The sequence below is a fragment of the Corylus avellana genome, chromosome 5 (genome assembly GCF_965113065.1).
Source record: "Corylus avellana chromosome 5, dhCorAvel1.hap1.2, whole genome shotgun sequence".
NCBI classification, from domain to species: Eukaryota; Viridiplantae; Streptophyta; class Magnoliopsida; order Fagales; family Betulaceae; genus Corylus; species Corylus avellana.
This window is the reverse complement of record NC_142494.1, coordinates 5,231,472-5,303,560: the sequence shown is the minus strand read 5'-3', so window position 1 is coordinate 5,303,560 and position 72,089 is coordinate 5,231,472. Positions and strand designations below refer to the sequence as shown.

Here is a 72,089-nt window from a genome sequence, read left to right as displayed (position 1 = left end):
TATAGGATAGATTTATGTCGCTGTCCTTATAAGTTATTTTGTAGTTTTTTCTTTAAGTATAAATAGTAAATGAAGTGATTAGCTTATTCACTATTTAGACAATAAGTTATATTTATTATTATTTTTCACTCACTTTCTTCTTTTTACTCTCTCTCATCCTCTTACTTTAAGATAAAAAATTGTACTTTTTCGATAGATATTTTGCCTACATCTACGGGAAATGCTCTTCAACTCTCTCTTGGTCAGATTTGCTATGATTTTCTTCAAGATCACGTTTCAAGCATTCAACTAATTTGCATTAAATTAGTTACCTGCATCCATGCTTTATTCGTTATGGTAAGCCAAAGAAGAAAAATCAACTGTACTATATTGTTGTACATACTCTTATTGTATTCCTGTCGTGTGGATTTCTATGTCACAGGCCAAGATACATTAAAGCGTGGAGAGTGGATTACTGACAATAAAACCCTTGTCTCCAGTAGTGAAAGGTTTGAATTGGGATTCTTTAAAGCTACGGGAAGCTCTAGCTCCAAAAGCTATGTCGGGATATGGTACAAATGGGATCAACAAACAGTTGTATGGGTTGCCAACCGAGACAAACCTGTCCTCAACGGTTCCACGGGAGTTTCTTTTGGAAATACAAACGATGGCAAGTTTCAGATATGGGATATTAAAACTAGACACGTTTATTGGACTGTAGACGATGAGAGTTCTCGGTCTACATATTGATCTGTGACGCTCATGGATTCTGGAAACCTGGTCTTAAGGGGTGATCAGTTGGGGACGAGTCCGTGGGAGAGCTTCAGAAATCCAACTGATACAGTTCTTCCAGGTATGAAGATGGATAAAGAGCTGACATTGACTTCATGGATAGGTGATGGTGACCCAGAAAGTGGGGATTTCACGTTTCAGAAATATCAAGAAGAAGAGGACAAATACGTTATCTCAAAAAAGACAAGCGATTATTGGAGAAGTTGGATGTTAGGCAACTTCTTCAGCTCAGATGAAAGGTCCAGTTTCCCCGAAGCTGTAGCCAACTTATTATCAAATAAAAGCAACTGCTTCGGGCGTACCGCGTATGTGAACAGGTGTTCGCAGGATTCAAGTATCAGAAGGTTGGTGTTGAATTATAAGGGGGAATTACAGTATCTGATCTGGAATGCGGAAAAGAGAAGTTGGTCTTCGATATGGAGGGAGCCGGAAGACGAATGTAGCATTTACAATGTTTGTGGGAAATTCGGCGTCTGCAATATTAACAATACGGTGGTATGCAAATGTTTACCTGGCTTCCAGCCTACTAACCCGAATCACTGGGATTCTGGAGATTTTTTGGGTGGGTGCACTAGAAATTCGACATCATTTGACAACAGCGACATGTTCTTGAGCTTACAGATGATGAAAGTGGGCAAACCAGACCATAATTCCAAGGTAGAAAATGAAACAGAATGCAGAAAAGAGAACTGCCTTGAGAACAACATGTGCCAGGCTTATTCATATGATACTACTGGGACCAACCTCTGCTGGATTTGGAATTCGGATCTAAATAATCTTCAAGAAGAGTACACAAATGGTGGTCATAACATCTTTGTCCGAGTCGCAAAATCTGTAATTAAGTGTATGCACTGTATTTACGCTCTAGTAAGGTGAGAGACAAATTAATAATTTCTTAAAGAAAGCAACACTCTTTACGAGAACATTTTAGTTTCCTGTTTTCTATTTTTGTTTCTACATACAATAAGGGCTAAGGCTCATTTTTTAATGTTTAATTAGGATTCCAAATTTTATACTTTTGCAGAACCTACTGTTAAGAATTGTGAGCCTTGTGGCACAAACCTGATCCCCTATCCGCTGAGCACTGGACCAAATTGTGGTGACCCCATGTACTTCAGTTTCTACTGCAACACCTCCTCAGGCCAGGTTAGGTTCAAGGCACCCAGTGGCACTTATCGTGTTGCTAATATTACTCCAAGTACACAAAAATTTGTCATCCAAATCAAACATGCAGAAAATATTTATGATAGAAATTTAGGAGGAAATCTGCAACTCAATCGATCATTGCCATTTAATGCGACCATTGGCAACTTTAGTTCTAAAGTTGAAGTAGTAATCAGTTGGGTGGCCCCGCAAGAGCCAACCTGTACTTCATTGACAGACTGCAAGGACTGGCCAAATTCAATTTGCAATATAACAAGAGATGGATACAAGAGGTGCCTTTGTAAACAAAACTTCCAATGGAATGGCTCCACTTTAAATTGTACTGAAGGTGAATTATATCTATTAAATTTTGTTTATTATCATTTTAATATAGCTATTGGAGCTTGTTCAATTTCACAAATATAATGAGTGTCCTGTTTCTTTCTTATAGAAGGTAATCTTCCTCGGAGGTTAAAAGAGCCTTCAAAAAGAAAGAAGCGGCTGCTTCTGAGTGTTGTGGTACCTCTAATTGTAGGTGTGTTTGCTCTCACATGTACCATTACTTCTGTATACGTATGGAGAAGAAAGATGGCCAAGGACGAAATTAAAGGCCTCGCTTTTCATAATGCACAATGTGCACAATCTAAACTTTTGTCTCTTTGAATCCAAATAAAACTGTTTATCCTTACAAATCATTATCATGTAACTAATATATATGGTTGTCTTCTGAACTTAGAAATTAGAAGAAGTGACAGAACAAATCAAGCACTTCGTTCATTAGACAGTGAAAAACATGTCAAAGATTTAATAGAGTCAGGTCAATTTAGAGAAGAAGATGAGAAATGCATAAATGTACCTTATTTTGATTTGGAAAGCATTCTAGCAGCTACAGATAGCTTCTTAGATGCAAACAAGCTTGGAGAGGCGGCCTATGGACCTGTTTACAAGGTAATTTGCACTAAATTAATTGGTATTTAATCCTCATGTAAACTAGTTTCTTGTTAGTGGTAATATGGGTAGTATGGTTTCTCAGGGCATATTTTCAGGAGGTCAAGAAATTGCAGTAAAGAGGCTCTCAAATGTCTCAGGACAAGGCTTACAGGAATTTAGAAATGAGGTGGTGTTGATTGGAAAACTTCAACATAGAAATCTTGTTAGACTTCGGGGATATTGCGTAAAAGGATATGAAAAGATTTTGCTCTATGAGTACATGCCCAACAAAAGCTTGGACTCATTTATATTTGGTTGGCCTCTAAACTGAATTCATAATCTCTTGCAATGCTTCCTATATATATATATATGGTTTTAGTAGAAGTTTATTTCTTACTATTGCTCAAAATATTGTTCCCTCGAATGGCAAATGGAAATCTTTCAAGATAAAACGCTAAGCATGTCTTTGGACTGGGAGATGCGCTTCAAAATCATTTTAGGAATAGCTCGTGGGCTTGTTTATCTTCATCGATCATGACTCCAGATTGAGGATTATTCATAGAGATATGAAAACCAGTAACATTCTTTTAGACGAAGAGATGAACCCCAAAATATTCGACTTTGGCTTGGCAAGGATGATTGAAGGCAAAGAAACCGAGGCTAGCACAACCAAACTAGCTGGAACTTAGTAAGTTTATGGTAGGCACTAAATAGTGTAATTGCGAAAGTTGATTCAATCCTACTTATCCACTGATAAACATTATAATGCAGTGGCTATATGTCTCCGGAGTACATACAAAATGGAATGTTTCATTCAAATCCGATGTTTTTAGCTTTGGTGTGGTTCTACTTGAGATTATAAGTGGAAGAAAGAATGATGGCATCATGAGCCTTATAGGTTATGTAAGTGTATTTAGTTTTTGTAGTCATTAATTTCATTAGCAGGTTTATTGTCCATAAAAATTTTGATTTTAAAATTGTCTCAGGCTTGGAGATTGTTGGATGAAAACAAGGTGTTGAATTTAGTGGACCAGACTCTACGTAAAGATTGCAATGCAGACCAGTTAGTGAAGTGCATAAATATTGGATTCTTATGCTTGCAAGATGACCCAAATGACCGTCCCACCATGTTAAATGTTGTTACCATGCTTGACAGTGAAGCTGCACCAATTCCAACTCCAACACGACCATCTTTGGTTCCAGGGGCATGCCTTTCTAGCACAACTAGTTCTTCTACTAGACCGGACACAATTACAGAATCAACTAGTAGCTTCGGAGGAACATGATACCAATGCAAGTTTTCTTGAATCTGTCATCTCTTAATAAGAAGGTTTTAGCGTGGACAAACCATTGGTTTTATGAATAAGAAGGTTTTAGTAGCCCTTCACCGAAATGAAACTATTCTCCCAATATCTATTCATTTTCTTGAACCTTCTTTGTGGTTTTTGTATTTGGTGATGATTGTAATTTCATTTTTCTATTTTGTTTTGGTCATTGTGAAGTAACCTACATGTAAGATTTGAATATCTATTCCTTTACTTGAAACTTCTCTATGGTAACTGTATTTGGTGATGATTGTAATTTTTTTTTTTTTCTTTTTGTTATTCTTTTATTTATTTATTTATTTTTTGTGTGTGTTCAAACTTCTCTATGGTAACTGTATTTGGTGATGATTGTAATTTCTTTTTCTTTTGTTATTCTTTTTTTTTTTTTTTTTTTTTTTTTTTTTTTTTTTTTCCGGTTCAAGTTTGAATATAATCTCTTCTCATTCAAGAACAGTTTTTATTTTTCTCCTTTACTATATTTTTTATTTTATTTTGAGTGGGTGGGAGATTTGAGTAGTGTTATTCACACGACAAGATCGACTTCGATTATCCTTGCTCCTCATTGCAGGCATCTTGTAATGCCCAACACAATTAACACCAATATTTTAATAAATAAATAAAATAAGATAATGACGGGTAATCTATTATTCAATTTCTTGCAAGTTTTAATATTAGAAATTAACAAATTATAAATAAAACGCCTTTTAAAATTATTAAAAATTAATAATTTTGATTAATTTAAAAACTTATAACATTCAAACATTCGAAGTTGAATTCCAATTTCCGATCCAATCATGGTTGCCTTGAGACGTTGGAAGTTGGATTCACTAGAAATCTAAATTCAACCCATTGATATTTAGAAAGGAAAAAATTATAAGGGAAAAAGCCAAAAAGAGGCAATTGCAAGTCACATGAGCCTCTTAGGCTCCGTTTACTTCGACGTAAAATAATTTCCGTCGAAAAATATTTTCAAGGAAGTCATTTTTCCTGAAAATATTTTCCAGCGAAAACATTTTACGGTGTTTACCTCGCGCACGGAAAATCAATTTTTAAAAAAAATATTTTCAAAAACAATTTTTAATTTTTTTAATTTTTAAAAATATTTTTAACAAACTATTAATGTAAAAAACTATTAATTTTTATATTAGCTATTCAACTGTACTGAAAATCAATTTTTTAATTTTTTTTTAAAATATTTTATACTAACCTATAAAATATAATTTTTATTCAAAATGTAAAAATATTAATATAAAATAATTTATGTTTGATTGTTAAAATTCGACAAAAACAATCAACCTATCTGAGAATATTTTTTGATTTTCTATTTTTTCAGAAAAAAAAAATAGAAAAAGTATTTTTAAAGTACTATATCTAAAAATGTCCATACATCAATATTACGAATATTCCACATCTAGGAAGATTGATATATATGAAAGGGCAAGTACGTTACTTTCATCTTGCTTGAAAAAAACAAAAAAAAAAAAAGATAAAGAAAAAACCATGAATTCTAAAATTCAACACAAATATTACAATATTTTGGCCAAAGAACTACCATCCAAGTTCATTAGTATCTTACTGCATATCGATAATACACAAATTCTAATTTCCATGGTTTTTGAAGAAGTTGTCCAACCAAAACTTTCTAAGTTTAGCATTCTTTACCAGAAATCCTCTTGCAAGCTTCTCATCTCCATTCAAATGGTCGAATGCAGTTGCAAGAATAAACTCATCGTACCCTTCCACCTTCATCACTTCCTAATACAGATGATCTGTGTCGTAGATCTAATATCTTTGTAATACTCTCCTAGATCTAATATCTTTTAAGATTACAAGTCCAACAGCAAGAACAGATGCAACTGTGGTCGTAACTGTCGAAAGAATTGTTTCATCCATCTACAAACAACATAAAAACAAGCAATAAGCAATAAATCGTATATGCATTGTTTCCAATTCATCCTCAAAACTTGTACAGGATTCCAATAAATCAATAAATCATATTAATATTTTAATATTTTTCATCAACTTACTATTTAACTAAAACAGAGCAAACTGCTCTGTCCAAGTGACGAGTTTTTGATTAATGAGAATGAAATGCTACAAGCTTTGTCAAATACAAAAAAAAAAAAAAAAAAAAAAAAAAAAAAAAAAACTGAAACAGAGTAAATCAATGCTGTGAAATAAACTTGTATATCTAAAATGACAAAGATGGCTTTAATGCCATCTTGTCTTTGTTCTTCAATAAATTCTTGGATAAGAAAACTTACAAGAAGGCAAAACACACGGGAAAGCAGAACTAAAAGATTACATTAGAAAACTCCCAAGACCGACCAAAGTGCGCTTAATTAGGAATTACTGAATTAACATTGGCCCTAATCCAACACAAATATTATCATTTCTCCTATGAAAAGACCAAGCATTTGTTGTAGAAAAACTCCATATGTTGTCAGTGAATGGTCATCATCAGGAAAAACATTGCAGAGGAAGTATAATTGGTTGGTCTGAATGATGTCATAAGTCATCAATTCATCCTGAGTGTTGAGTTAATTTGTAGGGTGCTGTTTTGTTTTCTTTCCATCTGTTTTTTGAGCACACAAATAGGGGGACTCTCTACTTGCCTTTTACTTCACCTTTTGGGTATTGTAATTAGTGTGTATATGTTGTAGGTACATGTGATGTTGGCAACTGATCCTCTTGCCCGATGGATCATTGGGTTTCTAATTCAATACCTAAAGTCCTTGAGTCTGGAAAGCATCAATCCCATTTGGTTTATAAAACCATAGGTTTTCATGTATTAACTATAAATGAGATTTGGTTTTGGGGGACCAGGTGTACGTTAAAGGGTCTTAAAAGAAAAGTAGCTAGTGAGCTGCTAGATTAAAATACTAAAGTAGGAATTTCTTCTTTTCAAACAATTTGTCTCCGAGGACCAAAACCAGTAGTGCTAGAATTTCCTCTTTTAGGAGGAGTAAGAGGAACTTTTTCTAGTTCATTTTTGATGACCCAAATTGATCACACGATCAAATGAAAGAAAAGGAAGCAACGACCATAGCGATGGAAGAAACTAGGGAGATTGACCATTATCTAATATATCAATTTCGCAGTGGCCTTGAGGGGAAAGAGAATAGAGGATCTAAAAATTTCCTGTACAGCCAATTTCAAAAAAATTGGCTTTTTAGATGTTTTTTTTAAATTTTTGTTTGAAAAAATGTTCAAATTAATAACATAAGGAAAAAGATAAACAAGATAAAGTGGAGCTCAAAGAATTGAAGGCAGTTCATTGCAGCTTTAGATGGGATGACTAACACAGAGCCTAATGGTTTCTTTTCAAAACCACCCCACAGCAACCAGAATCAAGCAAAGAGCCAAGAGCCACAGAAAATCCACCCCAATTTGCCATCACAAAACCAGAAAATCAAAAGGAAATAAAAACTCATTCGGTTGAGGTTCATCTCAAAGTCAGAACTTCCAAGAATCAACAACCAAAAACAGCCCATAACAACAAAGATCATAGAAGTTCTCATTTTCCAAAATCCACACCCTAGACTCAAAACCTAAATCGCAAATCTGATACGTTAATAGCGAAAGAAACCAAAATCAAATCGCTCCATGATTTCCAGTTGTCCAATAGAGAAAGAAACCAAAATCAAATGAAAATTACCAAGAGAAATTCGTAGATTTGAATCACTCTATACATATGGTTCAACAAAGAAAGAGAAAGATGAGAGTACTTGCGTCGGGCTTGAAGAGTGAAGTTCGGCCGAGAGAGAGATGAGCTGTGCAAGTGAAGGAGAATCAGCAGCTGTGCGTGAAGGTGAAGGTGAAGGTGAAGGAGAGTGCGTGAAGGTGAGGAGTCGGGGGGGGGGGGGGGTTGGTTTTTTTTTCTAATCAGGAGAGCGTCGGGTTTTTTTTGGATTGAGTAGGGAAAATGGTTTACGAATTTAAAAAGTGTAAACCATTTTCCCTAGAAATGTAAAGGTTTTTTGGTCAAACCGAAAATGATTTCGGTTTGACCACCATTTTACGTCGTAGTAAAACACCGTAAAATACGAAAAATATTTTCTAAAAATCATTTTACGTCGAAGTAAACGGAGCCTTAGTTGGTACCGACTTTTGAGAAAGAAAAGCTACCACAAAGGACTCAACAAGGTCTGGTCTGTCTCGCGCTATGGAGTGGTGTAAGATGCACGTACATTCTCACATTATACATTTTTTAAGTTTAGTTTAAAAAAGACGTGGTAGTTTAGGACAAGTGAAATTGTGTCTTGTTCTGAAAATTGACAGGTCTTTTCACAATGAGAAAATGAACAGTAAATCCATAATGACCGCTAGCATCTCCAACAACAGATTAGCTAAATTCTCCATAATAGTTGTTGTTAACAAAAATAAGTTAATTTTCATTTCCAACAGATTAATTTCAAAGTAGCAATAATACAGTTTTTGCCACGATAAATCGCAACATTATGCTATTACTGTAGCACAATCTTCAAGTTTTTTTTATTATTTCTCTATCTTCCTTTTCTCTCTATCTCCCTCTCCCTCTCCCAAAACGCGGTCCCTTTTCTCTCTCCCTCTCCTTAGAAACGGTCCCTTTTCTCTCTCTCTCCTTCAGAAATGCTCCCTTCTCGCCGGAAATGTAGAAGAAAAATTGCTGGTGAGCGTGGAGGCAAACAGAGGAGCTTATCGGTATTTTCTCTTCCTATATCTCTTTCTCTCTTGCTGTTTTGTCTTGGTACTGTTTCTGGTTTTTATTTTTATTTTATTTTATTTATTTATTTTTTTTTTCTGGCTCACTTTGGTTCAATCAAAATCAATACTTGAGTTCGAAGCTGAACAGTAGTGTTTTTTGTTTTTTCCAGGTTATTGGGCGAGTGGAATAAAGGTCCTCACCAAGGGGATTTGGGTGTGGTTATGGCAGTGTGTAGGGGAGAGAGAGGAGAGGGAAGATAGAGTTGCGGGCAATAAAAAAAAGGTAAAAAAACTGAAATATAGAATCTATTGAGTTTGTATTAAAAATTAATAGGTAAAATAGAGAATTCTATTTTTTATTAGATATTTTACCTAAGGTTGTTGGAGTTGCTACATGCCTCTCCTTACTGGTCATGCAAGCAAGTTGGAGTTGCTACATGCCGATACTTACTGGTCATGCAAGCAAGATATATATATATATATATAAATTCAGCCTCATTTTTCGCCTAATTGTTATTTAATGCACATCTGCCCCAAAAAAAATAATAATAATAAAAAAGTTAAATTCAATGTTTCAAGATCTTTCGCCTTGAGTTTGAGGTCATGTTAGAGAATATTAAGATATTTAATTTCATTGTAATTTATTATAATCTCCTATAATCAAATTAAATTGATTATAATTAGATTTGATGGTAATCAAATCAAAATGATCAAAAAATAAGAGCTTCATGCAGTTTTAGGGCTTGATCTTATCAAATTTATTTACCCAAATTTTCTTATAAATAGGAGTATCATATATTGTAAAAGATCAAGAAATGGCTTGATCTTGTGGCTTAATCTTGATAGATCAAACCACGTATATCTTATATAGTATCATAGCAAATAGGCTAACGCTAATTGTTACATCTAGATTTCTTTTGTGTTTCTTTAACTTTGTTTTTGATTAATCTCGAAAACCTTTTATCTAAACTATTTTATTTCTATTGAAAAAAAAAAAAAAATCGTTTGGTTAGAGAGCACGGATTCAACACTGTTCCGCTGCCTTATCTCTCCTCCGGTACTAACCTTCCACTAGCTGTACCAGTCAACAGCCGCTGCACCTTCCCAGCCGTCCACGGCCTCAGCTCATCTCTCCGGAGTGGTGGTCTCTTGCTCATGCCCAAACCATCAGATTTGCGGCCCCAACAACCCAGATGCTGCGCCGCCCAAGCCAATAGTCCACAGCCCCGCTCCTTCCAAGTACAAACAACGCACAGACGCACAGCCTAGTCCGATCCACGACAATCAGCCGGCATCCTTCTTCTAGTCATCCTTGACCCATCGCAAGCAGCGTTTCCCTCTGCCTCCGGCTTTAAAACGGTGTGTTTTCCAGCTTCCTCTGGGACTTGGAGGTGTGCTGGGCGTGGTGGAGCTGCGTGTTCTGTAAATTGGGAGAAGAAATTGAAGAGGAAAAAGGGTGCTGCGTGTGCTGGAAATTCGGGTAAGAAATTGAAGGAGGAGTATGTTTGATTGTAGGTGTGTGTTACCGTTACTTGAGTGCAAAGCTATTCTTATTCTAGTTTAGGAACATAATATCCTAGTTTAAGTATTAGACCTAGATTTGTTTGGTTACATGATTAAGTTAATTCTTATCTTAGTTTTCTGTAATTTGAGACTAGGCTATTCCTTTTAATGGATTAAAAAAAAAAAAAAAAAGGAGTAAACCTATATATGTTGAAAAAAAAAAAAAAAAGAAAGAAAAAAGAAAAAAAAGAAGTCAAGTTGCTCATATTTTTGCCCTTTGTTGGCACAGTTATTTGGTCTTTTGTTAGTCCTTTGTTAACTTAGACCTACTTTTGGCCCTTTGTTGGCCCGATTCTCTTAGCCTTTGTGGTATTGTTTAAAACCCAAGACCATTTTATCTCACAGTTGGCCCATACCGGCCATAGTAGCCGATGTTGGCCATAATTGCCAAAGTTCAAGTTCAAGAGCAGTTGATATTTCAAATTGGGCGCCATCAACTCTACTCAACTACCTCGGCAGCCACCAACTCCAACGAGTTTCCGGTCACCATCTCGGCCTTCGTTGCCGACCAAAGAACAAACTCAAGTTTTCACAAGTTTACACATTGAGTTTGAGGGTGAATGTTAAAGCATATCATGGAGTTCAAGAATAATAGTCACAGTATAAGACTATTACTGACTTACAGTTGAAGAATACCATATCGTCACACTTGAAGACTGTTACTGAGTTATAGGTGAATAGTTAAAGATTAGCACCTAACCAACCTAGCTAGAGTAGAAATCTATTTGTATCTAATATGATTCTCTTATAAATAGGAGCAGTGACGGATAGGGCTGTAAACGAGCTGAGCTTGGGCGAGCTTTGGCTGTCCTGGCTCGGCTCTTTTATTTTTGGGCCAAGGCTCGAGCTCGAGTCGAGCCTGACTTTGCTGCTTGAGCTCGGCTCGACAGGGTTGGAACCTTGTTCGAGCTCGAGCTCGAGCTCGACTTTTTTTTTTTTTAAATTTAATTTAAGCCTAACTTTAAGAAATCCGCCCAATATTTTCTGGGCAACCAAACAAAATTGATTCCAACCATAAAATTAGCCTAAATTTAAGAAATTCGCCCAATATTTTCTGGGCAACCAAACAAACACATCAAACGGCAATGAATCTCACATTTACAAGGAATCTCGACCCACCCAAAATTGGTCCCAACCATAAATTAGTCTAACTTTAAGAAATCCGCCCAATATTTTCTGGGCAACCAAACAAACACATCAAACGGCAAAACCCCAAACCACCCACCACCCAAGAAGAAATGGAGAAAGAAATAACCCAAAAAGAAAAGAAAAACCCATAAATCTTATCACCTCCTCCGCCTCCGATCCGCGGCGTACTGCGAGAGTGAAACGACCTCCAAGAGCGGCGTGGACAGCGGGGTTGGCAGCGGCAAGTTCTTGGAAACCGGGCACGAGCCGTTCAGCTTCAGCCAGGCGTCAAGGTGTGTGGTTGCTGCGGTGATGGTGGTGGTTGCTGTTGGGGGCACTGGGGGAGTGGTAGGAGCGGCAACAGAGATAGGAGGCGAGGAGGATGGTGGAGACAGTGAGAGGAAAGTCGAGAGAAGAGAATGGAGAGAATAGAGATCAGATTTAGGTTAAATTTGGGTTCTCTAATTTGCAACCGTTGGATTTGGAAAAATAATTAAATTTTAAATATTAACGGTTTGATTTGTTTTACCAAAAATGTATCCCATGTGGCTGTCTCTACCTAGATCTGGTGTGCTTGTTAATATGATCCATTGATCATATAAATATTTTCAACATTTAATATTACTCGTCAGATTAGATTAAACAAGGCAAGCTTACGGTGTCTCTGTTACACCATATACATTCTTCTTAGTAAATGCTTGATAGTTGGCATCCATTAATATCATCCAACGGCTATTAGATCATCAAAACATTTTGGACGGCTACGATTACACTTATATTCCATATATCAAATTCAAATTCAATTAAATTATTAAATTCAATAAAAAATTCAAAATTCAAAATTTAGGAATTATGAATAAAAATTGTGTTATGTAGTATTATTTAGGGAAGTTTGTTATTTTAATTTCAATAATTACAATTTTAAAAATTGTGTTTTTTTAATCGCGTATTTTTTTTTTCTTATTATTTTAGATTAAGTATTTTTTAAATCACAACGTAAAACGCTTTATGTCACACACTTACACACACTAATCACTATTATCATATTACATATAGTATTATTTAGTTAATATGTTAAAATGTTAATGCTTAACACGGGTCAATTATATAATGTCAATATTAATATATATTGTATCTTATATGTAAACATTTATATACTTTTATGGTTGTATCATTATCTAATTTATATGGGTAATGGGTCAATGTTAATTGTTATAACTTATATACTTATATTATATGTTCTTAACTTCTTATTATCACAATTCATGATATATGATTTTAATTCAAATTGTTAAGTTTTTACTTACCGTAAATTATAATTATAATGTATAAATTATAAGAAACATATTAGTTACTTAATTATTAATCATTTAATATAATAGTAATATTCAAACTCTAAGTAATAAATTCATATGATCTAATGGTCATACACTCATACTTAAATTTTATGATTATATTATCTCACAATTAATATTAATATTATCTTAGATCTAAGATCATGTGATACATCATATATGTTTTATAAGAATAAAGTATATAATTATAATGTATTGATTAAATAACACAATAACTTATGTAGATATACCATATGATTATATAATGATTAATGATTATGTGATATATACGATTCCAAAGTATAAACTATCTAATTATAATATTTGTATTAAATGACACAATAACTTGTGCGGTTGTACTATATGATTATATCATATGATAAAATGATTAATGATAATATCATATATTTCTTTTATATATATATATATATATATATATATATATATATATATATTTCTTGTATGTTTTTATATTAATATATACATATATTATATATATAATATATATACACACATATACATAAATAACAAAAAAAAAACAAAGGTATATAATATATTTGTTATTATTGAGTAAATGAGTAATGTTAATTATATATTGTTATTTGTTACTTAATAAAAAATATACGAGCCGGGCTTAATAAGCGAGGCGAGCCTCATACGAGCCGAGCTCACGAGTTAACCGAGTCGAGCCGAGCTTGCTTCGTTTAATATTCGAGCTAAGATTTGTGTTCACGAAGTGCTTCATTTAATATTCGAGTCGAGTACGAGCCGAGCTTATGCGAGCCGAGCCCGAACTTGCTCACGAGACGTTTCACTCACTTAACAGCCCTAGTGGCGGAGCCAGGATTTTGAGTTAGAGGGGTCAAGTTTAAAAATTAAAGTTAAACAAAAATTGAATAGAAATATTAAAAAATGTAATTAATAAATAATTCAATAAAATTTAACTATTGTTTAAAAGATATAAATGTAACTTTTGAAATGTTGTGTCCCAACCCACCAACATATTATTTGAACCATGCTGGATTAAAACGACAACATGCTTTTTCAAATTTATGAAAAATCATGGTTAACTAGTTAGGATTTATTTATTTATTTTTAATTTATTTATTTTTTTATTTTAAAAAAAGCAAGGACTATGGGCATATTCTTAAAATCTAATATTAGTTCGTTTAGAATTTAATTGAAGCTCTATAAAATTATTGTTGTTTTCCATAATTTTAAGTAAACTACCATTTTATATATCATACAATTAAAACATGAAACAAAATCTATAAATGTTCATAAACAATTAATTTAAAAGAGCAATCCAAATATAAAAAAGCTTAATCAATATAAAAGTATGATTATATATCTGAAACTTTTACAAAAGAGTAAGAAAAATTGATTTGGATGCTTGAAGGCTTGAAGTAAGATGAAATAAGAAAGAAATCTCAAATCACAATAAGTTGAATTGTTTAATGGCTTTTGATTATCTGATTTGTCAAATTCCAAATGTTACTATTTTGAAAATCAGAGTTTTAAATATAAACTAGGTTTATATTTATTTATTTATTTATTTTTTAAAAAAAGGTGTACTTGCAGTCAGGCTTTCTAAACTAGCTTTTCTAAATGTTAGTTGAACGGTGTGTTTTGCATTTATTTGGGAAACAACAAAGCAATATGCTTAAACGTGCGTTTTGGGGAAAAAGAAAAATATTTATCTTCAACCTTTGACTTCTTCTTTCCACTGACTCAGACCAACTTGCAGAAAAAATGACGGGAAAAAAAAAAAAAAAAATCATGTTGGCGTGACTCGTAGATCTCGGTCTTCTTGAAAAATATTTGCCCCTTGATGAGTGGCTGAGAGTGGGCAAACAAGTATCCGAAAAAAAATTTATAAGTGTTAAAGGATAATTTTTGGGAGTTGAGAGGGGGTATTTGACCCCTTTTAACCCCTTCCCCCTCCCTGAGTAGGAGCATGTTATATTATAAATATTATTTAGAAAAATAAGAGTTTAATGTAACCCTAGGGTTTGATCTTATGAATTTAAGTTATAGACCAAACTATATATATCTCTGTGTCACTATATTATTATTTTGTTTTATTATTTTCGCATTATAGACCCATAGTTAATGATCGAACTCTGCTGTACCAAAAGTGGAATACGGCAGAACGGAAGATCCAAATGTCGTGTTTGTCTTCCTAACGCTAATAAACAGAAGATTTAAATGTCTCAACATGCACAGTTCGTATATTAAGGTACGTATAATGATGTTTGTCTTCCTAATACTAAGAAAAAAAGTGCTTGAGAAATAAATTCCAAGATATCTTCACGTAAAGCTTCGTATAATATGTTTAAACACTTGATGATGAACCATGTATGAGGCACAAAATTAACAAACACAAAACTTACAATTCTTCCTAAAATTAAGAATACTGTAATACTTTATCGTATATTAAAAAGATGAGGAGTACCTCATATACTGTGAGTTGTTTATAAAAATAGTCATGAGGGCTAAGTTACATTGCTTAATTACTAGATGAAAATGAGTTTTATAATGAATTGATTAGTCTTTTTGGGTGATGGCGCAAATGTAACTAGCCCTTTTCCTAGACCATTACAAATGGTATAAGAACCATCCAATAACGTCAGATCATATGATACTGGAGGACTGCATGGCAATATGGCCTTGAAAGAGGACACCAAGAGATTAAGAAGAGGAGTTTAATTTGTACACCCTAGTCTTATATTAGGAAGATGAAGAGTAGTCCACATAAAGTGAGTGAAACTAAACTTTATAAAAAATTGTAAAAGATAATACATATGTGCCTGGTGATACGAAATGGAATGACGTTATTAGTTAGGTGGTTCTGATACTATTTATAATGGCCCTACGTTATTGGTTAAAAGCATGCAGGAACATCGATCTTGGCATTTTAATATTTTTCAACGAGATGATCATAATCATCCTCGATCAGTATGCTTGAAATGAGAGAAAATTTCAATTAAATTCGTTACCTTCATGCTTTATGCGTAATGGCAAGCCAAAGAAGAAAACTCAACTGTATATTGTCTGTAAGTAGCTTTCTTTCTTCCATGTTGTTCTTGTACATACTACTCTTGTTGTGTTCCTGCCGTGTGGATTGCTATGCTAGAGATACTTTTATGTGTCCACTTAGGCCTTTTTAATTTATGACTGAATTTTGCATTCTTAAGTTCAATTGTCTTTTGTCTATGTTCAGGTAGAATGTCCATTATCCATATATATCCAGGTAATATGTCCATTGTTTATTTTATTTTATTTTTTAAACAAATATGTCCATTGTTCGGTAAATATGTCCACTGTCCGATGTCCAGATAAATATGAGGGTCCCAATAATTGCAACTTGCAAGGTTAGAGTATTAGGTTGTATTAATTCATTTACACCAATAATTATTTCTTATGCCATTTAAAGAATATCATCACCACAATTCCACTCACCTTCAAAATATACTTTAGCTAAATCTTTTTAATTAGAGACTACTCGATCCATATCAATTCCATGACCCATTCTCGAAGGAATTTGAAGCAACCAATGTTAATTTCTATGGAATGTTAATCACCATATACCCTCTATTAATTAAAAAAAAAAAAAAAAACCACCATATACCCTTTGGATCAGCCCTCGAAAAGATAAGAGTACAAAAGTAAATCTACTTCCTTTATGATTTTGACTTTGCAATCATTTACTACACACACATCCTTTGGTAAAGGTCGTATAATATAACTTAAAACAATAAACCCACTCACGTGAATCTTTTGATTTGCAACTCAAGAAGCCACAGCTCTCTGCAGCTCTCTGAAAATTTAGCTCAACCGTCCAAAAATGAAAAATTGCTACTCATCAAGAGCAAATTATTGAAATCTAAAACAAAAGAACCCAAACACCCCAAATTTGCTCCAATATTGGCCAACACAGGGAATACCAAAACCCAACTCCTCCTCCTCCTCCTCCTATAATCGATCAGGCCGTCCACCCAACTTAACACCCAAAATCATCATTTCATAAATCAGCCAACAACCAGAAAATTAAACAATAAAACTACTTCCACAAAAAGGACACTCCAATTTGCTATATAAAACAAAGTTATATGGTAATATTCAGGGTACCGGTATTGTACACTACTGGACCCTCGAAACGGCGACAACCCTATCAAGAAGGGGTTAAGGGATTTCGTAGACCATACGGAGAAAAACTATAATTAATGACATAATAATTATATATATCTAAAATGTTTTCTCTGCATTAAAATATATATCAAGCGAATTGTTAAAAAAAATTATGCTAAGTCATTTTTTAAAAATAAATCACATCATTGCTGGTGTAATGACTAAGACAATAGATATAACATTTGTGAAAACTCTTGTTTAATATTCATAGGTTATGAACTTTCACCCAAAGATCATTACATAAATCAATTTTATAATAATTTACATATTAGGTCATGGATTTAAGTAGTTGTCTTTCCTTCCACCTGCGAGACACTTTGGTGCTTTGCAGATTAACAAGTCGTAAGATTGTAGAGTGAAAAAATCGCTAGGATATATGAAGATGTCAAGTAAATGGCTTGCATTTTCAGGTTTGTAATAGGTAGATGTACGTTGATGTTCCATTATAGAAATGTTTATTGGGAGCTCTGTGTTTATACTTGATGATACATCATGTTGTAAAGGATTTATTACTAGAAACCTCAAATCATTTGTTTATGCATTTTACATCTTTATACTCTGATAAGTTAGGAGCTAGTCTAATCACTACAAGAAATTTGCTCATTAGCGGCGACCCAAAGTCGCCGCTAATGAGCAAAACGTCGCCGCAATTGATCAATAGCGGCGACCCTTGGCCGCTATTCAGTTGCTGGTATTAATCCGCCACTGATGATCAATAGCGGCAACATCTGGGGTCGCCGCTATTGATGGGTCAATAGCGGCGACTTTTAGTCGCCGCTAATGACTTTTTTTGTTGCCGCAAAAAAAGCTTGAAATGGGCCGAGTGTCGCCGCTGATGATGGTCAATAGCGGCGACAAAAATGTCGCTGCTATTGACAGTCAGTAGCGGCGACCATCTGGGTCGCTGCTATTGACTATCAATAGCGGCGACCTTCTAGGTCGCCGCTATTGATAATCGTAAGAATAAAAAAATCATTAGGTCGCCGCTAATGATATTGAAAAAAAAAAAAAAAAAAAAACCTGCTTATAATAGATGTTATTATATAACAGTTATGAGAATTACATCAAGCTTATTTATAGTCAAATCGCTCGAGATAACTAAAGTTAATTGGTGCAAGCATTGCATATATATGAAAGGACAAGTGGATTCAAGGATTCACTTCTTATCATGAAACAAAAAGTGAAAGAGAGAAACAATAACACAAAATAATGACATGTTGGGGACATCCGGACAATAAGGTTATAATCAAAAATAAACTCATGCCAAGTCAATCAAACTAAACCACCCAATCTAAGGCTTGCCTTTGAATTGTGGACCCTAAGAGCAACAAACCTTACATATATTGAAGGGTTTGAGTCCTCACCTATGAGCACAAACTATGTCCAAAAAAAAATAAAGGACTTCATCTCATCAAGCAAAGGAATAATAGCTAAACCATTAAAACAAGTTGGTGCAAGCATTGCATATGGAAGGACAAGTGGATTCAAGGATTCACTTCTTATCATGAAACAAAAAGTGAAAAGAGGGAAACATCAACACAAAATAATGACATGTTGGGGACGTCCGGACAATAAGGTTATAATCAAAAGTAAACTCATGCTAAGTCAATCAAACTAAACCACCCAATCCAAGGCTTGCCTTTGAATTGTGGACCCTAAGAGCAACAAACCTTACATATATTGAAGGGTTTGAGTCCTCACCTATGAGCACAAACTATGTCCAAAAAAAAAATAAAGGACTTCATCTCATCAAGCAAAGGAATAACACTATCTTTTATTCAAATGCTTCTAGTATTTGCTATTTACATGCTTGCAAATTCTTATAAAAAGAAGAGCAACTCACATAACGGTGGAACAAACAAATGTTGAAAATAAAATTCACTAGAAAACAGACAAAAATTTAAAAAAAGACCATCGAAATGAGACCTTCTTGGGGTGTCAAACTAGTTGTTAGATCTAACTACAAACTGGGTATAGCTCACTGATCTGAAACAAACATTCACATGAACAAACTAAAACAAAAATAAAAAAAAGAAAAGAAAAAAGAATTAACTAAGACTAAAAGCAATTCTTTTTTCCTGAAACAAATAACGTAAGACAAAAAAAGATCGTCGGCCTTAATTACCACAATCAAACACAAACATAAGCTTATATGATTAATGAGGTCACAAACGCAAACCAACAAACAAATATAATCAAAAACGAAACACTCCAATTCACATTCTACTCATCCTTATAACTCCATGCAAGCCTCCCACTCGCTACATTTCACAGTACTTCCACCAACAAGTGAGTGACAATAGGTTTGAAATAACTTACCATCAATTGAGTCCTTTAGTGCAACAATTTCTTGCCTATCTTTCTCTCCAGCCATTCTACATACACTAAAAAAAGAAAATAGTGTTATATACTTGTATTAAATGGAATTAACTTCCCACCAACAAGTGAATGACAATGGGATTGAAATATCTTACCCATTGTTATTTGAGTCCTTTAACGCCACAACTCCTTGCACATCTTCCACTCAAGTCATCCTGTATACACTTAAAAATGAAATATTGTTATATAATATTACTCTATTGCATTGTTTACTCAACTTGATAAACATGTCAAGAGAGGTTCACTAACTCAAAGTTCTTAAACAAAAAAACTGTTTGAAGTTCTTACCTTCTAACACAAACCAAATTTGTTATAATCTTTGTAATTTTAAAACTTCTTCAACAAAGTACAACTAAAGCACCCTCCAAGTTCTTAAACATTCAAACTATTTAAAGTTCTTACCCTATAATACAAATCTTAATAATATTAAAACAAAGTCTTAAACAAAATACAACAAAAACTCTTTCAAATGTTGCTTCCGCTTGCTTGAGATCCATAAGAGCTCCCTCCAATCCTAGGAATAATAGAATTCATATCATAATCAATGATCTTTCTAACAATTACTTGATATGTGTGTGAAATAAAAAAATAAAAAGTTATAGGCAAGATTCTTTTACCCTCCTATATGTTTTAGCAGCATTTCCATTTGTGCTTGCATAGCAGCTTGAGATGCTTTTGACTCCTTAATTTGGGCCTGAAATGCTGCCTCCATAGCAACTTGTGATGCTTTTGACTCCTTAATTTCGGCCTGAAATGTTGCCTCCATAGCAATTTGTGATGCTTTTGACTCCCTAATTTCGGCCTGAAATGATGCCTCCATAGCAGCTAGTTTCTCTTCGGTTTCTAGCTGTTTAGCCAAAGCATTCATCATGGTTTTGTTGGTTGCATGAGGAATTTGACTCGGTAGGTTTGGCACCACAACCTTTTCCTCTGACATGTCCTAAGCGGTGTCCACTTAGCACCTTTAAGAAAATGTCTTCTTGGCTGGCATTAGTGTTGTCGGAGTTTGCTGCTATTGATTCCATTTCATTCTGCACAATCCATATAAACCTCAACTAAATAAGCCATGCAAGTTCATTAGACATATTCATCATGAATACCCATTTCATTCACTTACATATTTACTCTTAGCGTACTCACTCACAAATATCCCATCCTTGTTAGTGTGCGTGTCCTTGTATATTTCTGTGGGATTGGGTGCGGCATTAGTTTTCTTTGCCTGCACATAATATACATAATTAACTGTTACACTGAAGAACATTACTATAAAAGCCTAACACTATATATTCTTACCTTCTTGTGAATGATATTGACGAACGTCGTGCTGCCAGCGGTATGATTTGTTTCCATCTTTGCTCTGTTTTTCTTATTTCGCTCAGATTTTTTCTACAAAAATTCAATAAAAAAACATATTAATTTCATTTTTTATAGCTGAATACAAATCTTAGAAATAATAATTGACTATCTATTTGAATAAGATGTGTTTACCTTCCATATATCAACTTCGAATGAATCACATATAGCAGGCCATTGTTCCGGAAAAAATACAAGTTGGAACATTGGCCCTCGCCTCGGCTTGAGCATTGGCCACTGCTACTAAATCATCGCTATCCACATTTTTGAAATAAATTTGGTAGTTCTTGAGGTGCAATGCGGAGCGTTTCCTATTATAGGCCTTACCTAGTTGATGCTTTAAGGCATCCTTGTGCTTCTGTAGCTCCGTATCCAAAACGAACTTACCCTGAGACATAGTAATTACGAAAACAATGGTCAAAAGTTTGTCACATTATTTGTAGCAAGTGACATAATACACATACACAATGAGATTTATACCTTCACTCATTCTTCCAATCTTTTCACCATTTCATCTGGGACCATGGTCCAACTCTGATAATGGAGGTCGCAATGATCGAGGACAATCTTAGAAATTATCCTCGACCACGCCCTGGAATTGTCGCCCACAGGTACGACATACTCATCCTTGAATTCCAAATTGAGCGGACCATCCTTATCTATCATATCATTAACCTTGGAATTCTTGTTTTGACCCCTTGGCCGTCTAACAGACGTGCTAGCTATTAATCAAAATATGAAAACGTAGTTAGTTGTATCTTGAAAAGAAGTTCGCACAATGTATGCAACAAACTAATAGGAAAAAGATTTTATATTCACTTACAGCTTGCAGTGGGTGCAACTCCCGATGAGGGTATGTCATTAGACCGCTCATGGGAAGAATGGCTATGGCCCTCCGCCGAATCGAGGGTCACCGGTGATGGCATGTCCATATTGTCATCAACATCAACGAGAGTCGGCCTATCACGATCCTCAACATGACACAGGCCTCGGCCTTGACCTCGGAGTTGACCACGACCTTGGACTCGGCCACGCCCTTGGCTTTGCCCTATCACCATTTGTAGTTGTTCTGATAGATCTGCAAACAACACAAAATAAATGTGGATCAGTCATATAACCATAATATTGGATGCTATATGGTTTGGACAAAAAAAATTGTTCATATACTTAATTTAGTTAATTGCACATAAGTGGTCAATATGTAGAAAAAGAAAAACTAAAAATAAAATATGAGTAGCAACACATCATACAATTTGTTAATCCAATTCCAACTTGATCATTCTGTATCATAGTCTGTATCATTGTTGCTTGAGGATGACTGTTCGTGTTCAGAGTTCTCTGTGTGCTCAGATTCTGTGTCATAGTTGCTACTTAACTCTTCTTCACTATCGGAGTTAGTATTGTGCTCCTCAATCGAAGAGTTATCGTCAATGAACATGCTTGCATCAAGTTGCACATATAATTTGTCAATAGGTATTGTCGAATCATCTCTACGTAACATAGTAGAGTTTTCAACAATTGCAATATTACCCCCAACACATTCATTTTCCTGGTATACCCCATTGTTGGTTCCTTGGTCACCATTCTCATTATCTTCCCCTACCACTGTTGGATTATAGTATGTGTTTCTATTGGTCAGCGTTTGTGCTACTTTCCAACTGCCACCCAATTTAGGATCACTCAAGTAAAACACTTGCGCAGCTTGGCATGCTAATATGAACGGGTCGGACTCATACCATTTACGAGAGGTATTCACAATTGTAAAACCTTGCTCCTTTCTTATTCCCCGCGTATTACTCCCAGTGTCCCACCAATCGCACTCAAATAGATACACCCGATTTCGGCCAGGGTAACAAAACTCAAAAATGCTCTTCAACTCACCATAGTACTCATCGTCTGACGTGTTGTACCCACCTTTCACAACAGTACCACTACTCTGGGTAGTACGAGTTTCTGCACATTCTTTTGTGTGGAACCTAACCCTATTCACAATGCAACCTCTATACGATCTAACTTGACGATCAGGCCCGAGTGAAAGATGATATAATTGTTCTAGGACATTTTCTGCATTACGCCCACCACTGTATATATTATCTCGAAACCAGCGCTCAAATGTGGCCTCATGCTTCTTCTCAATGTCATGGCCACCTCCCCGTTCGATCATCTAATAGTGTTTACTGCGTAGAAAAGTGTATGTCGTTAGTAATCATCTAGTGTCATGATTAAACAAAAGAGAATCGGATAAGGAACCCACAATTATACACTTACTGCAAGTATGAAGCTGTTTCCTTACAATTGCTAAGTACATACCATCGAGTCCTCACAAAAATGTTCTCATCAAGTGTCATATATTTTGCCGCACCCAATGGTCGAACTCGCTGAAAGAACACATCGAGGCCTTGTTCCTTTTCTTCCATACAGCCATCAGCATTTCGCTCTTCACGGCTCCATCTTGTCTCAATCCCACGAAGATACATGGAGCAAAACGTCAAACACTCATCAACTAAATAAGCCTCAACAATTGAAGCCTCCGGTCGCGCTTTGTTTCGCACCTTCCTCTTATGTTTACCAAGTGTCCTTTCCATTGGATACATCCAACGGTTTTGTACCGGTCCCCCAAGCTCAGCCTCTCGAGGTAAATAAACCACTAGATGGACCATAATATCAAAAAATGCTGGTGGAAATATTTGTTCCATCTTGCATAGAATCACAACAATGTCGACCTTCATTTGCTTCAAGATATCTACTTTTAATGTCCGTGCACACAACTGCGTAAAAAAATTACTCATCTCAATCAATGTTTTTTCTATTTCAGGCGTTAATTTTCCACGGATCGCAGGAAGTAAGCGCTGTAAGAAAACATGACAATCATGGCTTTTCATTCCCGATATCCTGCCAGGAAGCTTGTTCACACATCGACCAATGTTAGACGCATACCCATCAGGAAATTTTACACATTTCAGCCATTCACATAACTGTTTTTTCTCATTTCTTGTCAAAGTGTACGCCGCAACTGGCATCTTGGTGGTTGCACCATTTGTCTGCAAGTGCAATTCTTTACGTATACCCATCTCACGTAAATCTCTTCGTGCGTTGGCTGTGTCCTTTGTCTTCCCAGGAATATTCATCAATGTACCCAAGATACTATCACATATGTTCTTCTCAATGTGCATGACATCTAAATTGTGTCGTAATTTCAATGTTGACCAATAAGGCAACTTAAAGAAAATATTTTTCTTTCTCCAATTCAACACATTTATATCACCATCACTTGTGCGATGCTTTCTCTTGTTCCCAATATGTTTCCCAAACTGCACATGTTCAACATGTATTAGTTGTTGCAACAGTTGATCTTTGGACATTTCTTCAGGTTCCAATCTATGTTCCTCTGTACCATCGAACAATTCTCTTTCTTGTCGCCACACATGGTCTTGAGGAAGCCACCTACGATGACACATGTAACACTCTTTAGACCCATACTTCAACCTATAAGACATTGTATCCTTGTTACATACCGGACATGCCAGTTTTCCCTTCGTAGAATAACCAGACAAGTTTTCATACGCGAGAAAATCGTTTATGGTCCATAGTAACGCTGCATGCAACTGAAATGTCTCTTTAGTCAAAGAATCGTAAGTGGTTACACCTTCATTCCATAATTCATGCAAATCATCAACCAAAAGCCGCAAATACACATCAATGTCGTTTCTAGGTGCAGTGCGACCAGGGATAATTAAGGACAATATCATATTTGGATCTTTCATACACATCCATTGAGGTAAATTGTACGGCATTAATACTACTGGCCATATGCTATATGTGGTACTCATATTACCAAATGGGTTGAAACCATCACTTGCCAAACCAAGTCGCACGTTGCGGGAATCACGAGCAAACCATTCATGTTCTTTATCAAACTCTTTCCATGCAAGACCATCGGCTGGGTGTCCTAGAGTGTTGCCGTCATCTTTTCGTTCATCTTTGTGCCACCTCATATTTTTGGCCATATCTTTCGACATGAACAATCGTTGCAACCTCAGCTTTATTGGGAAATACCGCAAGACCTTTTGAGGAATTTTCTTGCCGCTACCCCTAACACAACTCCATCTTGAAGTGTTGCATGTTGGGCATTGTACTTTACCAGTATGTTCCTTCCAAAAAAGCACACAATCATTCTAGCATGCATGTATAGACTCATAACCAAAACTCAAGTCCCGGCAATATCGCTTTGCTGCTCGGTAGGAGCATGGCAAAGTCTCTCCATCAGGAAAGGCCTCCTTTATCAACTTAATAATCATATCGAATGCCTTGTTACTTATGTTGCAAATCGTCTTTATATTAAGCATCTTCAAAATAAAAGCTACTTTTGTAAATTTATCACAGCCTGTATAAAGTTCACCCATGCCATCTTCCCATAATCGACCAAAACCGGTTCTATGTTCGTGATTGTCAGTTGTTGGACCCCGACTAGTAGAGGATTCACCTATGTTGGCTTCCAAAAATGTCCCCATTTGAACATCGCCTAACAATTCTTCGATCTCATCAACCTCCTCTATCCTCGCATTTGTATTAGTGTGTAAGTTGGCAGTCACGTTTATATTACACGGATCTTCTTCCCCATGAAATATCCATCGAGTGTATGTGCAATCAATTCCATGTAGATACAAGTGACTCTCCACCAATTCAATATGACGAAAATATCGATTTGCACAATCACGACATGGACACCTCATAATACCATTTACATCCACACATGGACGTGCCATTGTAAAGAATTCTTCAAGTCCTTTTAGATATCGATCTGAACGTCGAATAGGTTCTTGCATCCAACTCTTATCCATCTCGATGTCACTATCACAAGTTACTATTTCCCTACATTTAATCACAAGCATGTTTAGAGAAGATAAACGTTACCTCTATAATATGAAACTATTAAACTTGGAACTATTTACCAACATCTAAGATACATAAGGGTTATGACATTAAATCATTGGATGTCATCTTGTGCAAGAAACTGACATCTTTCATTTGTAGTTGTAAAAGATGTCATCTTCTTTCATGCGTGACATATATATAATTTGCAGTTTATGGAATGGTTTGATATTAAACGACAAAGCCCATATAAAACGGATATTTGTAATTTTATAATTACACATGGTTTCATTCTATAAATTTTACCTCTGTCTTCATTGAAGCTTAAAAAAGATGTTAGTTTCTGCAATGAAACTGACATCTTTGTGGCGTTGATCACCATACACGTTTACATGTTTTAATTTTTAATTTTTATTTTTTTGACCTTTTTATAATCTACCTTTTCATCCATTTTGCTCAAACTTTTATTCTATAAATATATCCACCTAATCCATACGGAATATCTGATAATTATGCTTTGTCTCATTAAAGTCATTTGCTTTAAATGCTTACTGATATCATTGAATGTCACATCACCCCCATCCAAATCCAAAAGCCTCGTTTGTTTCAATACTAATATAAAGAGAATGGATCTTAATCAAACCTATTTTTTTTTTTGTCTTAATCCCTGCATTATGCTTATATCATAAAGAGGAATACTCCTATTTTTTTCTGGTTCTCTTAATCATACATGAATTTTATTTATTTATTTATTTATTTTTGAGAAATCGATAAATAAGTTTTTTATTTTTATTTTTTACTATCAATAAAACATTAAGAGAACATCATAATGAAATGTAACATTTCTTTATCATAAAACATTTTGGAGAGATAAGATTTTTTCTTATTACTAAAATGTAGAATTTTATGTGGGAAGTTCACATATATTAGCCTAATAATTTTCATAATATTTATTATGTTATCTATTAAAATATAGACGGTCATAACATGATAACCTACATAATATTTATTTTCTTAAAATATAAACCGTTCCATAAATTTATAATAAAAATTATAATACTCTAAACATGTCCTCATCTTCCAATGACCATAACTTAACTCAAAAAGGTAAATGGGCCTAGTTGGACCCAAAGGCCGAATGGGCTTGCCATGACAAACCTCAAGTGGCCCTTCATAAATTGTAGCACTAAGACCAATTGAAATAGAGGTTTTTAATACTCGAATTAAGAAATATTAGCAATGTTTTTTTAAGCACTTAAGATTCGTTATTATGCGGAATAGTAGCGTCTACTTTTCTAAGCATTGTTGAAGTTGAGACAAGTTTGTAACACACACACACACACACACACACACACACACACACACATATATATATATATATATATATGACATCCACATTAGCTGCTGCTATCCGTTTTATATGGGCTTTGTCATTTATATATGTTTGTGGGAAGGGGATTGGATTACAGAGGTGATTGGATTACTGATTGGTCCCATATATCTAAGCATTTTGGTGAAAAAAGATTGGTCCCATATATATGGGAACAACATATTATGAAAAAAAAACTATATATCAATGTTCTGCAATTTTACAAGGAACCATACGATTTTGTCTTCATTCTTATGAATCATGAAATGGTTTCATCTTTTGTCTTTTCTGTTTTTATTTCTATTTCAAAGCTAAGATAAAGAAGGCAGTAAAGCTCAGATGAAGACTTATCGGAAGTGGAATCATATTCAGCAACCAAACCATTGATTTGGTTCATGATTGTATAGATGTACGCTGTATTTGCTGCAGTCATCTTTTATGACACATTGCTAGGCAACCAAAAAGCATATAGCAAAGCTGACAATGGTTAACTTATCGACAAAACAAATGAATGTCATAAGAAGTTATAGGTGACACTAACATAAAGTAATCTACACTACATGCAAACAAGTCCATTGACTGCAGCAAATACAGCATTTAAGCTCAAAGAGAAGCAAAAAAATATGTATAGATATGTATTAAGTCTGAGATTGAGTTATTCTAAAGAGCTCCATTTATAGTTTTGACTAGTTAGTTTAGAGAATAGAGTGACTAGAACTTTTCCAGGTCAAGATAGTTGTGACCAACACCTAGCTAGATCCTTGGCTCCTACAATTGAAAAAACCTCTGGCCAAGATGAATTCTTTGGCTCTATAGATTCTATATCAATCTTTATGAGGAAGAAATCATGTAATAATAGGAAGAAAGCATGGAGAGTTGACAGCCCACAACCTCTACAATATTCAACCTTGCGATAACAATCGGACTCAATTTTCCTTATTACCACACTTCCCTTGGGTTAGAGATTTGTCATTCATTGGCTGTGAAGATTTGCGTTCCTGTATTTCCATATGGGATCCATGCTCGAGCTTGGCTTCCTAGTTCCTAAACTTGACCATTTGTTGCCGCTTTTAGAACTTGAACAGCCTCTTTTAATCTGCTCTCTACATTTTCTCTTGTAGCTGGCCTCCCCGTGTATTAGAACATTGAAACACGTAGTTTTAGGAAGCCAAATACAAAATATGTGGGAGATTGATGCGGGAATGAAGGCTCTGTTTTAGAACATTGAAACAGAGGTGAAAAATGGACTTGGATGCCTGGCTGATTTTGTTTCCAAGTTTATTGGATGCAATAAAGGGACAATCATTTCACCACTTCCTCATTAATATAATCCAGCTAACATGTTCTTTCTAAGATGTTATAAGCTAAAAAGAGCCAATGCGGACATGACAACATAGGAATAGCAATTCCAAAATTTTGAAGCCACTCATACTAATTATTTTATTTTAATCACATGTCAGCGTGAGGGAGAGAATTCTCCTTGGTGCGGTACTATCGTTACAAAGCTTGGTTATAAATGTAAAAATTGTTTTTACTCAATGCAGTGATGAAGGGTCAGGGCCATCATCATGGATCAAATTGCCATCATCATCAAAGACAGAAAGGGCAACCTCGAAATCCTTTGTTGGGGGGCTTTGGGACTTGATTTCTGGGGAATATTACAAACAAATTAACAGCACAAACATCCACCACCTCCACCACCATCCCTCCTCGGATGCTTTGATATATTGTCTCTCTCTCTCTCTCTCTCTCTCCGATGATATTAAAATTTGCCTCCCATAGAAACAATCCAATTCAAACTTATTAAATGCATAAAGAACATATGTAGACAATAAACAGTTTACAATCAATTTAAAGGAAACAATCAATTCTATAGGGAAAAAATAGAAAGAGAAGCAGATCTAGAGGCAGTACACATTTTTTAATTTATTCAAATCACAATTCATGGATACTATTTGAGTACTGAGAGGCATTTAAGGTTTTCAAGCATTTAGGAGAAACTCATACCGGAGAGAGGTACGCCGGAGAGAGATCGAGCTACCGGAGAGAGTTGAGTGCGCTAGAGACAGAGAGGTGCGCCGGAAAGAGAGCTGCCGGAGAGAGAGAAACGTTCGCCGGAGAGAGAGAGAGAGTGAGAGTGAGAGAGTACTGATGAGGGAGGTCTGAAAAATAAAAAATACAGGTGATGAGGGATTTTGGTCGAAAAAAAAAAAAGAAAAAAAAAAAGAAAACAGGTCTGAAAATTTAAAGAAATCGCGCCAATAGATGGCGCCAAGTTTTTATGCGCACTCAATAGCGGCGACCTTAGTCGCCGCTAATGAGCTCAATTATTTTTTTTATTTTTTTAAATTATACTTACAATTTTTTAATTTTTATTTATTTATTTATTTAGGGTTTTTTTTAAAAAAAATTTCTCTTGTAATATGTTTTTATTATTATAATATTAACTAAAAATTTCCGTTTAATAAATTTTTATGATAAAGATCATTAAGTTGATATTTATCTTATAATTAATTATAAAATAATACAAAATTCAAAAATAATATAAAATCAATATAACTAAGGCACTAAGATAATGTAAAAAGCTTACAGTTCAATTGAGTATTCGATTGAACCTTTAATTGTATCCAGTTTGATCTATCAATTGATTATATCACAATCAATCAAACTAATTCATTAGGATCGATCGGATGTTTGATCGAATATTTAATCATATCACGATTAATCGAACTAATTCATTAAGAGTGATCGGATGCTTGATCGATCATTTGATCATATCACGATCAATATAATTAATTTAGTAGGATCGATCGGATGTTTGATCGATAATTTGCTCCTATCACAATCAATTGAATTAATTCAGTAGGATTGATCGGACATTTGATTCTATCTCGATCAATCGAACTAATTCATTAGGATCAATCAGATGTTTGACCGAACATTTGATCCTATCACGATCAATCGAACTAATTCATTATGATCGATCGTTTGATCCTATCACAATCAATTGAACTAATTCATTATGATCGATCGGAGGATTCGATCGGATGTTTGATCCTATCACGATCAATCGAACTAATTCATTAGGATCAATCGGATGTTCGATCAATCATTTGTTCTTATCACAATCAATCGAACTAATTCACCAGGATCGATTGGATGCTTGATCAAACATTTGATCCCATCACGATCAATCGAACTAATTCATAGGATCGATGTTTGATCGATCATTTGATCATATCACGATCAATCGAACTAATTCACTTGGATCGATCGGATGTTTGATCAATCATTTGATCCTATCACGATCAATCGAATTAATTCACCAAGATCGGTCGATTGTTCGATCAAACGTTTAAATAAGAATAAGAAATAGAAAACTTCAATAATAATTAATAGGAGAATTTGTTTTCTTTAAAAGAAAAAAATAAATATTGATTTTTTATATAAAATAAGAATAGAAAATAGAAAAATAGAAAAAATTCACCAATAATTAATATAAAAGAAATAATGACATATTATCGGAGGATTCGAGGTGAATTTTTGGTAAATAATTTTTTCTATTATATATGTAGGGTTAATAGCATCGCCCCAATATTTATCATTTTTTTTTTTTTTTTTTTTTTTTTTTTTTCAGGTGTAAATAGCGGCGACCCAAAAGTTGCCGCTATTAATGGGTCATTAGCGGCGACTTTTTTAGTCGCCGCTAATGACCCCTCAATAGCGGCGACTATTGGGTCGCCGCTAATTAATTTAAATTACTTTTTCCCGTGTCAATAGCGGCCACCCAATAGTCGCCGCTATTGAGGGGTCATTAGCGGCAACTTTTTTAGTCGCCGCTACTGACCCATTAATAGCGGCGACTTTTGGGTCGCCGTTAATTAATTTTAATTACTTTTTCCCGTGTCAATAGCGTCTACCCAAAAGTCGCCGCTATTAATGGGTCATTAGCGGCAACTTTTGTAGTCGCCGCTAATGACCCCTCAATAGCGGCAACTCTATTATCGCCGCTAATTATTTTTTTTAATTTTTTCTTATGTCAATAGCGGCGACTATACTAATGACCACTCATTAGCGGCGACTCTTTAGAGTCGCCGCTGTTGACTCTCATCAGCGGCGACAAGGGTCGCCGCTATTGTTGTTTAATAGCGGCGACCCCGTAGAGTCGCCGCTAATGATGCTTAATAGCGGCAACTTATAGTCGCCGCTATTGTTGTTGCTGCTAAATAAATTTTGTTTTTGGTTTTAAGCGTCCACTATTAGCGGCGACCCAAAAGTCGCCGCTATTAATGGGTCATTACCGGCGACTAAAAAAAGTTGCCGATAATGACCCCTCAATAGCGGCGACTTTGGGGTCGCCGCTATTTGTTTGGTCGCTAAAGACCATATTGCTTGTAATGAATGCCACCAGCCAATTACCAGTTAATTGGTCTGGAGGGATTACCAGTAATATTCTCCAACTTAATTGAATTTAATCGGTTATAATTTTGGGGGCATTACATTGACTGTGTTTGGTTTATTTTCCAGAAATTCTTAACATTGACTGGTACACATTTTATTTTAGATAAATGCGTACAGAGACACACAGGGACTCTAAGCATCTATGTACTTATTTATTTATGTAGGTTTGGACCCCTAAAATAAATAATAATAATAATAAATTCCGGTTTTGCCACTGCTTGACTTGATTCTTAGTTGTGAATAACACTACTAAAATTCTCAGCCCATGCAAAAAAGAGAGGGAAAAAGAGAGAGAGAGAGAGAGAGAGAGAGAGAGAAGAAAAGAAGAAGAAGTAAGAACGAAAGAAAGAAAAGAAAAATATTTACGTTTGAATCATAAGGTATTATATTCAAACTAGAACTAAAAAAGAGTGAGCACAATACATGGTTGCAGGTTATGAGCTATCTAAAATATATGTTATTTTACAATGACTCAAACAGAAAAGCAAACGAAATTACAATTATCACCAAATACTATTACCATAGAAAAGCTTCAAGTAAAAGAACTGATATTGGGAGAAAAGTTTCATCATTTTGGTGAAGGGCAAATACAACCTCTTCTTATTTATAGAAACCAATGTTTTGTCCACTAGAACTTTTGTAAGTCTAGTAAAGGGTAGACTGACGAGAAATTGTATTGGTATCACTAACAGTTGATTCCGTATATGTGTCCAATCTAGTTGAAAAACTAGCTGTGCGAGAAAGGCCTCTCCTTGGAACAAAAGCCGGCCGTTTCGGAGTTGGAATTGTTGAAGTCTCACTGTCAAGCATGGTAACAACATTTGACATAGTAGGGCGGTCGTTTGGGTCTTCTTGTACACATAAGAGTCCAATATTTACAAATTTCACAAACTGATCTGCGTTGCAAACTCCACGTAAAGTCTCATCCATTAAATTCAACACATTGTTTTCTACCCACAATCTCCAGGCCTGAAACAATTTTTAATCAAAATTTTATGGAGTATAAACTTACAAAAGAAATTAATTACTACAAAGAATGAAACACACTTACATAACCTATAAGGCTCATGGCTAGTTCTGAATGATAAAATCCTGAATTCTTTTTTCCACATATAATTTCAAGTAAAACCACACCAAAGCTAAAAACATCGGATTTGATTGAGAAGATTCCATCTAGTGCGTACTCCGGAGACATATAGCCACTGCATTATAAAGTTTATCAGTGGATATGTTAGGAACTTCTACATTTTTTTGTCTAAATAGAGTTAGGGTTGAATTAGCTTTCAAAACTACATTGTCTATTGTCTACCATAAACTTACTAAGTTCCAACTACTTTGGTTGTGTTTGCCCCGGTTTCTTCACCTCCAACAATCTTTGCCAAGCCAAAGTCAGATATTTTGGGGTTCATTTCCTCATCTAAAAGAATGTTACTGGTTTTCATATCTCTATGGATGATCCTCAATCTAGAGTCATGGTGAAGATAAAGAAGTCCACGAGCTACTCCCACAATAATGTTGACGCGCATTTTCCAATCCAAGCACATGTTTAGCTTTTGATCTTGCAAGTTTTCAATTTTCAATTCAGAGAACAGTTTCAATAACAATCACTACAAAAAAACAGGCATTTTCTGACGTGGCTACAGTATCATATTTTTTGCCACGTCAGCAATTTTCTGACATTTAAAATTTAAAACGTCAGAAAATTTTTTTCTGACGTGTAAAATATTTGAACGTCAAGAAAATATTTCAGATTTCAAAAGATAAACATTTATATAATTGCTGACGTGGTGAGACCTACCACGTCAGAATTTTTCTGACGTGTGGATGTACCACGTCAGCAAAATTCTGACGTGGCACTGTAGCACGTCAGAATTTTCTGACATGCTACAGTGCCACGTCAGAATTTTTCTGACGTGTGGATACACCACGTCAGCAAAAATTTATATATATATATATTTATATAGATAATTATTTATTATTTTTTTGAGTAGATTCCTGACGTGCCATGTGTGGCACGTCAGAAATTCCTGACGTGCGACACCTAGCACGTCAGAAAATCACCAAAAGTGGCCCAACGAAACTCAAAAAATAGGCGGGATTTTAAACTTTTTTTTCCCTCTTTTTATTTCCACCCTCAACTTTTTCTCTCTTCATTTATTTTCCCCACACATGTGCATTCTCTCTCCTGCATGTCTGACTGCACAGCACCGACTGCACAGCCCCTCTAAAGGAAGAAGAAAAACAGAAGGTGAGAAGCTAGGGAAAAAATTGAGAAGCATATGCTTCTGCAGCAGATCGAAGCAGAAGAAGAAGAAAAAGAAAAGGAGAAGAGAAGAAGAAGAAAAAGAAAAGGAGAAGAGAAGAAGAAGAAGAAGGAAAAAAAAAAAAAAAATGGAGAAGAGAAGAAGAAGAAGAGGAGATCGAAGATCGGTAAGAAGATTTTTTGGGTTTGTTAGATTGATTTTTTGATGGTTGGTTTTAATTTTTTGAAGATTTTTTCGGTTTGAGTTTTTGAAAATATTTTCAAAAACTCAAACCTGCAGAACTGCACCATGGAGATCGAAAAGAAGAGGGAGATAGTGAGAAAATGGAGAAAATTAAAGGGAGAGCTCATGGAGAAAAGAAGAGAGCTAGCTAGAGAGAGAGAGAAAAGAAGAGAGGGAGCGGTGGCCATGGCAGATCTGCACTACCGTGCAGAGAAATTCCCAAAAAAAAAATAATAATAATTTAATTAAAAATTAATTTTAATTAAAAAAAAAAAGAAATTCCAGAAAAAATTAAAAAAACGAAAAATTAATTTTTTATTTAATTTATCAATTTTCTGACGTGGCAGTTTTACCACGTCAGGAAATTTTCTGACGTGGTAGAACTACCACGTCAGAAATTTTCTGACGTGGTAAAACTACCACGTCAGAAAATTTTTCTGACGTGTGGGACAGTGGAACGTCAGAAAATTCTGACGTTTTACCCACTGGCACGTCAGGAAAAAAATTTTCCTGACACCTATGCTTCTGACAATCGACGCACGTCAGAAGCGCCACGTCAGAAAAAATTTCTGACGTGTCAGACACCCCAACACGTCAGAAAATTCACGTCAGAAAAAAATTGTTTTTTTGTAGTGAATAATAAATTAGTGTATACTCAAACAAGATATATATAGTCTATCAAGCACTACGAGAGATTATGAATTCAGTTTAGAGACCAACCAAATATAAATGAGTCTAAGCTTTTGTTCGGCATGTACTCATAGAGTAAAATCTTTTCATCTCCTTTTATGCAATATCCCCGAAGTCTAACAAGATTTCTATGCTGAAGTTTTGCAATGAACATCACCTCATTTTTAAATTCCCGTAAGCCTTGTCTTGAGACACTTGAGAGCCTCTTTACCGCTATTTGTTGACCTCCTGGGAATATGCCCTAAGGTACCATGCTCAAAACGTTACTAATAACTAGAAATTAGCTTGCATGAACTCTAACACCAATTAATGTAGCTGAAATTACCTTGTAAACAGGCCCATAGCCCCCCTGTCCAAGCTTGTTTTCATCTGAGAAGCTATTTGTAGCTGCTAGAATGCTTTCCAAATCAAAAAAGGGAACATCTATGCCTTTCTCATCCTCTTCTTTGAACTCACCCGAGCTCATAAAGTCTTTGAGATGTCTTTCAGTGTTTAATGTGTGAAGTACTCTATTTCTTTCATCACCTCTTCTATTTTCTGAGTTTAGAAGACAACCATATGTATCAGTTATACTTACATGACAGTTAATTAGATTTTTTTTTCTTTCCTAATCCATGACAATTAATTAGATGAAAGAGCTAATAAACGACTTTATTTTAATTCAAATGCAGATTGTGCACAATTACCTTGTCTCTTTGCCATCTTTCTTCTCCACAGATATATACCAACAATTGCACTTGCAAGAACAAACACCACTATTAAAGGTATGATTATAATCAAAGACAACATCTTTCCTTTTGAAGGCCGATGAAAATCACCATCTACAAAAAAATAAAGAAGACTATACTCTCACATAAATATTTAAATTATGAAAACGACTCTCAGTACTACTTAAAAAATGACCTATACTAGTGCATCTTTTCCCAGCAATTGTGTAAGACGCGCAAGAAAAAAATTGTCGGTAATATAATACTAATTTTCATTAGTGATCTCCATCATAATTTTTTTCACAGTGAACAACCTCTCATAGAAATATCAAAACAATAATAAGATATATTGTTTAGATTCATTGTTGCAACTATAATGTCTTTTATTACTTATTAGTACAAGGTAAGCATGATATTGCTACGGAAGATTTGAAAATTCTACCAAAAACTTCCAATTTCTAATGTACAACTAGAAGTGATTATGCATATAGGAAACGAGAACTTTTAGAATAGGGCAAAAATTTCTTAACACTGAAGAAAATAACCATCCTTACCTTTAGTACAATTTAAATTTGAGCCATCCCATTGGAAGTTTCTAGTGCAAAGGCACCTCCTCTTTCCATCTCTTGCTTCATTGCAAGTTGAATTTGGCCAATCCTTGCAATCTCTCGACGAAGTACATGTTGGTTCTTGCGGGGGCCCCCAACTAATCTCTACTTCATCTTTAACTTCAAAACTATAGTTATCAGATTCTGCAGTAAACGACCTGGTCACATTAAACGGCAATGATTCATTGAGTTGAATTCCTCTTGAACTTCTATCATATCCTGAATACTTGATTTGGATGACAAATTTGTGTGTACTTGGATCAATACTAGTGACTCGATAGGTGCCGGTGGGTGTCTTGAAGCGAACTTGACCTGTGGAATAGTTGCAGAATAAACTTAAGTACATGGGGTCACCACAATTTGGTCCAGTGCTCAGTGGATAGGGAATCAAGTTTGTGCCACATGGATCACAATTTCTTGTAGTTGATTCTGCAAAAATATAAAGTTTGGAACAATAATTAAACATTGAAAAATGAGCTTTAGTGTTATAATAGGATTGAGATCCCCTAAAATTGCTTTTAAGTTTGAGATTCTCAAATAGAATTCATAAATATGTCAATTAATGAGGGTAGCTTTCTCATTAAATTAGATCTGAAACCTGACTTATTTTAGACATTTAAATGAAATGGATAACTGAAATTTATTAATTTGAAAATTTCAAATTTAAAAGAAATTCTAGGGGATCTTAATCCTTTATAACATGGTGCGACAAGTTGCAGAGTAAAATGTTGACAAATGTCCTTTAATGTTGAAATCAAAAAAAGAAAACAAATATATACAAATAAAATCGTATTGAGGAATTTAGAATAAATAACAAATTTATAGTCCATCTAAGATTCTACTTTCTGATCAAGATGAAGATGTCTCAAATTTCAAACCAAGGTTTGAAACAATTTTTACCTCCTCAATTAACAAAAACTTTAACATTATAAATGGTTTTATGGTGCCTAAAATTGTTAAATAGGAAAAAAAATTTCAAGAGTTTCAAACTTGGGTCATAGACATTCAATAATTGTGCAAAACTTCCACTAACAATAGTTAAATATATATATATATATATAAAAGGAGTACCTATATCAGATATTGGTACGCGAACAGAGAGATTACGACCAGGGTTTGCATACTCCTCTTGCAGATCGGTTATGTCCTTACTCCATGTCCTGCACGCGTTCGGACTAGAAGTCATCATATCACTACCGCCTGATTCATATGAATATGCGCGGCACTGGCAGTCTTTAATGCACTCGTTTCTGCATTCTGTATCATTTTTTCCCTTGAAATCAGAGTCTGGATCGCTCACTTTCATCATCTTTAGGCTCAAGAATGTGTCGCTCTTGCCACATGATGTCGATTTTCTGGTGCACCCGTCAAAAAAATCTCCAGAATTCCATTTCTCCGGGTTACTAGGCTTGAACCCCGGCAGACATTTGCATTTTATGGTGTCCTTAATATTGCAGCTGCCAAAGTTCCCACAAGCATTATAAATGCTACAGTTGTCTTCTGGCACATACCATGTCAAATTCCAATGATCGTTGTCCCATGTCAGATACTGTAATTGCCCAGTACTGTAATCCATCACCAACCTTGTGGAACTATAATCAGGAACCAGTTTTGTTGACTTGTTTAGATTAGAGTTATACATGCTATAATTCACGCTTGTGCTGAAATTTGATAACAAGTCGGCTATTGCATAACGCATTGGATCTGAGCCCACGAAATTACTTAGCTTCCGACTTTTCCAGTAAACGACCGGTACTTTTGAGATAATATAGTGGCCGTCTCCTTCTTGATCTAGCTCAAAAGTGAATATCCCACTTCCCGGGTCACCATAACCTTTCCATGAAGTCAACATCAGGTTTGTGTCCATTTTCATACCTGGAAGAAATGTATCCGTTGGGTTTTTGAAGCTCTCCCACAGGCACACGCTCTCCACCGACTGAGCACCATCGCTTAAGACCAGGTTTCCAGAATCCATGAGCTTCAGAGTTCGATTTGTTGACAAGGATTTATCAAGACCTGTAGACCAATATTCTTTTTGTGTAGTATCAAACACCTTGAAGTTGCCATCTTCTGTAATTCCAAAAGAGCCCCTGGTGGAATCGTTGAGTACTGGATTGTCTCGATTGGCAACCCATACAATTGTTCGCTCAATATCCCACTTGTGATACCATATCCCGACGAACCTTTTGCTGATACCAAGGTTTGCATTGGGAGTAAAGAATCCCAATGCAAATCTTCCTTCGGTGGAGACGAGAGTTTCTCCATTGTCAGTAATCCATTCGCCAGCCTTCAGAATATCTCTAGCATCGCAATGTAGACGAGAGGAACACAACAAGAATATACACAAAAAGAAGACTGAAGACATCTAACAATTTGCAGACAATCTTTTGCTTACTAGCATGAGGAAAGCAGGTAATTGGAATTGGATTTTTCTTTGTGATTTCAACAACATGTGACAAATAATATCTTGCTATATATTTCCTTCTGTTGTAACAAATAATATTTTTGATCCTACTGAAGAAGCAGAAAAGAAAAAGAAAAGAAAAGAAAAAGAAAACGGTTAAAAGATTGTATATAATGAACACTATACAGTAAAATAAAGCAGTATCTCATTTACACTGCAATCAAGTGTTATTACACATGATTTTTCTGCGTCTTTTCTTCTTTTCCTGATCAGCAATTTTCATTATAAACTTATAGTCTTGGCGTTGGTGGCTTTAGTTTTGTCGTTCTCGTCGTGGGAGAAATATTATCGACATGATCATGTGCCTAGAAAAAAAGGAAAGTAAAATCGACAAGATTGCATGGATTCCAATACATTGAATGACGTCTGCCTTTCTTTTTCTTTTTCTTTTTCTTTTTAAAAAGAGCCATTGATACAAAGTGGGACGTTACCTTCGACAGTCAATCATGCCTAAACTCGAGATTTGCATGGAGGGGTAGTTCTATCTTTTTGTTGTTATATATACTAGTGTAAAAGTCTAAGTTTTACGTTGGATAGTAATTGCAAGATGAGTAATTAAAATAAGAGAAATGCTGGAAAATATTCTTATTCTCAAATTTCCAAGTGCATATTTTTATCCTCATGCTTTGAAGTGTGTACTTGAAAGTATGAGTGATATTGTGTAACATTTCTATTAAAATAATTAAGCATAAATTAGTAATTAAATTTAAACTTCTAAATTAAGTGGTGTTTGAAAATGTTATATTTATTAAATTTAACATCTCTAGGTTTATTTCTAAAAAAGTTATTGTTACACATATTTTCAAGTATTTATTCTTAAATATTCATTATTTATATGACAGTAAAAATCACAATTAAATATTAACACTTTTTTCCTCACTATTATGAAGATAACATCATGAGACCTTTTTATACGTATTGGGACTGTTAGAGTTGGTAGAGTGATGTAGCTTGGATAATGGTTTCTGGTAGTGCGGTAAAGCGTGATCGACCGCACCTGCGCTCGTTATGCCCTATGACTGCGATCGATCACACCATCGAGCGCACCTGCTCTCTGGAATTGTGATCTAGCGCCCGCGGGGACATTATGTTATTTTTCTGCTTTTATTTTCTAGCCGACTTTATGTTGTTATTTTATTAGGGTTAGGGTTTTGGAAGTCTTTATTTCGTTATTTTATTAGATTTAGGGTTTTGGGGGTATTTATGTCATATTTTATTAGGTTTAGGGTTTTGAGCTATAATTATAGCCTCCATAGAAAGGCAGTTGTTGTTTTTGGTTGAATAAGAATTATTCATAGGTGAGTTTTTTTTCATATTTTTCCTTGAAATTATAGATAGACTCTATATTTTGAGAAGAAGTCTTAGGTTATTGTAGACTCAAGATCTAGAATTAGTTATTTGTTACTTTCTTGTTGTTATTTGCTGTGGCCCACCAAGTCGCGCTACATGAGTTGGTATCAAAGCTCAGTTACTTTCCATGAATGGGGAGGAGTAACCGTTGTGTAGACAACTAGACATAAACGAGGTGCACATGCGCACAGAGATAGCACGTAAGGAGCAACTAGCAATTCACTTGCGGCACATGAGTCGTGGACCGAACGGTTGTCGTCGCCAACCAAGACTGCGATTCGCGGAGGCGAAAGACAAATCTATCGCTCAACATTGGCAACACATGGAGGATCGCTTCAAGGCTATGAGGGATCAAATTGAAGACCTCACTAAGTAAGTCTCCGACTGGTGTGGTCAACATGGGAATGGATCTAGAAACCCGTTTGCAGAGCGCCGAACGCACGGATGCCAGCACCTTGCGCAAGCTCATGCCAATCGGCGGGTGAGTAGATTCGAACTCAATATTTCGGAATTCGACGAGGATCTAGAACCCGAAGAATTTCTGGATTTGGTGTTGGCTATTGAAGAGGTTTTTGAATTCAACGTGGTACTTGATGAACGACGAGTCTCTTTGGTGGTACATACATTCCAGGAAAAAGTTGCAGTGTGGTGGCAACAATTAAAGCAAACTAGGGTGCGGCAAGGCAAATTGAAGATCAATAGTTGTGAGAAACTATTGAAATATATGCGAGTCGCTTTCTTGTCCCATAGTTATACCATGGGCTGAAAGTCACAAAATCGGAGATAATGGTCTATAGCTGTGACAAAGAAAATAGAAAATTCATACAAAAAAGAGGTGTATAAAAAGGTGGCGGAGGTCAAGCATCAATCTGTGTCCCGATACATTGGAGGTACGTGCCTACAATTTCAAACTATATGCACCACGGGAGGCAAGGGGGCGAGCTTGTCATTGATCCAAGGAGTCATGAGAATATAGCCTCGGAGGAAGCAGTTCGTAAGTTGGGGTTGGAGACCAAGAGACATCCTACTCCCAATCGGTTGTAATGGCTCACGAAAGGAAACGAGATAACGGTTTCTAAACGTCATCTAGTGTCTTTTTCTTTTGGAGCTAAATATGTGGATCATGTGTGGTGTGATGTGGTCGACATGGATATGTGTCACCTATTGTTGAAAAAGCCGTGGCAACATGACAAGAATGTTACTCATGATGAAACAAAGAACACGTACAGTTTCATGGTTGAGAACTGGTCAAGTTGACATTGCTACCTAACCAAGATGCGGGGCCAAAACCTCCATTGATGTAGACTACAATGCCAGGGAGTATATGAGGAAGACCCGAATGGATGATTGTGTAAAGATGCCCCGAAAGATGGTGACACGATCCCAAACTCATGCGGCGACGGAGGTAGTCCCTGGAATTGGGATCAATCGCACCTTGACTGCGATCAAGCGTAGTGCACCTGATATAGAGAAGGTTGTCTCTAGAACTACGACCGATCCCCCCTTGCATCACCGATCGAGAGCACAAGTCCTTGGAAGTGTGACCGAGCCTACGAACGAGTGCATGGTCGAGCGCACAAGTCCCTAGTAATGCGATCGATCGCACTATACTTGTGATTGTGCGCACTCGGGGTAATCTATGTTAATTTTCCACTGTTATTTGCTTTAAACTGACTTTGTTTACTTTTTTTACTAGGATTAGGGTTTTGGGAGCCTTATTTTCGTCCTTTACTATTATTAGTGGTCTTGGGGGCTATAAATACATGATTATAGCTTCTTGAAAAGACAATTTATGTGATTTGCTAAGTTTTCTCTAAATAAGAATTACTCATATGAGTTTTCTTCATATTTTGCCTTAAAACCTTAAATAAACTCTATAGTTTTAAGAAGAATTCTCAGATCCTTTATAAACTCAAGATCTAAGAATTATTTATCATTCTTCTTGTATTGTTTTATTCACATCCCACTTAGTCAAGCTGCATCAGTTGGTATCAGAGCTCAGTCACTTTTCATGGCTCCAAACACAAGAGGAAGGAAGGGCAACCGCTTTGCAAGCTTGCACGATGAGTATGAACGTGATGATTCAGTTCATGAAGAAGAAGAGGTGACATCGGGAAGGCACGAGGAAGGGCAGTTTGTGGCTATGAGGGATCAGATTGAAGATCTCACCACCCAATTGGCTGACGCACGCCTCCATGACTGGTGACTGCGTCGCCACCACGTGTGCCACAGGTGGAAGACGAAGGCGATGACGGGTATGGATCTGCAAACCCTTTTGCGGAGCGGCAAACGCAGGGCTGTCGACCCCCTGCGCAAGCTCATGCTAATCGGTGGGAGAGTGGATTCAAACTTGAGATTCCAAAATTCCAAGGGAGTCTTCAACCCAAGGAATTCCTGGATTGGGTGACGGCAGTTGAAGAGATTCTCGACTTCAAAGGAGTACTGGAAGATCGGCAAGTTTCTTTGATCACAACCAAGTTCCAGGGAAGGGCTGCGGCATGGTGGTAGCAATTAAAGCAAGCTAGGGCGCGGAAAGGCAAGAGAAAGCTCGACAATTGGGAGAAGTTGTTTGAGGAAGATGCAACCCGCCTTTCTGCCCCCACAATTATCTCTGAACCATGTATCAAAGGTTGCAAAATTGGAGTCAAGGTTCGAAGTCCGTGGATGAGTACATGGAAGAGTTCTACAAGTTATTGACATGAGTTGATTTGTCCGAATCGGATGAACAATTAGTGTCCCAGTATATTGGGAGTTTGCGGCCACAAATCCAAGATACATTGAACCTCTTTGATCCTGTTAAGGTGTCGGAGGCCAACCAAAGTGCGTTGCTAATTGAGAAGGCCTCGTCACAGGGTTCTTTAAACACGTTTAGGCGTGGCGGCGGTGGAAACTACAACCGAACAAGGGGTCCGTTCAAAGCTCGGGAAACCTCTCTTGAATTGACTGGTCCAAGTAAAAACCCCACAATCGTGGGTTGCCAAGCCGACTTGGGGCTACAACCTGTCCCAAGTGTTTTCGATGTGGGGAATCGGGTCACCGAATAGCGCACTTGCTCTCTAGAACTGCGATCGAGCGCACGTTGGGACATTATGTTATTTTTCTACTTTTATTTTCTAGCTGACTTTATGTTGTTATTTTATTAGAGTTAGAGTTTTAGGAGTCTTTATTTCGTTATTTTATTAAATTTAGGGTTTGGGGGGTATTTATGTCATATTTTATTAGGTTTAGGGTTTTGGATTATAAATATATGCTTATAGCCTCCATAGAAAGGTAGTTGCTGTTTATTATTGATTTTGTTGAATAAGAATTACTCATATGTGAGTTTTCTTCATATTTTTCTTTGAAATCATAGATAGACTCAATATTTTAAGAAGAATTCTTAGATCATTGATAGACTCAAGATCTATAATTAGTTATCTGTTGCTTTCTTGTTGTTATTCATTGCAGCCCACCAAGTCGTGCTATATCATAGAGGCTGGTTGTGTGTACATCCGAACGGGCTATGATAGCATTCAAACAAGAGAGCCACTAGGAGTACCAAAAAAAAGTATGTTCGGGCGGGCCTTAATGGCATTTGGATAGAAGCTACCTACCGAGAAGCATCAAATATTGAGCGAGTTTAGACTGGCTGGAAGACGCATCCGGACGGGCACCACCAAGAGCATAAGTTGTTAGCCACGTTTAGACATTGTGTTCGTATGTTTGGACAAGCGGGGCAACAGGTTCACAAACCCTAGGCGCGTTCGGACAAGGCGGCTTGGCTATCCAGATAGCACCGCCTTATAACGTACGATTTCTATTTCTACCTATTTAAAGTCTTGTTTCTAAGACTTTGGAATAATATTTTTCTGAGAACCAAATACTGGGAGAAAACATCAGAGATAATAGTGAGATTTTCTATAGAGGTTTTAGAGGTTGAATAGTTTATTCAATGCTCTTGTTTTGTAATCCTGTTGAAAAGTTCTCCAAATAGTTCTATTGCAACTCTGTAGATGTAGCCTTTAGTGGTGATTCACGTTAATTTTATGTTCTTGCATGATTGCCTAATCTTGTTAGTCCACATTCTTTGTTCTTTTCGTGTCTCACTGTTCTTGGAGGAATAAGGTATTTAATTATTATCCCCAACAAGGACACATATCATCCGACGTTTGTCTTAAAGTGAGCACTAATGACAAAGACACAATAGAATTTTTATATTATTTTTGGTGCAAATTAAATAGATAATAACAACTTTTAGGACCAAAATCAACTTACAAACATTATAAAATATCAAATCAAGCGATCCGACATTAAAATTTTGTAGTAAAAAATTCTCCAATAAGAAGGAAAAAATCACGTAACTTAGTCCAATTAAATCATATACTATTTTTTTTTTCTAATTAAATCATATACTATTATTAACTTAGTCCAAATATATTCTTTGAATATTACAACGTTAATTTATCACCATAAAATGGATTCCAAATAAATAAATAAATATATCAAAAATTCCATCTATCACGCACCATCAATCAATACTAAAGTTCTCAGCCTGAAAAACCTACCAACATTTCTGCAAAGTTAAACATAAATGCCCCCCAATAATCTGCCGCACATGTAACGACGACAAGAAAACAAGTTTCTTTTTCTCTCTAAGTAGGCGTCTTTTTCTCTTCAACACGTACACGACTCTCTCTTTTAAAGCCAGCTCAAAAACAAAAGCTACACCTTTCTTCTTCTTCTTTTTTTATTTTTTTATTTTTTTTTATTTTTATTAGGATTTTGATAATTGGACATACCCCGTTATGAGCTTGGACAGTCAAAATTCAAACATGATAAATTGGTAATATTTTACACAAATTTTAACAATGCTGCAGTGACGTCTCTTGATCACCAACAAATTTTAACAATGGTAATTAATATCCCTCTGCCAATCACACTGGTTCACTCCCCAGAGAGTTGGGTGAGTTCTTTCTGCTTCAAACTCTCTGACATGGATGTGGGTAACAACTTTGTTGAAGGGTACTTTAACTCTACTTGGTAATTCACTATCTGGGTCAGTCCAAGAATCTGTACTGCTTAATTAACTCTACTTGCAAGAATCTACATGTTTTCCATTTGGGTGTGGTTATTAAACACATAGGCCTCGCTGATGATCAAACAGCAAAAAAGATAGAGAAATCAGTTCTTCGTAGCTTACTTGATTTATAAAGGGAATTTAGATATAAACTTCTTAGGTCAACGTGCCTTCATTAAAAACTTCATAGGTTTTTTTTTTTTTCGAAAATTTAATCCCTGGATCAATCGAAACTACAATAAACTCCCTACCATCAAAAATTTTTAACACCCATTAGGGCCACTCAAAACTCTCAATTTTACTTGATTAAAATATTAATTTTTTATTAAATTAATTTTAAAAATTAAATCTAAAAAAAAAAAAAAAATTTGAAGGGTGGCCAGGGGTGGCGGTGCCACCCCCTCAACCCCTATGGGGTGGCTCCCCAGGGGTGGACCTGGGGTGTGTTGCGGCCACCCCCAAGTGGTTTGGGGTGGCCGTGAGCCACCCCAAACCACCTGGGGATGTCTGCAAGAGCGAGCCACTCCATGGGTGGTTAGGGGTTGCTCCACCCAAACCACTTGGGGGTGGCCGCAAGCCACCCCAGGGGTGGGCAAACCACCCCATAGGGATTGGGGGGAGGGGGGTGGCCAGGGGTGGCAATTAATATTTTAATCAGGTAAAATGGAGAGTTTTGAGTGGCCCTAACAGGTGTTAAAAATTTTTGACGGTAGGGAGTTTATTGTAGTTTCGATTGACTCAGGGACTAAATTTTCGAAAAAAAAAAACCTAAGGAGTTTTTAATGAAGGCACGTTGACCTAAGGAGTTTATATCTAAATTCTCATTTATAATTAGTTTCATGAAGTATCAAAATGAGCTCAAAGGTCCATGAGGTATGCCAAAAAAATATTTTAATCCTTATCGTCAAATTTCATCCATTAATTTAACAGATTTCGTTAGTATAATATTAAATAGGATACGTGTCACAATTTTATTGGCTCTAACGTTTCACGCTATTAGAATCTGTTACGTCAGTAGATGGAATTTGAATGTAGAGACTAAATTATTTTTTTGGTATACATCCATAGACCTCTAAGTTCATTTTAATACCACAGGAAGTTAATTACAAATCAAATAAACTACAGGGATTGATTTTATTATTTTTCTTTATAAAAATACATTTTCTTCAACCGTGATATGAAAAAAGTTCCATCAAACTTCTGAAGTACATAGATCTAAGATAGAAAAATATTGTGCGCTAGCTAGTCACTTTTCTTAACAAGTTATTTGCTTTCACAAATTCTAATCAATTGGTATGCGCTCAGTTATAGCAATATTTACTTCTACCCGAAATAATGGGGCTTAAGAATCCTTTAAGCTTGTGTTGCTCTTTGCACAAAACAAAACTAAATTAAAACACCCTCAAGTTTTTATCATAGGAACGAGAGAATTTCAATATGTTTAAAAGCGATATATATATATATATATATATATATATATATATATATATATATATATATATATGCATCAACTATGTAGTGTCAATTTAGCAATTTCAACATGCGAGTGTTAGTTGAGCATTATAAATGCTTCCTTCGATTTCTGTTTTTCTCATATAGGACTCTCCACTTTTCCGATTTTATAAATGCCTTCTACTACAAAATGTTCTCAAACAATAAATATAAACATACGAACATACATAATCATATTAGTCTTACAACCTTTTAACATTGGATAGAGACATTAAAAAAAAAAAGTCTCAACTGCTTTGCTTTCCACTAGCGTTGGAAATGTGGCTTTACCTTTTCTGCTCTTTTGAGAAAGATAATGTACAATTGAGTTTGATGGGTTCGGCTGGATTCCGAACCAAAAAGAAGATTAGGCGGGTTTCGTTGAAGTATGATTGTTAGAATATACTGTGGGATATGATGATTTGATATTGTAATTTGATTATAATAAAATTAAATCAGATTTGACTACAAAGTGAAATGGAAGATCAAATTAAATTAGAATTGAATATAACAATAATAAAGCTTCCATATTATGTTGAAGTTCGTGGAAAAAATCAGAACACAGGAATAATAGCGGAAGCAAAAGCAAGAGAAAAAAGAGAAAAAAAAAATTATAGGTGGTTCGGTAATAAACACCTACGTCCACCACTTCAAATAGCTCCTAAGATTACATTTTGCTCATTGACTTGTTCGATATTCTAACACGTAAGGTGTAGAAGTGATTATGGCTAATACTTCATTTGAGAGAATTTTGGTTTGTCATTGACTATGTTTCTACATGATGCTATAGAAAAAAGAATTCGGTTTACGTTCTGTTGTTAGAAGGGTGCAAAATCCGCCCAAACTGACCCGTTTGAGCCACCCCACCTTGCAAAACTGGTTTTTAGTGTTAATTTTGCGGATCTGAATTGGGTTTTTGACTACCTATGCGGGGCACCGCCCCACCCTGCCACATAACTATCAATGTTAGGATTACTTTACCTGTGACCCTTAGACAAATTTTACCTTTTACACTTAGTGGCTTAAGCTTCATAGATTTCGCCCTCATACACCCCCGACAAGTCCGTGAATATCCTTGCTCCTCCTTGCAGGCATCTTGTAATGCCCTACATAATTAATCCATTATTTTAATAAATAAATAAAATGAGATAAAGACGGATAATATATTATTTAATCTCTTCTGCGTTTTAATATTAGAAATGAACTAATAAATAAATTGGCTTTCAAAATTTTTAATAAATGATAATTTTTTATTAATTTAAAAACATGCAACATTCAAACATTCGAAAATGAATTTGAACTATCGTGGGCCTTGAGATGTTTCAAGTTAAATTCACTAGAAATCTTAATTCGACCCATTGATATTTAGAAAGAAAGAAATTATATGGGAAAAAGGGGCAATTGCAAGTCACATGAACCTCAATTGTCGGCACCAAAATGTACCAACTTTTGAGAAAAAAAAAGTTACCACAAACGACTCAACAAGGTCTGTCTTGCGTTATGGGGTGGTGTACGATGCACATTCTCACATTATACATTTTTTGAAGTTTAGTTAAAAAAAAGACGTGGTAGTTAACGTCAGGTGAAATTGTGCCTTGTTCTTAAAATTGACAAGTCTTTTCGTAATGAGAACAAGAACAGTAAATCCATAATGACCGCTAACCCAAAAAAAAGTGTGGGACAACGTAGCCAGGATTCAAAAAGTACCACTCAGAGTTGGTTTTTACTCACCATCCTCTTAACTGTAATGGCTGCTTGCCAATGCCCTACAGTGAAATAATTAATATGGCCATAGACTTTAAAAGTTGACAGGTCTACAATTTTTGGCGTTTGTGTCTCCTTAATTATTAACTGCATCTTCAATTCTCTCATTTTCATTGCACATTTACATTTATGTATCGAATTTCTGCAACGTCGTACAACAGAAATCATGCCCATTTTTTCGGTTGTTCAGCAACAAACGTGGAAAGGAGTGCCTGGCCTTTGAAGCGTGACCTCAGTCCTTTTACTGAAAGATGCTCCTCTTCACATTTGTTGTTGAACAGCCAGAACAAGAGACATGACTTCTGCTGTACAACATTGTAGAATGTCAATCAGCTGAACAATAAATGCCATGTCTTTCGCCTTTAAATCATTTGTCAAACGAAGTGAGGCCTATGGCAGAAATCATAATTATCTTGATGGAAGACTGCTCTATTACATGCCAACTTCCTGTTCATGAAAGCAAGATATATATATCTATATATATATATATATATATATATATATATAAAGGGCCTCTTAAAGAAAGAGTAAAAAGTAATAGCAACAATGTGTCTTTTTTTAGTGAGATTCATCATTGATCCAACTGTGGGGGAGGTTTATGCAGCTTTGAAGGCTGTGGTCTTTTGTAGAGATCTCGCTCTTTGCAATGTTATCTTCGAAAGTGATGCTTTGGAGATTGTACATACATTACGTAAAGAAGAGCAATCATGGAGCAGGTATGAAAATTTGATAGATAATTTGAGATTAATCATGAAGAGTCTCAAATCCTGGCAAATGCTGCAGACTAGGAGATAAGCAAATAGGGCAGCCCATCTTTTGGCAAAGGCTGCTGTCCAACAAAATGTAGAGAATATTTGGATGGACGAGTATCCTATTTTTATTCATGATATTGTTATCTATGTGAGTTGTATGATTTGATGCTTTGTCATATTTGAGAGTTGTATGTGAAAAACGTGTAACGACTCCTAAAACTTATTTATCAGAGTTTATGCGAAATTAACACTATGAAGTGATAAACAATTTAAGCACCAAAATATGTAAAATAATAAATCAAACAGACACACGATATTTTTGTGACGAAGAGAAAACTTTTAAGAAACCGTTCTAAAAGTAAAACTTCTTCGGGGCAGCCAAACTCAAGAAATCACTATCAGAAAAATGTTTAGAGATTACAGACACTAGGAACACTTACAACCCGATGCAAGACCTTGCCTCTGTAAGATTGACAAGCCTCCAACTTGTCTCCTCGCTCACAATTTCCTTCAACGTGATCTCATTTACTAGACCCTTCCGATAAACTTCTCAATCAAACAAAATGAAATTAACAATAATCATCTAAGAGGAATGATTAGACTCACATAGATTTTATCTCTAATCACATCCTCTCATGAAACCTAGGGTGGAATTTTCGTACATCTCTTTCTTTATAAAGCTATATATATAACATCTGCAAAACTCTAGACTTGGGCCTACATAAAAATACGTTTTGGGCATAAAACCTACGGGCCGTCCGGACCAGACCTTGCGATGGGGAAAAATTAAGCTTGCTGGAATTCCCGTCCGGACGGCCACATTGTTGGGGATGAAAAACTCCTCTTGGGTTTTTGCGTCCAGATGGCCTATCTTCCTGTTTGGACAACCTTGCATTGGAGATGTGTCTTGGTGCTTTGGATCGTCTATTTTGATCACGAATTAGCAAAACAACAAGAACTTATAGTATGATTTGGTGTTTTATTAATGAAAGCATGAGATTTCACTTTCTTTTTTTCTTTTTTCTTTTTTCTTTTTTTTAAAAAAAAAACAAAAGTGATGTAAAAGTATATGATGCGAGATATAAAATAGAAAAAGAATAATAGAGAGAAAAGAGAGAGAGGAAGGGGAGAGGAATGCTAGGCTACATCTCGTATATATATTGAATTGTAATATAATAATATTATATAAATTTCTATTTATAGAGATAATGATAAAAAATAAAAATAAAAAATAAAAAAAAAATCTTTATACTAAATAAGGTAGGAAATAAGCATAGAGAAAGAAAGAACATAAGCCTAAAAATTAATATAAAGTATTTTTAACAAGTAAAATAATAAAAGTGTAAATTGTAATTGAGAAGCCACAGTACCAGACGGCCCACGGCTACTCAGACAGGTTGAAAATTGAAATTTCGAATGAACAATTCCAACACAAAAATACAACACCTATCACATCTATGATTTAAACCACACAAACTACAGATTACATTGACATGTAATAACACTATACACACCATGAGCCTTGTGATTTTCTTCATTTATCACTTGAATATTCAGCGTAGCAGGCAGCCGGCGTCGAGGTAGATAAAGAATATTTTATTGAAGAAGCAGAAAAAGCTATGCAACGTGAAGCCACCATAGAGGTAGAGATATCAGATACAGATGTCGAGTGGTAGATGGAAAAAAGTTATGCAACGATTCAATCGTCAATTTAGTCTTTTTTGGTAGAGGTAGAGATATAAGATACAATTAGTTTTTTTCTATGAGAGGATGATAACACCAATATCCTTTAGTCTCCATATTATAACCCATAAATATGCACTTCACACTATTATCTTCAAGTTTATGCCTCTTTTGAGAAGGAACATGAACATAGGCAATGCAACCAAAAATCTTAAAATAAGTTACCTTGGGTCTCCAACCATGCCATGCTTCAAAAGGAGTTTGGTGTTGTAATGCCGATGTAGGACTTCGATTAAGTAGATAGGCAGCTGTATGAACAACTTCAGCCCAAAAACTGTTTGGAATTCCTTTGGCTTTAAGCATGCTTTTAGCCATTTCCACAATGCTTCTATTTTTCCTCTCTACAACCCCATTTTGTTGAAGGGTGTAACTAGCTGTCAATTGCCTGAAAATGCCAAAATCTTTACAAAAACTGTCAAACTCCTTGGAGAGAAACTCACCACTACGATCAATTCGCAAAATCTTCAAAGAGTTACCACTCTGTTTCTCAACTTGATTCTTGAAATTCTTGAAAATTGAAGAAATTTCAGATTTTTCCTTAGCAAAATACACCAAAGTCATCCTGCTATAGTCATCCACAAAGACAATAAAATACTTTATGTTGTTAAGTGAGAGAGTTCGCATAGGCTCACAAATGTCTGCATGCACCAATTCAATTTGTTTTGAGGCCCTTCTTGCTTCCCCCTTAGGCAAAACATTGCGATGATACTTTCCAAATATACAACTTTCACACAAAGCATCAACATGTTGAATTGAAGGCAAACCATCCACCAAATTATTTTCACCCAAAAACTTCAAGCTTCTAAAATTTAGATGTCCATATCTATGATGCCACAACCAATTATCATCTAAAAATTAAGCCTTAAGTGCTTGTTTTTCCCCAACAATATTAAGAGGAAAAATTTTGTTCTTAGCCATAGGGACATAGACTAACAAATGCTGCTTGGTTTTGTCTTTATACACATAGCATGATAAATCTTCAAAAACAAGACAATAACCTTCTTCTAAAAATTGCCCCACACTTAACAAATTTGTATCCAAATCAGGAACATATAAAACATTGTATATGCTGTCAATTCCACATGAGTTCAGCTTTATATTACCCTTGCCATGTGCTTCAACCATGGTTCCATCACCCATCTTCACTTTGCTTGTAACAGATTTGTCCAAGCTAGTGAAGTCTTTCTAAATTGGCTGTCATGTGATTACTGCATCCACCATCCATATACCAAACATTTGGTGTACCTTCTTTAGCAGAATAACAAGCAAGAAACAAACTTTCTATTTCATCTTTCTCTTTTTCCTTAGCAAAGTTTGCTTGTTTTTCTTTGAGCCTACAATACCTCTCTATGTGGCCATAATTCTTACAATAATAACATTGAGGCTTACGGTAAGAATTTTCACCTTCATCACCAGTTTTTCTTCCATTGTGATAGTGGTAGTTGTTACTTGAACGTCCACCACCTCTTCTACCTCTTCTTCCACGAAAGAAATGGCCTCCATGCCCTCTTGTGGTTGAACCCTTGCCTGCAAATTCACTATTGCCACTACTTGTTTTGCCTTTAGAAAACTGCAATTTAGTATGAAATGCATTTTCTATAGAATTTTCTTCGTATCTTTTCATCCTGTCTTCATGAGATTGCAATGAACCAAATAATTCATCAACCTTTAGCACACTTAAATCCTCAGATTCTTCTATAGCAACCGGCACATGATCATACTTCTTAGGCATACTTCTCAATAGTTTTTCAACAACTTTCTGATCAGATAAATTTTCACCAAATTTTCTGATTTGATTCACAACGTCTAGCATATTAGAGAAATAATCATAGACTCACCTTCTTTCATCATCGAACTTTCAAAATTTCTGCGAAGAGTTTGAAGTTTGATGGTCGATACCTTGGGATTACCTTGATACCCATTCTGTAATGCATCCCAAGCATCCTTCGACTTTGTTGCAGCAGCAATTTGAGGAAAGATGGATTCAACCACAGCTTGTTGAATGAAAAACAACGCCTTGGCATCTTTCTTCCGAAGTTCTTTGAGTGTGTCTACGGAAATACTAGTTTCTGAATAACCTTTCTCTACTAAATCCCATAGGTCTTGGGAAAATAAAGAGTCTTCATCTTTGTACTCCAAATGTCATATCCAGCTCCTTGAAAGAGTGGGAGTGATGGCTGTGAAGGGTTAACACTGTTGCTTGCCATGAATCTAGCTTTGATACCAGATGTTGGAAATAAAATAAAAAAGATAGAAGTACAAACAATAGTCTTCTCTCTACAACTGTTAGGATGAGAGAAGTAAAACAAAGTGAGAACATATATATTCTGGATAAAACTGATATGATAATTCATTAAAATAAAACATTTAAATAGACTACAATTAAACCACTTACACCTAAAAACAAGGATCCACTTTAACTACTACTAGAATAACATGAAGTCTTAAGTAACTAAACTCCTAGACTTAAGGACTCAACGTGCATACAATTAAGATAATGCTGAAACAAATAACAAGCTATTAAATAGGAACCACTAACCCACTACTCAACAAACAAGCTAAGTAATAGGAACGCATTTTGCATTATCTCTAACAGATTATTGGAGAAGTTGGATGTCAGGCAACTTCTTGAGCTCAAATGAAATGCCCAATTTCCCCAATGCCGTAGCCAACTTATTATGAAATAAAAGCAACTGCTTCAGTCGTACCGCTTATGTGATAAGTGTTCTCAAGTATCAGAAGGGTAGTGATGAATTATGACGGGGAATTACAGTTTCTGAACTGGGATGCGGGAACCTGAAATTGGTCTTGATATGGGGGGAGACGGAAGACGAATGTAGCATTTACAATGCTTGTGGGAAATTCGGTGTCTGCAATATTAACAATAGGTTGGTTTGCAAATGTTTGCCCGGGTTCCAGCCTACTTACCCAAGCCACTGGGATTCTGGAGATTTTTTGGGTGGGTGCGCTAGAAATGCACATCAACTGACAACAGCGACATGTTCTTGAGCTTAAAGATGATGAAAGTGGGCAACCCAGACTCTAATTCCAAGGTAGAAAATGAAACAGAATGCAGAAAAGAGTAATGCCTTCAGCACAGCAAGTGCCAGGCTTATTCATATGATACTACTGGGACCGACATCTGCTGGATTTGGAATTCGGATCTAAGTAATCTTCAAGAGGAGTACACTAATGGTGGTCATAACCTCTTTGTCCGAGTCGCAAAATCTGTTATAGGTACTCCTTTACACATTAATTCAGTAGCTGAATTCCATCCATAGATACTGATCTGGCTAATTTAGTAAAGACATGTTAAAAAGGAAGTGATAAGCCACCTCTGCTGGTATGGATTTTTAAGATCCTAGCACTAAAATCGATCTTTTTACCCTCAAAATCCATAGTTCTGTTTAATTTTGTTGGTCAATTTAAAAAATTAACTTTGTTTGTATATCATTATGGGGGACTTGGAAGGAGGAGTCCCACATTAAAAATAATAAAAAATAAATAAAAAAAGAAGAAAGAATTAAGATGGTATATATAAAGCTCAACTCACACTAAGTTACTGCTTTAAAGCAAGCAATAATTTAGTGCATGCACTAGTATTTACGCTCTAGTAGGGTGAGAGACAAATTAATAATTTCTTAAAGAAAGCGACTCAGCAACACACTTTACGAGAACATTTTATTTTCCTGTTTTCTATTTTTGTTTTTACATACAACAAGGGCTAAGGCTCATTTTTAATGTTTAATTATGATTCCAAATTTTATACTTTTGCAGAACCTACTGTTAGAAATTGTGAGCCTTCTGGCACAAACATGATCGCCTATCCGCTGAGCATTGGACCAAATTGTGGTGACCCCATATACTACAGTTTCTACTGCAACACCTCCTCGGGCCAGGTTAGGTTCAAGGCACCCAGTGGCACTTATCGTGTTGCTAATATTACTCCAAGTACACAAAAAATTTTCATCCAAATCAAACATGCAAAAAATATTTATGATAGAAATTTAGGAGAGGAAATCTGCAACTCAATCAATAATTGCCATTTAATGCTACCATTGGCAACTTTAGTTCTAAAGTTGGAGTAGAAATCATTTGGGTGCCCCCGCAAAAGCCAACCTGTACTTTATTAACAGACTGCAAGGACTGGCCAAATTCAATTTGCAATATAACAAGCGATGGAAAGAGGAGGTGCCTTTGTAAACAAAACTTCCAATGGAATGGCTCCACTTTAAATTGTAATGAAGGTGAAATATATCTATTAAATTTTATTTATTATCATTTTAATATAGCTATTGGAGCTTGTTCAATTTCACAAATATAATGGGTGTCCTGTTTCTTTCTTATAGAAGGTAATCTTCCTCGGAGGTTAAAAGAGCCTTCAAAAAGAAAGAAGCGGCTGCTTCTGAGTGTTGTGGTACCTCTAATTGTAGGTGTGTTTGCTCTCACATGTACCATTACTTCTGTATATGTATGGAGAAGAAAGATGGCCAAGGAAGAAGGTAAAGGCCTCGCTTTTCATAATGCACACTCTGCACAATCTAAACTTTTGTCTCTTTGAATCCAAATAAAACTATTTATCCTTACAAATCATTATCATGTAACTAATATATATATGGTTGTCTTCTGAACTTAGAAATTAGAAGAAGTGACAGAACAAATCAAGCACTTCGTTCATTAGACAGTGAAAAACATGCCAAAGATTTAATAGAGTCGTGTCAATTTAGAGAAGAAGATGAGAAAGGCATAGATGTACCTTATTTTGATTTGGAAAGCATTCTAGCAGCTACAGATAGCTTCTCAGATGCAAACAAGCTTGGAGAGGGGGGCTATGCACCTGTTTACAAGGTAATTTGTACTAAATTAATTGGTATTTAATCCTCATGTAAACTAGTTTCTTGTTAGTGGTAATATGGGTAGTATGGTGTCTCAGGGCATATTTCTAGGAGGTCAAGAAATTGCAGTAAAGAGGCTCTCAAATGTCTTGGGACAAGGCTTACAAGAATTTAGAAATGAGGTGGTATTGATTGGAAAACTTCAACATAGAAATCTTGTTAGACTTCAGGTATATTGCGTAAAAGGATATGAAAAGATTTTGCTCTATTAGTACATGCCCAACAAAAGCTTGGACTCATTTATATTTGGTTGTTCTCTAAATTGAATCCTAATCTCTTACGGTGCTTGATGTATATTTCGTTTGAGTAAAAATTGACTTATTACTGTTGCTAAAATTGTTCTCTTGAATGACAAATGGAAACTTTCCAAGATCAAAAGCTAAGCATGTCTTTGGACTAGGAAACGCACTTCAAAATCATTTTCGGAATAGCTCGTGGGCTAGTTTATCTTCATCATGATTCCGGATTGAGGATCATCCATAGGGGTTTGAAAACTAGCAACATTCTTTTAGACAAGGAGTTGGACCCCAAAATATCTGACTTTGGCTTGGCAATGATGATTGAAGGCAAAGAAACCGGGTCAAACACAACTAGACTAGCTGGAACTTAGTAAGTTTATGGTAGATAATGTAATTGTGAAAGCTAATTCAACCCTAACTCTATTTAGACACAAAAATGTACAAGTGCCTAACTTATAATTTGATAAACATTATAATGCAATGGCTATATGTCTCCGGAGAATGCACTAGATGGAATGTTCTTAGTCAAATCATATGTTTTTAGCTTTGGTGTAGTTTTACTTGAGATTATAAGTGGAAAAAAGAATTATTTATCCGAACTAGACATGAGCCTTATAGGTTATGTGAGTATTTTAATTTCTATAGTCATTACTTTTTTGGGTCATTCTATATCCCATAAAAATTTTGATTTTTTAAATTGTCTCGAGCATGGAGATTGTGGATAGAAAACAAGGTGCTAAATTTAATGGACCAACTCTACGTGAAGTTTGCAATGTAGATCAATTCGTGAATTTGTGTAAACGTTGGACTCTTATGCATACAAGAAGACCCAAATGACCGACCCACCATATCAACTGTTGTTACCATGCTTGGCAGTGAAATTACAACAGTTCCAACTTCGAAAGGGCTAGTTTTTGTTCAAAGGAGAGGTCATTCCAGCACAGCCAGTTCTTCTACTAAACCGGACACATATACATAATCATATACAGGATCAACTAGCAGTTTAGGAGGAACATGATAATGCATGATACCAATGCAAGTTCTTGTGAGTTGTTCTTTACTAGACTTACAAAGGTTCTGTTAATTCAGAGTTTTTGAATTGGCTGGATTCGTGTGAACAAAATACTTATGTTTAATTTGCTTATTTTAATGTGCAGTGTGCGAGATAGCAAAAATAAGTTAGATAGATGAATTACACAGTGATTTGTCTGAAGGCTCATTTGCACTACGTCCAGACGAGAAGAATGAAATTTTTCCAGAAAGCTTCGTTTGAAGCCCCGTCTACACCACCGTTCGGACGAGATAGCTATGCAAGAAAACCCAAAAGCTTCGTCTGAAGCCTCGTCTGCATCACCGTCCGGACGAGATAGCTATGCAAGAAAACCCGAGAGCTTCGTCTGAAGTCTCGTCTGCTGTACCGTCCGGACGCAATAGATATGAAAGAAACCCGAGAGCTTCGTCTGAATCCACGTCTGTATTACCGTCCGGATGCGCCGCTCCAGAGAACTAGAGTTAGCGTCTTTAACCTAGCTTCGTCCGAACGGTCAGTCATGTCGTTCGGACGTCTAGTGAGTTGCATGTAAATTCTATGTAGAAACTAGTTCTCGTCCGGACGAGCTTACTACTTGTCCGGACACCTTGTAGCAGATAAGGTTGTTAGCATTTGAATTTGTATTTTAGTTGGACTAGGAGTCCATGGTCTATATATTTGAAACTATGCATAGAGGTATATGCACGATTTCTAATTAGGTTTTAAGATATTTTGGGCTAAGAAAGGAGTTGAAGAAATCGAAGTCAACCGGAGTTCCGGTGAAGGGAGATCACGTAGAACGAACAATCTAGATGTTCTGGAAGGATTACTGCAGTAGCAGATAAGTGGGTCGCTTATCTGGTATACTTGAATGTCAAGTGCATAGGTTATGTAGGTCTTCGACATTAAGATATTTCTTGTTATTCTACTGATTTAGTTGATTTCCTGGGTTTGGCTACTCCGAAAAGGTTTTACATTTAGAACGTTGTCTAAATGGTTTCCTCTTCGTAAACAAATCTTTGTGTTTCCTGATTGTTGATTTATTTCATCACATGATTGTTTAATTTGGAGTCTATTAGTTTTTCAATTGGTATCAGAGCGGGTTCACTTGTTTGGATTTATTTCCTAAGTGTGATCCTAGACTCCTCATAAAATGTCTCATACTATTGCACCAAATTCTCTTCCCATTTTTTAAGGATCAAATTATTCTTTTTGGAAAATCCATATGAAAGTATATCTCAAATCCGTAGATGTTTGGCACATTGTTGAAACTGGATGGACTCCTTCGGTTAAAGCATTTGCTGAATGGACTACGAATGAAAAGAGTGACTCTTCTGAAATGACAAAGCTTTAAATTCCATATTCACATCTATCTCCATCGAAGAATTCTCAGGAATTTCTCGATGTGTGATAGCTAAAGAAGCATGGGAAACATTGGAAATTACTCATGAAGGAACTCAAGTCGTTAAAGCTTCAAAACTTCAGATGTTGGTTTCAAAATTTGAAGAGATTAGGATGCAAAAGGATGAGACATTTGATGACTTTTATTCTAAGCTTAGCGTCATTAGAAACAATACTATAAATTTAGAGAAGAAAATGTCTGATGCTAAAATAATCAAGAAAATTTTGAGATCTCTACCTGCTAAGTTTATTCCCCAGATTGCTGGCATACAACAGAGTAAAGATCTAGAAAAAATGAGAGTAGAGGAACTTGTAGGTTCACTACAAACCTTTGAGCTTTTGTTACCCCGGTCAAAAACCTCAAAAAAATGTTGCTCTCAAGATCAAAACTCCTAAAGAAAAATCTAGGGATTCATTCAATGAGGATTCAGGAGATGATGAAAAAATTGCCTTGATTGTTAGGAAGTTTTGAAAATTTTTCAAACCTAGATTTGAGAATTTTAAAGGTAGGGATCATAAAAAACCTATGAATGCTAGACATGAAGGTAGAGAAAACTCCCAAGACAGAAATGTCTTTGATCAGAAAGACAAAGTTCCTCGTGGTCGTAAGTGTCATGAGTGTGGAGGTATTGGTCATATCCGTACTGATTGTGGGAATTTGAAAAAGTTAAAAGGTAAGGCATTTAATGTGACTCAAAGTGATGAGTCAGATAATGATGACTCTGAAGAAGATAAAGAAGAAAATGTTAACTACTTAGCCTTTACTGCTTCATACGATAATCAGTCATATACCTCAGGTGTGCAAGATGTTTCTGAATATGAATCTGATAATGAGTATGATCTACAAACTGCTTATAATCAAATGTTTCAGGAGTTTAATAATCTGAGTCAACTGAATAAAAAGAATGTGAAGAGACTGAAAGAAGTAGAGACAGAGAATGAAAACTTAATTGAAAAAATTAGGTTCCTAGAAAAAGAGTTGAATGAGTCAAAAAGTCACCTTAACAAATTTTCAAGTGTTAAACTTGATAAGATGTTACATGATCAAAAATCTTCAAATGATAGGTTTGGATTAGGTTTTGAGAAGTTTGTACCTTCGAAATCAAATGTTCCTTCTACTTCAAAAATTATGTTTGTTAAACCCAAGATGAAAGAAGTAGATACTGAGTTTGGTGTTTACCTAAAGATGTGTCTCTGGATAGGAAGAGAAAAGTTCAGCTCAAAATTCCTCAAAAGAAAGTGTCTGAATCTAAGTTCATTCCCACCTGTCATTACTGTGGAATCATTGGACATACTCGTCCAAACTGTTTTCAGCTTAGAGCAAGACAACCATGGTCCACACAAAATGCTCCTAGGAAAGATGAACCTGGGATTGGCAAACAATTGCTGGTGTTAACTGCTCAAGTAAAACTTATCAGTGAAAAATTAGCTACTCTATCTAATTGTTCTGCTTTGAAAAATTTTCCTCTCACAACTGATAAAGTTCAGAAAAATCAAGTTTGGGTTAAAAAAAAAGATAATCTATGTCTGGTTGTTCATACTGCCTTAAGTGTGCTTAATTCATGTTTGTGGTATTTGGATAGTGCATGTTCTAGACATATGACAGGTGACAAGACATTGTTCAAGGAGCTCAAAGAAGGCAGAAGTGGAAACATTACCTATGGGGATGGCAGTAAGTCTAAGGTAATAGGTCAAGGGATTGTGGAAATTCCTGGTGTACCTTCTCCTCAAGACGTGCTATATGTGGAAGGGCTCAAAGCAAATCTTCTGAGTATCAGTCAATTTTGTAACAATGATCTTGTAGTACAATTCTCAAAGAAAGAATGTAGCATATTCGATGCTCAAGGAAAATGGTTAATGGGAGGAGATCGAACATCTGATAATTGCTATGGTATCTCTCCAACCATTCAGACTAAATGTCACAAACTTTCTCTAGACATTGGAGAATTGTGGCATTAGCGGTTGGGACATTTGAATTATCATGATCTAGTTAAGATAGCTAAGAAAGAAGCTATTAATGATTTACCCAACTATCTGGAGAAAGGAAAATGTGGACCATGTCAGCTAGGTAAGCAAACAAGAAATCCACATAAGAAAACCTCGGATATTTGTACATCCAGAAACTAGGAACTTCTTCACATGGATCTTATGGGTCCAACACGGACAGCCAGCTTGGGAGGAAAGAAATACATTCTAGTGATTGTGGATGATTACTCACGATACACCTGGATCAGTTTACTTAAAGAGAAATCAGAAGCCTTTAATCAAGCCATTATGTTGTTTAAAAGGATACAAGTTGAACAAGACTGCTCTATACGAGAATTAGAAGCGATCATGGCAGAGAGTTTGAAAATTCCAGTTTTGAAGAATTCTGTAAAAATTTCAGAATTAAACAGGAGTTTTCTTCTCCTATTACTCCGCAACAGAATGGGGTCGTTGAGCGAAAAAATAGAGTGATTCAAGAAATGGCTCGGGTCATGATCCACTCTAAACAATTAGCTCAACATTTCTGGGGAGAAGCAGTCACACAGCATGTCATATTATAAATCGTGTGTTTCTCCGCCCCACAACAGACAAAACTCCATATGAACTTTGGAGAGGGAAGAAGCCAATAGTGAAGTACTTCCGGGTGTTTGTGAGCAAGTGCTATATTCTCCGTGATAGAGAAAGCCTGGGGAAGTTTGAAGCCAAGAGTGATGTAGGGATTTTTCTTGGATACTCCACCACTAGTAGAGCTAGTCGAGTATACAATACCAGGACAAAAGTGGTTATGGAATCGATTAACGTTGTAATTGATGATGAATCGATCACTGATTAAACTGAGGAGGAGCAAGCTGAAGTTAATAATCAAGGACATGGCATCTCTGAAGACATTCCTGATATTAATGACACCACTGGATCATATACATCTGTAGATATTAGGCACTCACCTCAAGTTAAAGAAGTTAGAGAAACATCTCAAACTGAAGAAGTTAGAGAAACACCTCAGTCCCCACATCCGGATATCATAACCAAAGAACCTTCCTCTTGGGTTAAGCTCAATCATCCTCCAGAAAATTTGTTGGGCATTGTTAATGAAGGTAAACAACTGAGAAACAGGGTAGTTAATCAAATGTCATATTCCTGCTATTTATCTTAACTGGAACCCAAGAAAGTTACTGAAGCACTTGAAGATGAAAGCTGGGTAACTGCCATTCATGACGAGCTGAACCAATTCACCCGAAATGATGTATGGATTCTGGTACCAAGGCCAACAGATCACAATGTCATTGGCACAAAATGGATTTTCAAGAACAAATCTGATGAGCATGGTACTGTGGTGCGCAATAAGGCTCAACTAGTAGCTCAAGGATATACTCAAGTTGAAGGAGTTGATTTTGATGAAACCTTTGCTCCTGTTGCAAGGTTGGAATCCATTAGAATTCTGCTAAGTATTTCCTGTCATCTCAAGATTAAATTGTATCAGATGGATGTCAAAAGTGCATTTTTGAACGGAATTCTCCAGGAAGAAGTATATGTAGAGCAACCTAAAGGCTTTCAAGATCATTAATTTCCTCATCATGTCTATAAACTCAAGAAAGCTCTTTATGGACTCAAGCAAGCCCCGCGAGCATGGTATGAACGGCTCACTACATATCTTCTCAATCAAGGTTTCATCCGAAGACAGGCTGATCGGACCTTATTCATCCGGAGAAAAGGTGAGCACAAGCTAATTGCGCAGATCTATGTTGACGACATCATTTTCGGTGCCACGATTGACGCTCAGGCACACACTTTCTCTGAGGAAATGAAGAAAGAATTTGAAATGAGTTTGATTGAGGAGTTGACTTACTTTTTGGGATTTCAGATTAAGCAATCCAGCAAAGGTATTTATGTCTCACAAATCAAGTATGCTAATGATCTGGACAAAAGATTTGGCATGAATGGCAAAAGTCATGCTCGCACTCCTATGAGTACAAGTGTCAAGCTAAGTACTGATTTGTTTGGAAAATCCGTTGATCAAACAATGTATCGAAGCATGATTGGGAGCCTCCTCTATCTCACAATCAGCAGACCCGATCTATCATTCAGTGTTGGGGTATGTGCAAGATTTCAAGCCAACCCAAAGGAATCTCACATGATAGTAGTCAAACGTATACTCCGATATGTAAATGCAACTGCTAACTTTGGTGTTTGTTTTTCTAGAGATACAAATCTAGAACTTGCAGGTTACTCCGACGCAGACTGGGCTGGAAATGCGGATGATCGAAAAAGCACCTCTGGCGGATGCTTTTATGTCGGCACGAATATGGTGGCATGGATGAGCAAGAAACAAAATTCAATCGCTTTATCCACTGCCAAGGCAGAATACATAGCTGCAGGGGGATGCTGCACATAGTTGATCTAGATGAAACAACTCTTAGCCGATTATGGATTTACTCAAGCAATGATGAGTATCTACTGTGACAATACAAGTGCCATCAACATATCGAAGAATACAGTTCAACACTCTCAGACCAAGCACATAGACATTCGTCATCATTTTATCCGTGACTTGGTAGAAAATCAGGTGGTATCTCTTGCTTATGTGTCTACTGAAAGCCAATTGGCTGATCTATTTACCAAACCTTTAGATGCATCTAGGTTTGAGTATCTCAGGAATGCAATTGGTATATGTAGTATGGCATAATCTATAACTTTGCATATCTAGGATAGTTTTTATGTTGAAAATTTTTTCCTAGTGCCAAAGTTACTACTGTTAATTTTTTTTTTCTCTTTCCCTTTCTTCGTTTTGTTTTACTTTGCTGCTTTATTTATCAATTTTTTTTTTTTTTTTTAAAAAAAAAGGAAAATTCTTATTCTTTAGTTTTTTTTTTTTTTTTTTTTTTTTTTGTTTTGTTTCTGTCCATTTTTTTTTTTCCTTTACCTCATTTCTTTTTTCCTTGAATGCTTTGTACTGGTTCTATGTGCTTATGACCATAACATTTCAAAATCTCATGTGAAGTCATGTCCAGTCATTTGCAAATGGGTCTATTTGGCATAAGGCACTCTTTGAGCTTTTATTTATTGCATGAACTTGATGAATGATTATGTAGCTTTTAATGTGGGATTTGGTTTATGCTGATCATGCACAGTTTAGAGTCTGTCTACATTTTAAAGATTGTGAAAAAGGGTTAAAGGTCACATTGTAGGTGATGTATGGTTCAAAAACTCGGTTAAAATTGACCAATTCACTAGTTGAACCTATATCCTAAAAACTCCTGCATTGTTGTGCACAAAGCTATATGGCATAACTCTAAAAGAGCAATTTTGAACTTCAAGGTTCTATGTCATTTCTGTTAAAAGAATCCCCATAGAAAAAGTCAGTGACCAAATCATTACAGAAAAATACAGTTGCTAAAGGATTTGTAATAACCTAATGCGTGCTCTATAAAATGATGTATTGGATGAGGGATTCTAGGCCCTAGCATTATAAGGTTTGCCTTTAACCGAGTTTTTGTTTCCGTCATTACATGCAAAGTTTTTTTTAAAGTTTTTTCATCTATCTTAAAATTTGACTGGACTCTCACACACTTCACTTTTTAGCATGATTATATTTGTCCCATTGGCTAGCTAATGTTCATAAAATCTTGAATCGTGTATGTGTCTGCTCAAATGGTGTCTCAATACACAAGTGATTCCATTTTTTTTAAATGAAATCATGTACATTACATGCTATTTTGTCACAAATGCTCTGTGCACTGTGTCCCAGGTTTGGCATTCAGGGGGAGAAAGAGTGTAATTTGGTCAATATTGAAACTGCAAGTTCATAAGCCTCGTCCAAACGCTAAATGAGCTCGTCTGGACGAGATCGTGTCAGACACAATTTTTAAAAACCGCGAATTGATCTGTTGGTCCTCATTTTGAAAGTTTTGTTTGCTTTCATTTTTTTTCTCTTCTCTACTCTTCTCCATTGCAATCGTGTGGCTCTCTCTCCTTCCCACAACTCCGAAAGCTAGTTTGATCTTATCTTTTGCATTCCTTTGCACAGGTAATTTCCTTCATTCTATTTCTTTTCTTTTCTTCCTCCAACTTTTCGGAATTAGGGTTTCTTTTCTGTGGTTGTGTTGGTTGAGCTCTGTTTATAAATAGTTTAAGTAGTATAATGAGATTGGCAGAACTGAACATAGATTCCATTCCCATGTATTTAGGATGAGTATTCACTTGCGCACCAAATATTTTTTTCATCAAACTGTTTACATGCCCACCAAGTGTTTGACAAAATGTCTAAATGGCAAAATTTTTGGTTCACACCATGTCTTCCTTACTCCTTTCCTACTATTTGTTATGTTTATATCCTTTGCAATCTCATGCACTCCTTTTTGGTGGTTTTTGTCTTGGTATTATGCAATATATATTCATCTGTGTAGGATATGGCGAGTGGATCTCCCTCTTCACGAAAATTACCCATCCGCTCCAAGAGTAAGGCTCACAAGAGAAAGACAATGGAGGATGCTACTCCAGTACCCACTTCCAGCCCTGATATTGGGTTTCGAATACAGAACAGGTCTGCCAAGAAAACGTTTCAGGAGCGCTTTCATGACCGCATTATCATTTCCGAAAGACCGGTAAATCTGTCTGATCTTCAAGAGGATCCATTCACTATCATCTCTCAGATATTCACTCAGAGGCAATGGAACTACTTTCTATCACCCCTGTTCGTCCTTTCATAAATCTGGTTCGGGAATTCTATGCCAACATGGATATACAGCCATACACTAATGAAAAAGCCGAAGAATCTCTACAGATTGTCACATTTCTTCGTGGTGTAAACATTGTCGTCACCCGTGAGGTAATAGCTGAAGACACAGACGTTCCACTCATTGAGGATTTTGGTTTTCCATTTTCACAAGATGATTTTCCTTCCAAATATGCCATGTCAAAATTATTCATTCCACCAGACTCATACAATTTTTGGCGCGAAAATATGAATGTGATCCCCTTGGACATCTTTCTCATCAAGTGAAATTATTAGCTAGAATTGTAATGAACAATGTGTTTCCCATCGATCATCATTCGGATCTTGGTGTGGCACGAGGAAGCTTCATCTATGTGCTTCTCATGGATGTCAAGATTGATTTCGCATCTCATGCTATTTGACTCATGAAGGCTATGTTCATTGAAAGTCCAGTTTCACTGTCATTTGAAAGTCTAATATCGCGCATCATTGCCAAATTTATTCAAATTCCTAAATCTGAACCAACAATCAAGCCTCTTGGTCCCTTTTGCAAAGCCACGGTGAGTCGATCCAAAGGTCAAATGCGATTGCGAGGAACTATGGATTTTGATAACAATAATGCTGTCCCTGCAGCCACTGCTGGACCCTCAGGAGTCTCTACTACCTCTTTACCGGTGTCTCTAGGTGATATAATGACAAAGCTGAATCTCATGGCATCTCAAATGACAGGATTTTCCCCCGTCCTCTCTCAATTGCAGAAAGATGTTCACGACTTGAAGACCAAGTTCATGGGAGACTCTGCAGCAGGCAGCACCATTGAAGATGACCATGTTGAGGAGCAATTTCCGAGTGATCCATCTGCTCAATCTTAGTCCCTTTGTTTTTCGTCACAAAAAGGGGGAGTGAAGTGAAGTGAAGTTTTTTTTGTGTTTTAGAACTTCAACTTATTTTGCTTTGCAGCTCATATGGTTTCAATTTTCTTAAACTTGTTAAAACCTTTAATTAAAGTTTGTTTCGTAAATTGAATTAATATTTTGTCAACGAATAGCCAAAGGGGGAGTTTGTTAATTCAGAGTTTTTGAATTGGCTGGATTCATGTGAACAAAATACTTATGTTTAATTTGCTTATTTTAATGTGCAGTGTGCGAGATAGCAAAAATAAGTTAGATAGATGAATTACACAGTGATTCGTCTAAAGGCTCGTTTGCACTACGTCCGGACGAGAAGAATGAAATTTTTCCAGAAAGCTTCGTCTGAAGCCCTGTCTGCACCACCGTCCGGACGAGATAGCTATGCAGGAAAACCCGAGAGCTTCGTCTGAAGTCTCGTCTGCATCACCGTCCGGACGAGATAACTATGCAAGAAAATCCGAGAGCTTCGTCTGAAGTCTCGTCTGCTGTACCGTCCGGACGCAATAGATATGAAAGAAACCAGAGAGCTTCGTCTGAATCCGCGTCTGCATTACCGTCCGGACGCGTCGCTCCAGAGAACTAAAGTTAGCTTCTTTAACCTAGCTTCGTCCGAACGGTCATTCATGTCGTTCGGACGTCTAGTGAGTTGCATGTAAATTCTACGTAGAAACTAGTTCTCGTCCGGACGAGCTTACTACTCGTCCAGACGCCTTGTAGCAGATAAGGTTGTTAGCATTTGAATTTGTATTCTAGTTGGACTAAGAGTCCATGGTCTATATATTTGAAACTATGCATAGAGTTATATGCACGATTTCTAATTAGGTTTTAAGATATTTTGGGCTAAGAAAGGAGCTGAAGAAATTGAAGTCAACTGGAGTTCCGGTGAAGGGAGATCACGTAGAAGGAATAATCCAGATATTCAGGAAGAACTACTACGGTAGCAGATAAGTGGGTCGCTTGTCTGGTATACTTGAATGTCAAGTGCATAGGTTATGTAAGTCTTCGACATTAAGATATTTCTTGTTATTCTATTGATTTAGTTGATTTCCTGGGTTTGGCTGCCTCGGAGAGATTTTACATTTAGAACGTTGTCTAAATAGTTTCCTCTTCATAAACAAATCTTTGTGTTTCTTGATTATTGATTTATTTTCACACATGATTGTTTAAATTGGAGTCTATTAGTTTTTCAGGTTCTATAGTGGACAAAACATTAGTTTCTATAAATAAGAAGGATGTATTAGCCCTTCACCCAAATGAAAGTTTTCTCCCAATAGCTCTTCCTTTACATGAAACTTCTCTATGGCAACTATATTGGTGATGATTGTAATTTATTTTGCTATTTTTTTTTAGTCATTTTAAAGTAAGTTATATATAAGATAGCTCATAACCTGGAACCATTTTGGTCACTCTTAATGTTTGCATATAATCTATTATGATTCAAGCATAATATTTTATTTTCTCTTCATTTTTTATTTTTGTTGAGTTGCCTGAGGATTTGAGCAGCTTGATTTCTTGTGCTTGAGTCATACAAAGGGAGGGAAAGAAACTGAGAGGGATTCGATCTAGTGACCTTCGCTTTATGATTCCTAGTCTCCAGTTGATTGAGCTACTCCTTGAAGACGCTTGAGTCTCACGTTTAGTTGGCAACACTTGTCTAAGACTCTATATGTGTTATGATATGTCTTTTTTCTTCAATTGTGCTTCTAAATTTAAGTTACTTTAATTTACTTGAAATTTGATGCTTATTGTAGTAAATATGTTATTTTTTTTATTCCCTAATGATTCCTCATTATTTTCCATCAAAATATATAAAAAAGTTTTAAATAACCAATATAAAGTCCTAAATTTTGGTATATTTTTGTGGGCAACCCTTAAAATCGTATACCTAATTAAACTGACATGAGAATCCAATTGGTGAACCTGAATTACCCCTACTATATTCCAACTAGGCGTGCTAAGTGAGCGAAGCCCTCGCAAGCGAGCTCGGGCTCGACTCGTGCTCAATTCGATTATTAAACGAAGCGTTTCGTAGACACAAATACTGGCTCGAATATTAAACAAAGCAAGCTCGGCTCGACTCGGTTAGACTTGTGAACAATTCGTATAAAACTCGAATTGATAGTTGTTCACATACTTGCTCATATTAATATTAAAAATTAATGATTTTTTTTATTTTTTCTAATAGCATCTTTTTATAATAAAAGGATGCATATCATCTCTCTTTGAAACCAAGTGTCTTGTTGTATTAACTTAGGCTCCATACTCAGCTAGTCAGACTAAGCAAATGCTCATATGCAAGCTGACTTCTTAAGTCATTTAAGAGTACTTGAAGTTTAAATTTATAATAAAATAAATAAATTAAATTAAATATAAGAGTCAGCTCGACTTGTTATGAGCTCGAACTTGGGTTTGATTTTTTGGCTCGTCCTTGAGCTCGGCTCGAGTTCGAGTTCGAGTAAAATTTAAACAAGTCAAGCCTAGACAAAAGAAACTCGCTCAAATTTGACTCATTTACAACCCTAATTCCAATAGAAGAATCCATCTACAGCAAGTCTAAAGTTAGGCATGATTGTCAATGTAGCGTCCCACATTGAATCGATGGCCGCTTTTTAAAAAGGAAGAGAAAAAAATGCATACATGAGTAATAAGGCCCAACAAACAAAAAGAACGGCAGACGTCATTTAAGGACCCTATAATGTGTTGGATAATATATTTCTTGTATCGAAAAGATATATATTAAAATAATATTGTACGTGATTCACAATTTTTTTTTTTTTAGGTAATCAGGTTATTATTATACTTATCTGTTTTTTTTTTTTTTTTATATATATATTTTATTTTTAAATACGAGTCTTTTGTATTATAATATGATATAGTAAATAAGAGGAAGATGTAGTCCCATAAGCTTTATCCGGTAGGCCTAAATCATAGATTGAATCGGTGTTTATTTTCTTTATTTTGCTTTTTTCATTTAGGGTTATTTTATCTTTTTTTGATTTCGTTAACGCCAATATTTTATTTTCTTTATTGGGTAAAGTCCACTTAACCCCCTCAAACTACCACCTCAATGACAATCTGCCCCTTAAACTATCAATTACGACAATTTATCTCCCAAACTACCAAAATAATGACAATGTACCCCTCAATGCTAACAAAATGACGAAATTACCGCTATAGAATTTTTAATAAGACAAAAATACCCTTAAATTTTTGAAAAAAAAAATTAAATTTTAATATTTTTATTTTTATTTTAGTAAAGGTAATTTCATCATTTTGTTAAAATTCAGGATATATTATCATTATTTTAGTAGTTTAGTGGATAAATTGTCGCAGTTGTTAGTTTGTAGAGTAAATTGTCATTGAAGTGATAGTTTGAGGGGGATAAATGAACTTTACCCTTATTTCTTTCATTGTCTCTAATTTTCACATGATATTGAAGAGCAAATCAATGAATGAGATTCCATCCATTTGCCTAGCGTGATTCTTTTTCCGGTGGTGCTCTTAATTTTTATTTTTATTTTTTTGGCTACGCCATGCAGTGTTCTTTCTGTGTGTGAAGCCACTTGACGGTGGACTTCAACCAACAAGCTAGGTGTAGGGAGGACTTCAACTCAAGAAGAATACAGAATGAGTTTGAGGGGAGATGTTCTTATATGGAAATAAATATAGATTAAAATGACATTGTACGTTACTTATCTTTAATATAATTGATTGTAATCATGTTTGATGGCAATTAAAATTGATTGAATTTATTACCACACTTATCTATCTCAATTCTCCTATAAATTTGAGTCTTTTGTATTGAATTATGATCAAGTGAATAAGAGTAAAATATAATCATTTGGACTTTATCTTGTGAACGTATATCATAGACCGAACCATATAACATAACTTGTGTTTATTTTCTTTATTCCACTTTTTCCTTTAATTTCTTTTACCATTATCTTTTCTTTCATAATGTAGATGGAATGGACGAATTGGAGACCAAAATAATGAAAATTGCTGATCAGGAAGCTTCTTGGTTAAAAAGCAAGAACTAAACATTGGTTTCAATAAATAAGAAGGATGTAACTTTTCTCCTAATATCCATTTCTTTACTTGAAACTTCTCTATGATAACTATATATGGTAATGATTGTAATTTTTTTACTATTCTGTTTCGATCAGTCAATGCAAAGTAACCTATATGTAAGATAGCTCATAACCTCCAACCATTTTGGTCGATCTTCTCAAGTGGAGTTGGCTGCTTAGGTTTTTGACTATACATCAAGTTCCTCATTTCTCAATTAGATCCTAAAGTATATATTTACACTTCCACCGTCTATTATTTCGATTTAACATTACAATTAATGCCAATCAATAGTTTGTTGTTTGATTCCTTTTGCTTGAGTCTCATGTTGCGTTGGCAAGACCTAGACAAGAGTGTACCCTATTTGTAGACCCTCGACATAAGGAAGGGTGTGCAACCATTTTCGGGTATCTTCACATAACTATAAAATTTATGATTTCTTTACCTCTCTACCTTAGAAAAAGTTACCATTTAGCCTTGCTAACTTAAGAGTCTGGAGATTTTTCCCACCAAGAAGTCTCTGATTATCCTTTCTCCTCTTTTCAGGCATCTAATGCCAAAATTTGACTATCTGATCAACTACATTAATTTATTGTTGTTGGTATACAAATGCCAATAAATTATCGGTGTTTCATAGTATACGCTACCAATAATTTTATTGTTACTAGCATATATAAATAAACAAGTAATGCTAAAAAAAAATGACTAGAATCCTCCTTATGTCCTTTCAAATATGATATAATTTTTAAAATGACTATTAAATTTTAAATAATTATTATTAAATTTTAATCTATTATTAATTTTAAAAACGACATCTCCAACATTTGAAATGACACAAAAATGATTGTAGTCATCCTTCAAACGTTAATCTAAATTTAATAATTGTAGAAAGATTTATTATCCAAGTGGGAAAACAAGTCTATGTCGGCTAAAGCTAATGAAAAGTGAAGCAATCCAATTGAAGAAAACAAAGAAAAGCAAAAAGTAAATGCACTGCCTCACGTAGAAGTCTATAAAGTAGTGTTACGTTTTTCAAGCCTTATGAAGCGAAGGTTACTAATTCGAATCCCCCTCTTGTGTGGGCAAAAAAAAAAAAAAAAAAAAAAGGTGAGAAAATGGTGCATAAATAGTTAAACTATTTTTTGGGTACAATATATAGCTTCTCTTAATCTTTCTTAGATCGTTAAAATATTTATTTTTTACTTATTTTTTATTCATTTCATTACTTTTTATTTGTCTTCGTTGCCACCTCCTAATAGTATTAAAGTATTGATTAAATTGTTTAATTTACCAATTCTTAAAAGTTTAAACTTTTTGGGGGAATTGAAAAGTGATGATTTAACAAGGTATAAGAACCAAAGGTTATGAGTTCGAACCTTGACTCAATCAATTTACCTCTCATTTCAATAAAACATTTTATGTATCGGGCTTTACGTATTAAAATGAAGTTTAATTCTACACGTGAAGAAAAATATTAAAGTATTGATTAAATAATTAAATTTACATTTTCTTTTGTTCGGCCTCACATATTATAACGGAGTTTGTGAACAAGAATGTTAAAGTTTTTTTTTTATTTTTTTTTATTTTTTAATAAGGAATCAGTTTGAATATTTATAAAAAAATAAGTAACAAAAATAAAATTTTATATATTTTTAATAATTATTTTGGCTATTCCAGGTAGAGATACTATTCGTAGTATCAATGGCCGCTTTTTGAAAAGGAAAAGAAAAAGGAAAAGCCGTCGACAAAGAAAGAAAGGCAGACGTACATCCAATATATTGAAACCCATGTAATCATGTCGATTATTCTTTCTCACAAAGAGAGAAAGAAAAGTAAAGCCACCAAGACCATAATATCGATGGATTGGACACCATAATAATGAAAATTGATGATCAGGATGCTCATTTTTGTACAAGGCAATCGTGACGTGAGCGGTATACAACCAGAATCTTTTGCAACGAGATGATAAGCATCCTCAGTGTGCTTGAAATGATAGAAAATTTCAATTCAAGTGGTTAATTACTGGATCCTTTATCCGTAATGGTAAGCCAAAGAAGAAAAATCAACAGTGCGTTATCTGCAAGTTGGTTGCCGTCTTTCATCTTGCTCTTGTACATACTCTTGTTGTGTTCCTGTCGTGTGGATTATTGCTATGCCACAGATACTTTGAAGCAGGGCGAGTGGATTACTGACAATGGAACAACCCTTGTCTCCAGTGGAGGAATGTTTGAA

At 35.6% G+C, this 72,089-nt stretch overlaps 4 protein-coding genes and 3 pseudogenes across 5 annotated transcripts; 4 read left to right on the top strand and 3 right to left on the bottom strand.

The window, feature by feature from the left end:
• Positions 1-717: 717 nt before the first annotated feature.
• Positions 718-4,395, top strand: LOC148585271 (G-type lectin S-receptor-like serine/threonine-protein kinase At4g03230; annotated as a pseudogene). Its single transcript, XR_015912168.1, has 7 exons — positions 718-1,605; positions 1,771-2,263; positions 2,658-2,862; positions 2,948-3,158; positions 3,291-3,532; positions 3,616-3,747; positions 3,831-4,395. The product of XR_015912168.1 is annotated as a G-type lectin S-receptor-like serine/threonine-protein kinase At4g03230 (transcript).
• Positions 4,396-23,067: 18,672 nt separating this feature from the next.
• LOC148585270 (uncharacterized) lies at positions 23,068-24,349 on the bottom strand. The gene has a single exon (XM_088517000.1). It carries the CDS (start codon positions 24,298-24,300, stop codon positions 23,068-23,070), a length of 1,233 nt encoding a protein of 410 aa, XP_088373126.1. The 5' UTR covers positions 24,301-24,349.
• Positions 24,350-32,150: 7,801 nt separating this feature from the next.
• Positions 32,151-51,756, bottom strand: LOC148585269 (G-type lectin S-receptor-like serine/threonine-protein kinase At4g03230). Its single transcript, XM_088516691.1, has 13 exons — positions 51,551-51,756; positions 50,782-51,439; positions 48,339-48,426; positions 48,089-48,123; positions 37,651-38,361; positions 37,068-37,614; positions 35,943-36,425; positions 35,368-35,502; positions 35,007-35,218; positions 34,712-34,922; positions 32,826-33,063; positions 32,557-32,707; positions 32,151-32,474 (listed from the first exon to the last, which is right to left on the bottom strand). The coding sequence occupies exons 1-13, from the start codon at positions 51,754-51,756 to the stop codon at positions 32,151-32,153; spliced, it is 3,999 nt and encodes a 1,332-aa protein (XP_088372817.1).
• A 31-nt stretch (positions 51,757-51,787) lies between these two features.
• Positions 51,788-52,823, bottom strand: LOC148585268 (uncharacterized). Its single transcript, XM_088516690.1, has 3 exons — positions 52,751-52,823; positions 52,527-52,667; positions 51,788-52,422 (listed from the first exon to the last, which is right to left on the bottom strand). Exons 1-3 carry the CDS (start codon positions 52,821-52,823, stop codon positions 51,788-51,790), a joined length of 849 nt encoding a protein of 282 aa, XP_088372816.1.
• Positions 52,824-52,907: 84 nt separating this feature from the next.
• LOC132183204 (G-type lectin S-receptor-like serine/threonine-protein kinase At4g03230) lies at positions 52,908-56,768 on the top strand (annotated as a pseudogene).
• Positions 56,769-58,265: 1,497 nt separating this feature from the next.
• LOC148585267 (uncharacterized) lies at positions 58,266-62,559 on the top strand. Its single transcript, XM_088516689.1, has 7 exons — positions 58,266-58,531; positions 58,671-59,348; positions 59,384-60,072; positions 60,755-60,924; positions 61,009-61,281; positions 61,333-61,692; positions 61,759-62,559. The coding sequence occupies exons 1-7, from the start codon at positions 58,266-58,268 to the stop codon at positions 62,557-62,559; spliced, it is 3,237 nt and encodes a 1,078-aa protein (XP_088372815.1).
• A 9,287-nt stretch (positions 62,560-71,846) lies between these two features.
• Positions 71,847-72,089, top strand: part of LOC132181315 (G-type lectin S-receptor-like serine/threonine-protein kinase At4g03230) — a 16,060-nt pseudogene continuing 15,817 nt past the window's right edge.

What these genes read in the sequence shown, in the direction of transcription:
- LOC148585268 (XM_088516690.1), bottom strand. Translation starts at nt 52,823, where the DNA reads ATGGCAAGCAACAGTGTTAACCCTTCACAGCCATCACTCCCACTCTTT. An exon ending in AGCTGGATATGACATTTGGA is followed by an intron (nt 52,668 to 52,750) that starts GTACAAAGATGA and finishes GTATTTCCGTAG; the next exon opens with ACACACTCAAAGAACTTCGG. An exon ending in ATTACAGAATGGGTATCAAG is followed by an intron (nt 52,423 to 52,526) that starts GTAATCCCAAGG and finishes CTAATATGCTAG; the next exon opens with ACGTTGTGAATCAAATCAGA.
- LOC148585267 (XM_088516689.1), top strand. Translation starts at nt 58,266, where the DNA reads ATGTTGGTTTCAAAATTTGAAGAGATTAGGATGCAAAAGGATGAGACA. An exon ending in ATGAAAGAAGTAGATACTGA is followed by an intron (nt 59,349 to 59,383) that starts GTTTGGTGTTTA and finishes GTCTCTGGATAG; the next exon opens with GAAGAGAAAAGTTCAGCTCA. An exon ending in GTAAACAACTGAGAAACAGG is followed by an intron (nt 61,282 to 61,332) that starts GTAGTTAATCAA and finishes CTGGAACCCAAG; the next exon opens with AAAGTTACTGAAGCACTTGA.
- LOC148585270 (XM_088517000.1), bottom strand. Translation starts at nt 24,300, where the DNA reads ATGTCTTATAGGTTGAAGTATGGGTCTAAAGAGTGTTACATGTGTCAT.
- LOC148585269 (XM_088516691.1), bottom strand. Translation starts at nt 51,756, where the DNA reads ATGGGTGATGGAACCATGGTTGAAGCACATGGCAAGGGTAATATAAAG. An exon ending in TATCAAATTTCAGCACAAGC is followed by an intron (nt 37,615 to 37,650) that starts GTGAATTATAGC and finishes AATCTAAACAAG; the next exon opens with TCAACAAAACTGGTTCCTGA. An exon ending in AAAGATGGCAAAGAGACAAG is followed by an intron (nt 35,219 to 35,367) that starts GTAATTGTGCAC and finishes TTCTAAACTCAG; the next exon opens with AAAATAGAAGAGGTGATGAA.